The sequence below is a fragment of the Elaeis guineensis genome, chromosome 11, assembly GCF_000442705.2.
Source record: "Elaeis guineensis isolate ETL-2024a chromosome 11, EG11, whole genome shotgun sequence".
Taxonomy (NCBI): domain Eukaryota; kingdom Viridiplantae; phylum Streptophyta; class Magnoliopsida; order Arecales; family Arecaceae; genus Elaeis; species Elaeis guineensis.
The window spans coordinates 24,897,851-24,969,939 of record NC_026003.2 but is presented as its reverse complement, the minus strand read 5'-3'; the positions used below and the strand labels follow the sequence as shown (position 1 = coordinate 24,969,939).

The 72,089-nt window shown below is 38.0% G+C and overlaps 1 protein-coding gene across 6 annotated transcripts; it reads right to left on the bottom strand.

Moving 5' to 3' along the window:
• Nucleotides 1-15,463: 15,463 nt before the first annotated feature.
• Nucleotides 15,464-40,364, bottom strand: LOC105053562 (uncharacterized). 6 transcript variants are annotated; one of them, XR_012135561.1, is made up of 4 exons: nucleotides 39,911-40,364; nucleotides 35,392-35,489; nucleotides 17,861-18,354; nucleotides 15,553-17,022 (listed from the first exon to the last, which is right to left on the bottom strand). XR_012135561.1 is itself a non-coding variant. In XM_073246249.1 (3 exons), the coding sequence occupies exons 1-3, from the start codon at nucleotides 40,331-40,333 to the stop codon at nucleotides 18,327-18,329; spliced, it is 549 nt and encodes a 182-aa protein (XP_073102350.1). In that variant the 5' UTR covers nucleotides 40,334-40,364; the 3' UTR covers nucleotides 15,550-18,326. The 6 variants fall into 6 exon arrangements, 1 of the variants encoding a protein (XP_073102350.1); XM_073246249.1 differs by having other exon boundaries at nucleotides 15,550-18,354; XR_012135565.1 differs by having other exon boundaries at nucleotides 15,551-18,354; nucleotides 39,915-40,364.
• Between the last annotated feature and the right edge of the window lie 31,725 nt (nucleotides 40,365-72,089).

The following is a 72,089-nucleotide window of genomic DNA, read 5'->3' as shown; positions in this document are numbered from 1 at the left end:
GGGAACAAGAAAAAAAGTCCATAGTAATTTATGGAGCTATTTTCTTCAATATCCATTAATTAAGTTTGAATCATTATGAAAAAAAATAAAAGACAACCATAATAATATAGCAAGTAAAATCCACTATGGATAGAAGAAAAAGAGGCCATAGCAGTCTATGAAGCTAGTCTCTTCAATATCCATTTAATATGGATCATCATCAGAAAAAATAAGAAGCAATTATAAGAATATAGCAACCAAAACCCATCAGCTGGTGGTCACTTTTCGATGGTGGTCATTTTTTGATGGTCCCATACATCAAACAAGGACAAATTAGAACCAATTAGATAACTAAATATCTAAGCCACTAATCACTGTCGTCGACAGTCAAAAATAAATCTAACTCACTACTATGTAGATAGGATGAGTCAAATCGTATCCATGGAGATTAGAAGGTTGAGATGCAATTAACTAAGCAAAAAAAAATTTGATTCTTAAAAGTTGGTGATATTTTGATTAATACTAACTAATTTAAATCAAAGATAAATTGAGAGATAGATAATGAAAAAGATATCTTTAGGTTTCTAGATAATTATAAACATAAATTTTGATATATTCTGATCTAAGCAATTAAATTCATAATCGATTAGCAATCTTACAAACCAATCTCAAGCATAGGCTATCTTGCCGAGGACGAATCATATCCTGTTAAGATCATGATCTGTCCCATAAGTATAGACTGTCAAAAGATTTGATTGTACAGATCTTAATAGGTTATATAAATATTAAATCATAAAATAAATTATCTTTGCTGACATGAACCATATCCTGTCACTATCATGATCCATCCCACCTATAGGTAACTTATTCAGGAATTAAGCATAAAAAAATTAAATAGAATTGAAAGTATTTTATTAATTATATAAAATAAAAAATAAATATATAAAATTATGTAAGAACATCTGTACTCTTCCTTAGACTGCATCTTAGTCAGACATGGCTCCTGGATACATCTTTCAAAAAATTTGGAACTCTATCACAGTACCTCCTCTTTCTAAAGCAATCTCCTTCATTCTTCCTCTCTCTCGAATCCTAAAACAAAACTAAAAAAAAAAAAAAAAAAAAAAAAACTTCAGCTGCGGCTGTCGGCTTGCTTCTGCCTACCCCCTCTGTTGTTTCTCATAGTCACCCTTTTATAGAGTTGAAAATAGGGTTGAAATCGAGTTGAAATTGACTTAAACTGGGCTCTATATCATGTTCAAACTCTTCTACCCATGCCCACCATTCGATCCCGATCAAATGGCCAAAATCCCACCTCAAAATGTCCTAAATCAAGTTGGCTACATTTCTGACCATTGGATCCTTCTCCAGATTGAATGAGAATTGTTAGATTGTGCAAGAAAAACTCTCCCAGACTTTATTGTTCAGTCAACAATGATTCCAGCCATTGGATCATGCAAAGCTCACTTCCGGACCATTGGATCGCGTCTCAGTGGGCCACCATCGCTTGATATGATAAAAAGTATTTTTAGCCATCCGATCAAGTGTTCTGTGCCCTTTCGACCATCCGATAGTGCACAGAAGCCACCTCGCCTGATCGACCGCAACAAAGATTGAGGTAAAAATTTTGTGGACCGCACCCCATCGCTTGTGGACCGGTCGGTTGGTCCACCATGCACTAGCCAGTTAATTGGATCAGATTGGGTTCGATTTTGGCTTGATTTTGGACTGATTTTGAGTCCAATTTGGCTTGAATTTTAAGCTTCCTTTGGGTCTCAATTCAAGATCCATTTTAGATTTCATTTGCTCCAAATTTGAGTTTTTCTAAGCCTCGAATCGAACTCTTTACATTGACAATCATCTTTCCTACAAAAGATCAATAGAATCATCAACTCTTATTGAATAAAGATAAATTAATTAATAAATTGATGCTTTTACTAATATGTTTATGGTATTTATCACATCTCCCAACTTGAACTTTGCTCGTCCTCGAGCAAAAAAAAGATTTAGTTCTAAGTACTATTTAGCTTAGAGTTTCAAGTTTTATTAGGCAATTTAAAAAAAAAAGATCATTGATGTTCAGTAAAGCATGAGTGAGGTATATCATTGAAGTATTAGTACTAATTAATGTGGAAGTTAAGCCAAAAATATTATTTTTTTTAAATTTTTTCTAAATTACCCCTGCCTTTATCTCTAAATCATCTACTTTCATATGGATAAGTGTAGTATTACTTCAATCCTTTATTTATTAATTTTTTTATCTCTTTTTAAATTTTTTTAATTTTTTTTAATATTATACCGCTATTGAGTGTTTTAACTTCTTAAGCTTTTTGTCTGATCCATGTAGCAAATTTTCAACCAATGACTTTCAAATTAGTTGGCTTTAGGACATTAGGTATAAAATATCCCTGGATTTACTTACTCGAATCAAACAGACTACAAGTTAAGACTAACTTTACGATAAAATTTCTTTGCCTTTCACACCTTTTGACGTGAAACTTTATGCTTGTTTAGGCAAAGAGGCCCGATTACTCAGCATGAAGTACTTAAAATTTTTTTTTTATTCTATATAAAAAAATATATAGTTACTTTATATAAATCCATAGAAAGTAAACTCTTCTTCGATACTGGTAGAAGGAATTAGAAGTTCTCATAGCAAAAATATTTATGTTCAAAACTTAACTCTTTATTGAATTTTCTTAATACTTGATCCCTCGATATCTCGCAAACTCTCTAATCTATACATCAATTTACTTTTTAAAAAAAATACTTAGTTTTACTCAAATCAGTAACCTAATCAGGTACCTAAATGCTAAATAGTAACTTGTTTGAGGACTTTAAATTTTTTTTTTTAATTACCCTTACCCCCAACTTAATTTTCATTGTCTTCAATGGAGTAAGAAAAAAATAAAATAGAGACAGATAAATAAAATAAAGAGAATGTCACTTGGACTAAGTATACTCGTTTATTGACACATGCTTTCACATAGAGCAGCCCATTATTTCTAAAAAAATGAAAATCGCTAAAGCAAAGGATTCGAGAAAATAAAAATTTTGGATTACCTCTAAAAAAAGTGCTAAGTTTCAATTCTTCAGCCAAATTAAATTCATGATACAGAATCAGTTAGAATAAATAGGTTCATGGAGAACCATGGCCTCCTCCTCAACTTCATAAGGTAACTCCAAGAATGGTTTTAATCGTTATCCATTTACTTTAAAAGTAGTATCATTGCTTGGGTTCTTGATCTCTACAACCCCATGAGAGAAATTTTTTTTACTATATAAGGCCCTGTCCATCTAGACCTAAGTTTTTCAAAAAATAAATGTAGCTTAGAGTTATACAAAAGAATTTTTTAACTAAGAGAAAATGATTTTCTAAAGATTGTTCGATTATAAAATATCTTAGTTCGTTCTTTATATATCTTAGCATTTTCGTATATCTCATTCCTGATTTTTTCGAGTTCATCAATTTATAGCTTCCTATATTACCCAACCTCACTAGATCCATGTTCAACTTTTTGATGGCCCACATAGCCCTATGTTCAAGCTCTATTGGTAAGTAACATGCTTTACCAAATACAAGCCTATAAAGAGACATTCCTAAGTTGGTTTTGAAGATAATGCGATATGCCCAAAGAGCATCCACTAGCTTCAATGACCAATCTTTTCTATTGGTGCTCATAGTCTTCTCTAAGATTTTTTTGATTTGATGATTAGAGACTTTGACTTGTCCACTAGTCTGAGGGTGATAGGATGTGGCCAATTTATGGATGATGTTGTACTTTTTTATTAGAGATGCAAAGGATCAATTACAAAAAATATGCTCCATGATCACTTATAATGGCTCTAAGGATTCCAAAATGAGAGAAGATGTTTTTTTTTAAAAATTTGATAACAACTTTGCTGTCATTGGATCGACATGGCACTGCCTCTATTCATTTGGACACATAATCAACAACCACCAGGGTATATTCATTTCCAAAGAGTTTGGAAGTGATCCCATGAAATCGATATCCCACACATCAACAATCTCAACAACTAAGATCGGATTTAATGACATCATGTCTCTTTTTGTGATCCGTCCTACTTGTTGATATCTAGTGTAGGCTTTGCAGTACTCATGTGCATTCTTAAATAGATTAAGCCAATAAAATCCACATTGGAGAACTTTTGCGACAGTTTTTTTAGATCCAAATGGCCACCACAGGCTTGGTTGTGACAAAAGGATATGATACTTTTGATCTCATAATCCGGGGCACATCTTCTAATGATTTGGTTAGGATATTGTTTAATAGATATGGATCATCCCAAATAAAATATTTTACTTAAGCAAAGAATTTGTATTTATTTTGAGTGGTCCAGTGAGAGAAAATCCTACCAGTGGCTAAGTAATTGATAGTATTAGTGTACCTAGTTTTTTGATTATGGACATGAATTGTTCGTCAGGAAAAGACTCTTTTATTGATGGTTTGTTAGAGAATGCATCGGTCAATCAGGACAGGTGATCAGCCACTACATTTTCGGTTATCTTCTTACTCCTGATTTTTAGGTCAAATTTCTGAAGAAGCAAAATCCATCGGATCAAATGTGCCTTAGCGTCTTTCTTTGACAGGAGATGTCTAATGACTGAGTGATCAGTATATACAATGATATGTGACCCAACTAAATAAGATCTAAATTTTTTCATGGCAAAGATGATAGCCAAGAACTCTTTCACAGTTATGGAGTAATTAAGCTGCACGTCATTAAGGGTCTTATTAGTATAGTAAATAACTCACGGCAACTTATCAATTTTTTATTCTAAAATGACTCTGATGGTGTGATCAGATGCATCACACATGAGTTCGAAGGGTTGAGTCTAATCAAGTGGGTTAATGATGGGTACAGATGTCACTGTCTTTTTAAGATGCTCAAAAGATTCAAGGCACTCAGAACTAAAGTCAAATTTGATGTTTTTGAAAAGAAGAATAGTCAATGGTCAAGTTATCTTGCTGAAATTTTTGATGAACCTCTTATAGAAGTCAGCATATCCTAAAAATGAGTGGATTTTCTTAACTGATTTGGGTGGTAGAAGATTTATAATCAGATCTACATTGACTTTGTCCACTTTAATGTCCTTCTTTGAGATAACATGGCCAAGTACTATACCTTCTTTGACCATAAATTAGTATTTTTTTCAATTAAGCACTAAGTGTTTCTCCCTACACCTTTCTAAGACTAGTCTTAAATGATGTAGGCACTCAGAGAAGATGGAGCCAAAGATGAAAAAATCATCCATAAATATTTCTAAAAATCTCTTGATCATGTCAGAAAAGATGCTGACCATGCACTTTTAAAAAATAGATGGAGCATTACATAAACCAAAGGGCATGCATCTATAGGCAAAAATTTCAAATGGATAGATAAATGTGATCTTCTCTTGATCCTTTGGTACTATAGAAATCTGATTGTAGCCAAAATATCCATCAAGAAAATAATAAAACTCACATCCGACTAATCTTTCCAACATTTGATCAATGAATGGTAGAGAAAAATGATCATTTCTTATGGCTGCATTCAATTTTCTGTAATCAATATTGACTCTCCATCCAGTTTGGACTCTAGTCAGCACTAACTCATTTACTTCGTTTTGGACCACTGTTACCCTTGACTTTTTGGGCACTACTTGAATTGGGATAATGCATGAACTATCTGAAATAGGATAGATAATTTCATTGTCTAGTAATTTGAGAATCTCTTTTTTCACTACCTCCTTCATAACTGGGTTAAGTCTCCTTTGGGGATTTCTAATTGGCTTGACTTCTTCCTCTAAATAAATTCGATGTTGGACAATTGAAGGACTGATCCCTTTAATGTCAGCCATGATCCAGCCTATGGCTTTCTTATTCTCTCTGAGGATAGCTAAAAGTTTCTCCTCTTGGGTTTGATCTAGGTCTAATGCGATGATTATGGGCAAGATTTCTGATGGACTTAGATATGCATATTTGAAATGCTCAAAGAGTGTTTTGAGTTCTAGTTTCGATGCTTCCTCAATCGATAATTTGTGTATTGATTCATCCATCCTTACAAGTGTTCGACAAGTGGTTGCCATTGTGGATGAACTCTTTGGTCACTAAATGAAAAAATTTTATAAGCTATTTCAGATTCTTGGTCCCACCAAAGATCACAATCAAAATCTTCTTCTCTCAAGTCAATAGGCTCATAGATCTCATCCTGGATCAGGTTTACGTCAACAAGTTGGTCTGTTTTATTTTCAAAATTAAAAATATTAAGATCAATGGACATATTTCCAAATGAGAGTTTCATGAGTCCATTGCAGCAATTGATTAGAACATTGGTGGTTGCTAAGAATGGTCTTCCTAAGATGACGGAATGTGATCTTTTAGGTTAGACACTGGTTCAGTCTCAAGGATCACAAAATCCACAGGATAAATGAATTTATTGACCTTGATTAGCACACTCTTCACAACTCTATTAGGTACCCTCACCAATCGGTCTGCCAATTACAATATGATTTTTGTAAGCTTTAATTCTCCTATCCCCAGTTTTTCATAGTAAGATGTTCACACTAGCTCCTAAGTCTAATAAGACCCTATCGTTGATGATTTCTCCAATGATACAAGAGATTGTAGGAGATCCTAGATCTTTGTAATTGATAGGCATGTGGCTCGAAAGATATGAGCTCACGCTAGCCATCAAGAAAGCTTTCTTGGAAATGTTGGTAGTTTTCTTCTTTATGCATAGGTCTTTGAGGAACTTGATATATGTGAAACTTGTTGGATCATATCTAGTAGAGAGATATTTACTTTTACTTATTTAAACATCTCTAAGATTTGATCCATATAGGCTGAGTTTTTGTTGAACCTAAGTCTATTTGAAAAAGAAGCTATAGGATTGGTGGGTGATGTCTCGACTCGCTTAAACCCTAAGGTGGATTCTGCAAGTAGCTTGGATGGTTCGTCAAACTCTATTGATTCAGGCTTCTTAGACTCGATCTAATCGATCAATTGCTCATGAGGTGGTTTAGACAATGGATCATCTTGATCTTCAGATGTACCGACATAGTTATCTATTTATTTTTCAGACCTTAAGGTGTGAATTGCATTTAATTGGTTGATCTGGGCTTTTTGTTATGGTCCTTGATTTTTTTGGATCCTAGGGTTAGTCTCGGACTAACTCGGTAGTTTATCTTTTTTTTTTCACTCAAAGCCATGGCTAATTGATCTAACTACATTTCTAAACGGGCAATAGGCTAGGTGTTGGAAGTTAAAAGCTGGCCCGTGGTCTGTATGAAATTGTTTAATGTAGTGTTGGTGTTAGCAATTGATTTCGTCAGAACTTCTAGACTCTTTTCTAGCGAGTTAAGCCTTTGATCATTGCCAAAACTTAGTGGGTTATTTGATGATTGAGTGGGTCTGGAGTTGGATTGAGTGAAGGTAGGTCTACTTGAGTTTGACCCTTATGATTAAGAAAAATTGGGGTGATTCCTCCATCTTGGATTGTATGTTGGTGCATAGGAGTCATTTGTGGATCTCTGATAGGCTACATTCACCTGTGCTACTTCATTCTCGATTGGGCCCATCAAGAAATGATATTCTTCCATTGTGTGGTTTGTGGCATTACACCCATTGCAAGTGGATGTTGAAACTTGGCTCACTTAGGTGTGTCCCTTGAGTTCTAGGACCTTTATCCCATAGATCAAAGATGTAAATTTAGCCTCTTCAGTTAGAGAAAGTTGAACTTGATGTACACTCCCTCTTGAAGGTGTGAGTCTATCGGATTCCCTAATAATCTTCTATTGTAGGTTCTTTTTTACTAGGTCCTCTAGAAATTGTCAGGCTTCTACAGGTTTTTTGTTCATGAATTGACCCTGACACATTGATTCTAGTATGGTTCTAGAGTTTGAATCTAATCCTTCATAAATGATTTGATATAGTCTCCAAGTCTCTATTTCATGGTGTGGGCATTAACTCAAAAAATTTTTAAAATGATCAAAGCACTTCCAAAAAGATTCATTAGGTAATTAATAAAATCGATTAATTTCATTCCTAAATTTGGCAATCTTATGGTGTGAGAAAAATTTTTTCAGAAACACTTTAACAAAACCCTCCCATGATGCTATAGATTGATTAGAAAGACTGTATAACCACTTTTTGGTATTATCCTTAAAGACAAAATTGATCAGTCTAAATTTCACAGCATCCTCAGTGAGCTATTGGAGACATATTGTGGTGCATACTTCCTCAAATTTTCTCATAAAAATGTATGCATCCTCGATTCCAGTAAATTTAGGAAGCATGTTTATGATCTGGGGTTTAATTTAAAAATTGACATCAGTTTATGGCAGTTAGATACATGAGGGTTGGACTGACCCAACTGGGTAGCAAAGATCTTTCAGGACCTGAGGTTCATGTTCGAGTTCACCCATGGTGGGCTTAAGGTCTATCGGACTAGATGTAAGATTTGGATCTATTCTCACTAATCGACCAGATATCTTTGTCCAAAAAGAAAGTTGAGAATTTTTAGTTATTTTTATAATTTTTTTTATTTAATGAAAGAAAAGAGAGAAGGAAGGAGAGATAGATGAGAAGAGAGTTCTAAAGATGAGAGCCTAAGGAGTCCTAAAGCTAGAGATAATAGAAAAAAGTATTTTAATTAGAGTTAATGTTTGTGGGTTAGCAATCAAGTTATGCAGTCAATCATAGCTAAGGGTTACCCTAATTTTAGACAGCTCCTAACTATTCCAAGATCACCTTCGAGTACTCTAAGTAAAAGATTAGTCATTCAACTGGTTAAGTAAGTGTAAAGTTGGTGGAGGTCCCCCCATTGATTTCTTTAGACATCAACTGAATTGGCCAGATAAATGAATGGAATCAATTAAATAACCATCTTTCTTCGAGACGTAGTCTTTGAACCACTTTTGTAGACACCAGTCAAACTGACTAATTCTAATTAGGTCTAACTCTTAGGATCCCTTGTCCTATTGAGCTCGAGAGTTCTTAAGGGACAACATCTAATTGATTTTAAGTTATGGTTTAGGTCAATACAATATGAAGGATGGTAGTTTATGGGTTAAGAAAGGATGATGAAATCTTCATCTTATCTTAATTAGGATTTGTACCCTTAAGATGTTTTATGAAGACGCTATGCAAAGAGAGCAAGAGTCCACTACAAGTAAGAGGCTTTTAAGATTTAATTAGTTTCTCTATTTTAGTTTAAGTATTATGTGGTGTCTTTATTTTTTTATATTATATTATATAAAGCAAAAAAAATTATAATTTAATTTCATAAATTAATTTTTAATAATTTTTTAATAAAAAATAATTAAAAAATTAAAATAAAGCAGTAATAATTAAAAAAGTTAACTAAGAAAGCAAATAAGATTAAAGAAAACTATTTTTTTTGAAAAAAATAATCATACCTAGATCTCCAAAAATGACGTCCAAATTTGATCGCTATCGTAGGCAGTCAAAAATAAACCTAACTCGCTATTATGTAGATAGGATGAGTCGAGATCATATCCGTAGAGATCAGAGAGCCGAGATGCAATTAACTAAACAAAAGAGAAAGTTTGATTCTTAAAAGTGAGTGATATTTTAATTAATACTAACTAATTTAAATCAAAAATAAAAGTAAGAAATAGATAATAAAAAAAATATCTTCATATTTCTAGATAATCACAAACATAAATTCTGATATTTATTCTGATCTAAATAATTAAATTCATAATCAATTAGCAATCTTACAAACCAATCTCAAGCATAGGCTATCTTGTCGAGAACGAATCATATCCTGTTAAGATCATGACCCATCCCATAAATATAGGCTGTCAAAAGATTTGATTGTACAGATCCTAATAGGTTATATAAATATTAAATCTTAAAATAAATTATCTTTGTTGAGCAAGGACCATATCCTGTCACTATCATGATCCATCCCACCTATAGGTAACTTATTCAGGAATTAAGCATAAAAAAAATTAAATAGAACTTGAAAGTATTTTATTAATTACATAAAATAAAAATAAATAAATACACAAAATTATGTAAGGATATCTATACTCCCCCTCAGACTGCACCTTAGTCAGACATGGCTCCTAAATACATCTCCCAAAAAATTTGGATCTCTGTCACAGTACCTTCTCTTCCTGAAGCAATTTCCTTCTTCTCTCTTCCTCTCTCTCGAATCCTAAAATTAAATTTTAAAAAAAAATAAAGAAAAACTTCTATTGTGGCTGTTGGCTTGCTTCTGCCTGCCCCCTCTGTTGTTTTCCGCAGTCACCCTTTTATAGAGCCAAAAATAGAATTGAAATCAAGTTGAAATCGACTTAAACTGGGCTTTGTATCATGTTCAAACTCTTCTACCCATACCCACCGTCCAATCCCGATCAAACAGCCAAAATCCTGCCTCAAAATGTCCTAAATCAAGTCGGCTGCATTCCTGATCGTCGGATCCTTTCCCAGATTGAATGAGAACCGTTAGATCGCACAAGAAAAACTCTCCCAGACTTTGTTCTTCAGTCAATAACGATTCTAGCCGTTGGATCATGCAAAGCTCGCTTCCGGACTGTTGGATCTCACTATCTCAGTGGGCCACCATCGCTTGACATAGTAAAGAGTGTTTTCAGCCATCTGATCGAGTGTTCCGTGCCCTTTCGACCATCCGATGGTGCACAGAAGCCGCCCCGCCTGATGGACCGCGATAAAGACCATGGTAAAAATTTCATGGACTGCACCCCATCGCCTGTGGACCGACCGATCGGTCCATCGTGCACGAGCCGGTTAATTGGATCAGATTGGGTTCGATTTTGGCTTGATTTTGGGCTAATTTTGAGCCCAATTTGGTTTGGATTTTGAGCTTCCTTTGGGTCTTGATTCAAGATTCATTTTAAGTCTGATTTGCTTCAAATTTGAGTCCTAACTCTCGAATCGAACTTTTTACATTGACAATCATCTTTTCTACAAAAGATCAATAGAAGCATCAATTTTTATTGAATAAAGATAACTTAGTTAATAAATTGATGCTTTTATTAACATGTTTATGGTACTTATCAGCCACTAACTTTAACAGATTGGAGAAATGCAACATTGAGGAAATTTGAAGCATTCAGGTAATTTGCCATGTGAGAAATCAATATGTAAGATACATTATTTGGTACCAATACTTGGTATAGAGGGTGTACTGAGAACCAATTTCCTACTAGTATTGTGCAAAGTACATCTCATACTGACTGACATGATCTGGTGTGTAGAACCTTGGTTTTGATTATATTTCCTATAATGATAGAGGTAATAAACAGTTTGAGAGAGAAATCATAAAGCATCATGCATATCTTAAAACATTCATTTTAAATACAGATGTTGATAAAGGGGACCCATAGTTAAATACCAATAAAAAGGATTATCCACAGACACTCTACACTTTCAATGACATATTTATTATTTATACTTGCAAGTTGTCAGATATGCTTACATGTCCATAAAATTTTCAATGGTTTCAGCATTATAAAAAAAAAAGGAAGCCTGAAAAGATGAGGCAATCAAAGAGAGTGGAAGGTAAGTCTTTATCATTTCATTGTCTAAAAAGATTGGGCAACTAAAGAATATTGTGGGGTAGATACCTTTGTGCCTTGGGCTCTAACGCTATAGAAAATAAGTGTGGTGTTGACCCTCGTGTTTGAGTTGCCCCTTACCTTCCTCTCCTTTAACATAAAGCTAAAGCAAGTGTGGTGATGCAATTTGTCCGATGGAATCAAGGTTTTCAACTCTAAGAAACAAGTGTGAGAAATGATGCATGGATTGCATATTTTGGCTCTCTCTCTCTCTCTCTATGTGGCACCTGATGCAAGTGAATAGAACAGCCATAGGTATAATGTCCAGTAGATTAATAAAATAACATAAAAAATCAAATGAAAGCCCATGAAAAATCAAATGAATAGAAAGATTACCCAATGAAGCTCGCTAGTGTCATCAGAGAGGGGAGGGAAGGCCGTCGGCTGGACCGATCGGTGCGGCGGCTAGGGCTCGAGAGAACAGGGAGCAGCGGCTAGGGTTTGGGAGAATGGGAGCGATAGTCCAACACCTCGGGAGAAAAGAAAAGCTTGCTGGTGTCGCCGGGGAGGGGAGAGAAGGCCATCGGTGGGTTCGGCCGGTGTGGTGGCTAGGGCTCGATAGAACGACGAGCGTTAGCTAGGGTTCAGGAGAATGGGAGCAGCGGTTAGGATTCAAAAAAGAGAAAGCTCGCTGGTGTCACCGGAGAGGGGAGGGAAGCCGTCGGTTGGGCCGGTCGGTGCAGTAGCTAGGGCTTGATAGGACAGTGAACGACAACTAGGGTTTGGGAGAATAGGAGCAGGGGCTAGGGTTCGGGAGAATAGCAATATTGTCTAGTGTCGCCAGGGAGGGGAGGGAAGGCCGTCGACTGGGCCAGCCGATGCGGCAGCAAGGGCTCGAGATATCGACGAGCGATGGCTAGGGTTCGAGAGAATGGGAGAGGTGACTAGGGTTCGAGATAAGGAGAACCAGTTGGTGATGGTCTTAAATACCCCGATATAGCAAACGATATTTCGATTGCTAAAAATTGATTTTTTCGATCGAAATTTTGATCGCTAAATACCAATCGTTATTTCGATTGAAAAAATAAAAAAAATATTTTTTTAAATAAATCATTTACAATATAATTAAATTTTAGTTTTTTTGAATTTAAAAATTATTTTTTAAAAAATTAATTTAAAATGAAGGTGGTATTTTTTTTCAAATTTTAAATTTGCAATCTAAAAATCAGTTACAAACAAATAAAACATTTAGCAACCAAAAAATCGATCGTAAATATTTTTTTAAATTAAAAAAATAATTGAAATATTTTACGATCGATTTTTTGATTGCAAAATATCAAAGAATTTTGCAATTGAAAAATCAGTTGCAAATATATTTAAAGAATAAAAAAATAAAAATCTTGTGATCGATTTTTTGGTTGTAAAATAATAAATCATTTTACAAATAAAAAATCGATCGTAAATTTATTTAAAAAATAATTAAAAATTAAAAATATTTGCAACTAAATTTATGATTGTAAATTTATAAAAAATTAATATTTTATAAATTTATTTTTATATTCATCTTTTCAATTGCAAAATCGATCGCAAAATATTATGACGAAAAATTTTACAACCGATTTTGCAACTGATATTTTTTCGATCGTTATATTAATATTAATTCAATAATCGATTATAAAATTGATTGTCAATTTAACTAAAAAAATTCGATCACAAAATCACTATTTTCTTGTCGTGGCTGGACCGATCGAATGACCAAGCCTAGGTCAATATTAGGATTATTCAGCCAGTCTATTATAGCTAAAATATCGTATACCTCATTCAACAATTTTAAAAGTTATTTCAATATAAAGTAAAATATTTTCTGAGCATTATGGGTTACCAATATAATATAACAGCATTTTAGTAACATTCTATAATAACTATGCATAACTACTACAGTATTATATACTTGCTATGTTAGTTTTTAAAACTACTACTATAAATTGCCATCTTTTGTCGTGGTTATAAGCTATATCATTATTGAAAAATATTTAGTAATATTCATGAATAACTGCTGCAAAGTTGTATATCTTTTTAAACAGTTGGTAAAATTATTGTGTAAAACTATCTTTTTAGTAGTTACATGGTGCCATAGCACCATAAAAAATTTTAACAACACCCACAAATAACCATTATAATACTATATATTTTTTAAAAAATATTTTAAAACTATTATTATAAAATATAATTTTTTGTAAAATTTATAAGGTACCCTTGCTATATAATAATTTAAGTAACACTTCCAACAATCTGCTACAATATTATATATCCTTTATGGCATTTCATAAAACCATTACTAGAGAATATTTATAGTGGCATAACTTGTCAAGTGTTCTAAATCTGCATCACCAAGGATTAATTTGTTATAGTGATTTTTTTTTTTTAAGATTTTAGTATCATTATCTTTTGTTTGCACCCCCACATTATCAAGTATTTTAAATTAGGTGATGTTTGCACCAATTCCTTGCTCAAATGCATATGTGGGAGACACATGCCAAAGTGGCTCTATGGTAAGAAGATAATAGGTACGGCATACCTCGAAAGAAGACTCTAAGAGATAAGCCTAAATACATGACCAGATAGGGAGCTGACTAAAGAGCACCCCACTAGAGGCCGAATATGCAGAATGATCGAAAGAAGGTTGATCGGAGACATGATAAGAAATTTGATCAACCAAATATTGTTATCAATCTGATAGTTGGTGTAGATCGTGTTGAAGGACATGCTTAGTGGAAGGCAATTGATAATAGTTATTAGAACTATCAAGTATCGAAATGGATATGATTACAACTATCAAGAGTGGACAATTACTATATGCTAGTATAACTATTAGAATTATACTTTGAAAGAGAACATTTCAATAATTAATCTAATTAATTTATCTTTATCTTTATATTAGTCAATTGTCCTAGGAATAGCTATAACTTAATTTTCTGTTATAGCTCAATGCTATGTAGCCCAACATTACACCTCTATTGTAGTCTATTGCTAGATTTTTCTACCATAACTTAGCGCTACACCCTCAATTCGATCTCCTTCAAATGATAGTGTGTGGTGGCAAAAATCCTTAAAAGTCAAGTCACTTTGACCAATGCTACTCTTTATTCTCCATTCGACTCACACCCTTTCAACTAGCCCAACGTCAGTGGCATGCTCATGCAAATTTTGGCTAGCCATTCCTACCTAGACCAACTAAGCTCCTCAAGGATCCCAAGTTCCCTGGCTCACCCAGAGTAGGATGGAAAAGACGGTAATAAATTAATTTTCTGGCATGCCTGATGAGACATCGTATAGTCACTATCATATTATCCCTGGTGAGACTCTATATAGTCATCGTCACATCAATTCCAATGAGACACTGTATAGTCACCATCATGTTATTTTTGGTGGGATCATTATGTAGATGAAATTATACTATTTTCAAAGGAAGCAGCTATAGAGAAAGCTACCACTATATTGAAACCAATTTTAGAGTGGTGTACAATTTCTTCAGCTTTGATAGCACGACGGTTTGAAAGACTTGTTTTCATAGTCGAAAGTCAATTTGCAAAGCCACAATACATTCCAGTGAATCCTACAGTGAAGATAGCCATGCCTATCCCTGTGATGGATGAATTGATTTATCAACCAGCATATAAAGGCATTGCAGCGCATGAAGAGCTAGAGTTGAAGATTTCAGCTTATCAGGAGGTAGCATTTGACAACTATACCATAAAGACCTCGAAACCTACTAATCAAAGTATGGTGCATGCCAGCAAAGTTGCATCAAATCAATCATTAAGTGATGCTTTGATCATGAGAAATTATCGGTCATGAAGAGATTCAAAGGAAGAACAGGGACAGTAGATGCAAGGGAAGCTTTCATTTCTTATAAAAGTTTATTACTCAGCATACAAAGGAGGATTTCACAATCACTACATCTCAGTTTACAAGCTGAAATTACCAATGTATTAAATGAATCACATAAATAAAAAAATAAAATATATGACAAGTTGATGAGCTCACATACATCCGTCACTTATTTCACAGTCTTGAACAAGTATTTCTATGCTACCCAAAAAAAAAAAAAAAACAAGTATTTCTAACAGATCCAAGTTTGCCCAAGCCAATCAGGGAGACGAGATGTCAAGTGTTGTTTGACCATAAATGGACTCCAGCCAAGCTCAAAGCTGAGCTTAACTAAAAATGTTCAAGCTTGATTCATTTCCTAATCGAACGAGCTTTTGAATAAGCTTGTAACAGAGCTTAATCTAAGTCTTTATGTAGTTTTGCAAGCACAAAATATATATCTTAAGCTTGTAACAGATGAGGATAAAGCTAGGTAGGCTTTTTGCCTTAATTGAATGAGCTCAAAAGAGCCTGCCATCAAGTGATTCAAGCCAAACCAAAGATGTTCATGAACAGCTTGGGTTCATTTTCAGCCCTAAGACTTTCAGTTGTAGGCCCTAGCTTGATTGGAGCGTCCATCAACACAATCTAAGAACAACTTTATTCTTACGAAGCAAAGAAATTTAAGAAATTAACTTCTCAAGAATGTGACTGTGCTTCCATCACATTTGAGAGCTTAAGGTCGAAAACAAAGGGGATGTTGCAGATGCATTTAATCTGATGTGGGATTAATTAATCAACATTTTAGGGAATGTAGTCCCGGTCTGGCATACTCTTCAGTTTCCATTTATCTACTCCTAATGACATGAAGACTTTGATGTGGCTCCCAGGGATCACACAACAATTATGAGATCCTGGATAATGTATTAACGTCAACAATCTAAGAACTCGTACATCTACTCCAAAATACCCATGTCGGGTACCAATTCAGCACCAAAAGTAAAGAGATATAACTTGTGAAGCAAACACAAACAGAATTGGGTTACATGCAATACTAAATAGACACTACAATTATCCTAACAAAGAAATATGACCTGATCATAATCACATATTCCTTCAAAAATAATGAAGTTACCGAAACAACCCATACTTTATTCCCGCTGTACATGGTTTAAAAAACTGAATAGGCCTTTGTACAGATATTGGTTCCACTGATACAGAGTTGACATCATATGATACTGTGTGAAAGAATATGAACAGTATATATCTATAATGAGGAAAAGGATTCAGGTGAATGTTGTCTGGAAACATGAACAGACCCTATAGTGCCATCAGTTGCAAGGATATACAGACCAATAATATGTGACCAAGTGCAAGGTGTGAGAAGCAATGAGCAGTTTATACTAGGCTTTTAAAATATTTCCCAAGGAAAAGAAATCAGGAGATGCAACTTAAGGGTGGGATTGCTTTCTTCTGGCCACCCAGATCTGAACAGTGTGATCAGAACTTGCTGATGCCATCATACGAGGCTTTGCCAGGTTCCAGCTCACAGGGTTCACAGCCAATATATGACCCAATAAGAGATGTATTGGTGTAGGATAATACTTATGACAGATGTAGATCTGCCAGAAAAACTAGCATCAGATATCACTTATACCAAATTCAGGTCAGTAATATATGTTTATGTGCATATGGCCAGAGCAAAAGACAAGAATGAAGAAAGAGCTCTATACAAGCACATGGAGGAGCACAGTCAAACTAAGCTATCAAGCACAATGCCAAGCCACAAGGACAACAGCAACAACAACAAAAAACAACTGAAGATTATAGGTAGATCTGCCAATACCCAGGCATACATAATTTAATGGTTGAATGAACCCAACAGCACATATATATTTAAAAGTTTTGTACTGTTGGCCAAGGTCATATAACTCATTCATGAAAAACAAAAGCAGGAAAATTCTAACTAGCTGATTGGTTGCTCTCTGACTAGTAGAGAGTCTTCATACAAGAAGAAACAAGGTAGGTTAATAGTCAGACTCCATTCTTGAACTTTATCTTATCCTATGATCTTCAACAATTGTCCAATAATAAGATTGTAAGACTTTGTACAACATATAGATTTATAATCAACTGCTAGCACACAATTGCAAGCACCTTCATGCAAATCCTTGACAGATAATGAAGGACAAGCAACTTCTAACAAATAAGGGAAGAAGGTAGTACTTGATACACCATAGCTGAAACTTATATTATGTATACAGTACAAACACATGCCAATACATATATGGATATTATTTGAATAACAAGCCGATAGGTAAAATGACATGGAGGCCTAAATACATGCTTGCATACTATGAATATACGAAGGTAAGGGCTAATGGGGGCAGGTGCATGCATCTCAACAGCTTGATGGTTTATGCATAAATGAGAGTTAAATCATTAACTTCAAAGTACTACCTTAGAGTCCACACTGCCACCGGCAATGTATGAACAGTTTGCTCCTCCGAAGCAAGAGTGGATCATTTCATTGTTATGTTAGCTTCACAAACCCCATCCAAGCTAAGGAACCAAATTTCATTATTCTTGCAGGCACATACAAGATGCTTATCAGGTGCCACTGTAAGATCAGAAACCTCTGGAATCATATTTATTTGATCTACTTTCAGATGGTCTCCATCTAGGCTACAGGAATAGATGTAACCATAAGGTGCACAGTCGGCCAAGAATATATTCTCTGTGTTTGGGCCCCCTGTGCATGCGCTGATGTCTACTCCCCAGAAATTCTGAGTTTGCACACAAGTTTGCCAGTATCCATTTTCCAGATTCTACATATTTTTCTCACATGTTAGCAGCCTTGCATCGTTAGAGCTCCATTTCACAGGCATCATGGACATAGGGCCTTCTCAACGATACAGACTATGCTTCAGGGACATTGTATCATCCTCATCCACCTGAAACAATATAAAAATTGGGATCATGAATCTTCTAAAAGCCATTGAACCACTCAATTAGATAGATATCAAGCATAAAGGATGATACTTAATTTGAATTTCTATTCAATGGTATACTAGGACTGATGATTTCTAGTGCAACAAAACTCTTAAAATGTATAATATAATAAAAAATTAGTGGGACATTTCCATAATTTGTCTCACAATAAAGGATGGCACATCTCTAATTTTTCTGAGATAAGTAGAAAATAATTAAAATTAGTCTAGAATATAATTATAAATAATTATATTTTAAAAATAAACATTATATATATGAAGTTTAGGGTAATAAAATAAATGACAAACATGGTTAGGTATTTGATTGTGAAGCTCTCACTTGGAAGCAAATGAGATTTTCTTGTCTCTTCCCATTAGATGCTTGCTTTATAATATGTGTATTCTTCTTTATGTCAGGACTAAGAAAGATAAGGAAAATTTTTTCAAAAAAATTAACGAAAATTCTGCTTTAGCATTCTTGAACTTACACGAGCCCATGACTATAGATGATAAAATACATAGCTCAACATAGATAAAACACATAATTAAACATAATATAATTTTTGAGAAATAGAAAAAGCAAATTGAACAATCTCACCATCACAACATATCGTTAACCACATAAAAGGACCAAAAGAAGCACAATTACAACCAATAATACAACACATCAATATAGGAAGAAATCTAAATTCTGGACATGCATAAGGCATTGACTAACCTAATCGTCAAAGAATATAATTCTCAATCACTAGAAATTACAAAACATACACATTAATCATAAAATGATAATTAAATAATAACAGCATCAACTATTAAAAAAACCATAGCCTGATAGACACACACTACAGGAATGCAATGCTCAAAAACTACTATTAAAATGAAGGAAAAAGAAGCTTACAATATATACAACCAAGAACGAAGGCAGACCCACATAGACTAGGCATTTGCTTGGCTCCCCTGAAATAGTGCTCATGAAGTGAACTTCGATTACAATAAGTTTGGTTTGAGGCCTTGTATTTATGGTGTCGAATAATCCAAAATCTAAGAGAAATCTCATTAATTTTATTTTTTGTTTCATCTTCGAAACTGATTTTTAGACTCTTCTTAGCTTCAAAAAATAGAGAAAAATAAAGTACAGACCACCTTCCTATGGGATTGGACTTGGGGAAGGTGACACATGTTGGGGTGCTCCTTCGATACACCATCTTGAAGGTTGAGTTGACTGGTTCAAGGTCCTCGGCCTCACTCCATCGACACTATCGATGCTTGGGAGGATGACCAAAATTGGACTTTGGTCTTGGTGTCCCCCAAAGTGCAGTCCGTCAAGCATATCATCAAGCAATGCAACATCATGAACCTTGGAGAACAACATCCATCGTATCAGAACCAGCACTCGTATCATTAGGTAGTAGCACAATACGTGTTGCTCCTAGATTGATTTTGATGATTACAAAGCAAATTGAAGGGATACAAATATTTTAAATTGAAAAAGTCTTTATTCTCTTCAGGGGCAAAATCGTAATTTTACTAAAATCCTGATTTGATAGTATCATTTTGTAGAACAAATGATTTGTAATCTATTGGTGAAAATTTCATTGTATTTGGACTTATATTTTTGAAGTTATGAAGGTTTGAAGTGCATGAGTCGACTCATGAGTCAACTCATGGCACAATGAGCTGATTGGCACGCAAAAATTTCCCTTGGCATGCTGGATTTTTGGCTTGGCACGACCTGTGAGTCGACTCATGAGTCGACCCACAAGGCATGAGTCGACTCATGAGTCGACCTCTGCTGATTTGAGCCAAAAAATTCCAGAAACCAAATCTCTGGTCTTTGCAACAGAGGTCGACTCATGAGTCGACTCCTGAAGCATGAGTCGACTCATAAGTCGACCCCTGCGATGGAAATCGTCCGCAACGGCTAGTTTTTTGCCCGTTTTAATTGCCTTTTATGCTCCCTAAAAATGCTCTAACGGCTCTTTTTCTGCCTAATATGTTTTCTCTTGTTTCTTAATGCTATAAAAGGTTTCAAAAGGTGAAAATACAGGATAAATACAGGAGATCAAAAATATACACGAGGAGATCAACGAAATACACAAAAGAAAAAGAGAGGGGATCCACAATCCACACAAGAGAGACAAGAGATCTACAATATACACGAGAGATTGTGAAAGAGAAAAGCAAGAGTGTTCAAAAGGGCATTCAAGAGTATTCAAAGAGAGGATTTTTCAAGCCTATTTTTCAACCTTGATCAAGAGCTCTTTCAAAGCCTTCAAGAAGTCTTCAATCAAGTTCATCTTCTTCTCAAGCGTTCATTCAACTCTTCATCCACCTTGAGAAAATCCAAAAAGGGGATTCTTCATTTGAGTAAAGTGTTTTTATTGTTATATTCGCTCATTTAAGGAGCTACTCTTGTACTTATTTGTGCTCTAAACTGTCTTACTCTTTGTGAGTAATTGTTCTTGTTTTTGGAGGGTTTCCAAAACAAGGGAAGGTTGATCCGAACCTGAAATCGGAGTGTTTTGGGTTGGCTTGTACCCGGAAAACAAGTGGACTAGCTTGGGATAGCTAGTGTCGGAGTTTCCGACGTTTGTATTCGGGTTGAATACAAGTATAGTGGATTGAAATTCCCAAGTAGGAGCTTGGGGAGTGGATGTAGGTGCAAGGTTAGCACCGAACCACTATAAATCCTTGTGTTTGTGGTGTGCTTTATTATTTCTCTTTATTTCTTTATTATATCCTTGCATTCATGCTTTAGAAATTTAATCTTGATTTAAAGTCTTTCTTCTCATTCATCAAGCTTTTAACAAATACCTTTCATAAGTAATTAGTTGAGCTTAAAATTTTTAGAAACCCAATTCACCCCCCCTCTTGGGTTGCATAGCTAGGCAACAAGTGGTATCAGAGCCCGGTGCTCTAGCCCTTCTTTGATCTAACAATCAAAGAGCCAAAGATCTATGGCAACCCATTTCGGTACTTCTCTAGCCGAGGGGCAATCTACCAACCGACCTCCACTTTTCAATGGGTCTAATTACACCTATTGGAAAGCTCGGATGAAGATATTCATACAAGCACTCGACTATGATATGTGGAGTATCATAGTGAACGGTCCTCACACACCCACCAAGATTATAGATGGTGAGGAGTCAACCAAACCCGAGAAAGAATGGGATGAGGTTGATAAGAAATTGGCACAATTAAATGCTAAAGCTATGAATGTTCTTTATTGTGCACTTGATGCAAATGAATTTAATCGCATTTCTACTTGTGCATCTGCTAAAGAAATATGGGATAGGTTAGAAGTAACCCATGAGGGAACAAATCAAGTAAAAGAGTCTAAAATAAACATGCTTGTGCATAAATATGAATTGTTTAAAATGGAGCATGATGAGTCCATAACTGCTATGTTTACTCATTTTACTGATATAATTAATGGTTTGAAGAGTCTTGGCAAATCTTATACTAACAGTGAGCTTGTAAGGAAGATTCTCAGGTCATTGCCAAGAACTTGGGAAGCCAAGGTGACTGTCATCCAAGAAGCAAAGGACTTGAACACTCTACCTCTAGAAGAGCTTCTTGGATCCTTGATGACTCATGAACTTAACATGAAGCAACATCAAGAGGATGAAGTCAAAAAGAAAAGAACCATTGCCCTCAAATCCACAGCTTCGCCTGATGATGAAACGGATGACACTGAAGATGAAGAACAGCATGAAGAGATGGCTCTCATCACCCGGAGATTTAAGAAGTTTCTAAGAAAAAGGAAACAGGGGATGAGAAAGAAGTCATTCACAAAAGGGGAACAAAGCAAAGAGAAAGAGAAAGATCAACCCCTTATATGCTACGAGTGCAAGAAGCCGGGACATTTCAAATCCGAATGTCCACAACTAAAGAAAGGTCCCAAAAAGTTCAAAAAGAAAGCAATGATGGCGACTTGGAGTGTGAGTGATGACTCAAGCTCCGATGAGGAAACCTCAACAGAACAAGCCAACCTGTGCCTTATGGCACACGAAAATGAGGTAACTTCTGAATCCACTAGTGAATTTACTTTTGAAGAATTGCATGAAGCATTCTATGATTTAATTGATGAATTAAACAAACTAGGGATGAAAAACAAAGAACTGAAATTGGATAATCAGTCCTTAGTGAAACAAGCTGAAAACCTTTCAATTGAAAAATCCACCTTGATTCAAGAAAATCAAAGCTTGAAGAATGAAATTAACAAGCTGAAACCTATAGTAGATAAGTTCACCTTAAGTTCAAACAAACTAAATATGATTCTTGATAATCAAAAAGCTGTATATGATAAGACTGGACTTGGCTATAACCCCTTGAAGAAACAAAAATTTCTGAAGAATATTTATGAAAATTATTCAAGCAACAAGGCTACAAATATTACTTGTTTCAAATGTGGTAGAATAGGACATAAATCATACACATGTCTTAATAACAAATATGCAAACACAACTATAAAGAAAATATGGGTTCCAAAAGGAACCATTTTGACTAACCTAAAAGGACCCAAGAAAGCTTGGGTACCTAAGACAGAAACTTGACCTTTGCTTGCAGGTGTGTCTAGCATCCCAAGAAGGAAACAGGAAATGGTATCTTGACAGTGGATGCTCGAGACACATGACTGGTGATGAATCATAATTCATCACGCTTGATGCTAAGGATGGAGGGATGGTCACCTTTGGAGATAATGGCAAAGGAAAGATCATCGGGATAGGTAACATTGGTATCACTCCCTCCAAATACATTAAAAATGTTTTGTTAGTTAAAGGTTTAAAGCATAACTTATTTAGCATTAGTCAATTTTGTGATAAAGGGTATAAAGTTGTTTTTGAATCATCTGTTTGCATTGTGACTAGTCCTATTAACGATGGCATTAAATTTATAGGACATAGGCATGGCAATGTTTATATGGTAGATTTGAATGATTTAGCCAAATTAGACATGCAATGCCTAGTATCCTTGAATGCTAAAGTTAATGAGACTAGTTGGCTGTGGCATCGTAGACTTGCACATATTAGCATGCATTCTCTTTCAAAATTAATTAAGAAAGAATTAGTTCTTGGTTTGCCAAAACTGAATTTTGAAAAGGATAAAATTTGTGATGCATGCCAATTAGGTAAACAAACTAGAGTTTCATTTAAATCCAAAAATACTGTTTCAACTTCTAGACCTTTAGAGCTCTTGCATATGGACTTATTTGGACCAACTAGAACCACTAGTCTAGGAGGAAAACGATATGGCTTTGTAATTATAGATGATTACTCTCGTTTTACTTGGGTTTTCTTTTAGGCACACAAAAATGAAACTTTTCATATATTCACTAAATTTCACCGAAAAGTCACTAATGAAAAAGAGTTTTCAATTCAAAATATTAGAGGTGATCCTATGCATGGGGTAAAAACCCGTTCTTCACTTAGAGATGTAGTTAATCATTGTGCTTTTGTATCTTATCTTGAACCTAAAACTTTTGAAGAAGCTGAAAATGATCATAATTGGATTAATGCAATGCAAGAGGAACTTAATCAATTTGAAAGAAATAATGTTTGGACCTTAGTATCAAGACCTAAAAACTATTCAATAATTGGCACGAAATGGGTCTTTAGAAACAAATTAGATGAGCATAGAAATGTAATTAGAAATAAAGCAAGACTGGTTGCTAAGGGATATAATCAAGAAGAAGGAATTGATTTTGATGAAACCTTTGCACCTGTTGCTAGATTAGAAGCTATTAGACTTCTACTTGCATATGCTTGCTTTATGAAATTCAAATTATTTCAAATGGATGTTAAAAGTGCATTTTTAAATGGATATATTGCTGAAGAAGTATATGTAGAACAACCTCCTGGATTTGAAAATCATGCTTTTCCTAATCATGTCTTTAGATTAAATAAAGCTTTATATGGATTAAAACAAGCACCTAGAGCATGGTATGATAGGCTAAGCAAATTTCTACTAAATAATGGTTTTTCAAGAGGTAATGTAGATACAACCCTCTTTATTAAAAGAAATCAAAATGATATGCTAGTTATACAAATTTATGTTGATGACATAATTTTTGGGTCTACTAATGAATCCCTTTGTCAAGACTTTGCTAAGCTTATGCAGGGGGAGTTCGAGATGAGCATGATGGAAGAACTCACCTTCTTCCTCGGACTCCAAATCAAATAATCAAAAGAGGGAATCTCCATCACCCAAAGCAAGTACACCAAGGAACTACTCAAAAGATTTGGAATGGAGAACTGCAAACCAATTGGCACACCAATGAGTCCCTCATGTAAGCTTGACAAGGATGATGAAGGTAAATGTGTAGACTTAAAATACTATAGAGGTATGATTGGCTCATTATTATATTTAACTGCAAGTAGGCCTGATATCATGTTTAGTGTTTGTTTATGTGCTAGATATCAATCTAATCCTAAAGAATCTCATTTGAATGTTGTTAAAAGAATCCTTAGATACTTAAATGGTACTCAAACTCTAGGGTTATGGTACTCTAAGGACTCACAAATTGATTTATTAGGATATTCAGATGCTGATTTTGCTGGATGTAAATTAGATAGAAAAAGCACAAGTGGAACTTGCCAATTTCTTGGAGTTAACCTAATCTCATGGTTTAGCAAGAAATAAAATTCGGTGGCACTGTCTACGACGGAGGCCGAATACATTGCAGCCGGAAGTTGTTGTGCTCAAATCTTGTGGATTAAGCAACAACTCGAAGACTTTGGAATCAAACTTAATGAAACACCAATAAGATGTGACAACACAAGTGCCATAAATCTATCTAAAAATCCAATTCAACACTCAAGATCAAAACATATTGAAATAAGACATCATTTAATAAGAGAACATGTTCAAAACAAAAATATAATTCTTGAATATGTTTGCACTGAAAATCAATTAGCTGATATCTTTACAAAGGCCCTTAGTGAGGATAAATTCTGTGAAATTAGGAGAAATCTAGGAATTCTAGATCCATATACCTAAATTTTTCTCAATTTTCAAGAATTGATGTCAAAATTCTTAAAACTCAATTTCCAACATCTATCCTGGTCCCAAAAGCTCAAATTTATCATTCTAAAAACTTATCTTTGAGCAAAACTCCTTCTCCCAAAATTTCAAATTTTTCTGGAATTTATTCATATTTTTTCTGAATTTCTGAACTTCATGAGTCGACCCCCATGAGTCGACTCAATGGCAAACTTGTTATTTCCTCAAACTTCCCACGGGCTCATTGTTTTTAAAGGGACCCTGTTCGTGAGACGACTCATCTTCTCATCTTCTTCCTTCCAAAAGCCGACTTCTCCAATTCCTTTTGCTCCAAATCCAAGGATTTAGTTCGAGGCACTTCTCCCTCCTCCTCTCCACCAAAAATCGCCACCTTGGAAAGGGATTTTCTGTGCTTTCTCTCATTGTTTGGCACGGTTGGAGCGTGCCCTAGCACTCCACCGTTCTTCCCAAATCCACTTCTTTTCTCCACCAAAATCCCTCTTCACTCTCTTGTAATCCCTCCTCCACTCATTCACGTGTTCCTCCAAGTCTCCTTGCCTGCTACTATAGTGAATATGGCTCCGAAGATGAAGCTTCCCCAAAGAAGAAAGTCAATCCGTGAGCCTGAAGAAATTGTCCGAAAGAAAAGGCAAGCTGGTCAGTCTTCCACTGCTCCCACTCCAGCTTCAGTATCTGCTCAAGGTCCCCCTCAATCCTCCTAAGCCCCAGTAAGAATCCTCTTTCTGATAGAAAAGTCGAAACCGGGAAGAATATAGATTTTCGGTTCTTTGAAAAAGAGGGCTTTACTTTTGCAACTAAGATTAAAAACCAAGGATGGGAATTCTACTGCTCCCTTAAGGAAGTCACCTATGTTGACCTAGTTAGAGAATTCTACCAGAATCTACATTATGGAAATGGGTCAGTGACTTCAACAGTCAAGGGTATTGATATTTGCTTGGATTCAAGTATATTGGGAGAAATACTTCAGTTGCCTAGTGAGTGTTACTCTTATATGGAACTCCCAGTAAAAGAAGAGGGGATCATAATTATTCTAGGGGAAACTTATTCAGGAAGTTTAAACAAATTGGAAGCAAAGATTTTGTCCATTGAGATGAGGATCCTGCATCAGATGGTAACGAAGCTCTTCTTTCCTAGGAGTGGTAGACATGATTTACTTTCCAGCAGAGATGTATGTATCATGTTTCATGTCATCACTCAGACCCCCCTGAACCTCCCTGCACTTATGATAGAGGCCATGAGAGAGACTTTGAACAGATCCAAGGCACACCTGCCTTATAGTATGGTCCTTACTAGAGTATTTAGGAGGTTTGGAGTCAGCTGTGAGGGGGAGGCTTCTACTAAGCTCTCTCATGTGGACACTTTCAACCAACACACCCTGCACCGAATGGGATTTACAAAGACTGATGGTGGTTGGATCAAGGGCTCTGAAGAAAGAGCTGAGGAGAGAGCTGAAGACAGAACTGAAGACAGAGCTGAAGAAGAAGGTCCATCATCTCCTGTCCATGACTACAGGGCAGCATCACCAGATATTCAGTTCATTCCTGATACAGAGGCTGGCCCTGCAGAGTTCACTAGGATGCCCACACCAGTGTATCAGCCAGAGAGCAGAGCACCTCAATCAGAGTTCAGACTGGCTGACGATCAGATCGAGCAAATATCACAGCGTGTGGCTTCTTTGCTATCTAGTCAGTGGAGCAGTACTACTTTTGCACCAGGAGCCACTTCTTCTGATCAGACCATGACTCCCCACATATCCACTGTGTTTCAGATGATATCAGATCAGTCCATCCGGATCCAGCAGCTTGAGGACACCGTCTGGAGACTGACTGGCAGAGTTCTTGACTTGCAGGGGCAAGTCCTTGCTTTGGCCCATCCTCAGCCACAGGAGTCCACTATTGAGGTCACAGACCTCACTGCAGAGGCTGGCAGGCTCAGAGGAGCACTGGAGGGTGGATATGAGTTACTGAGGAAAGAGATCCGAGGATCGAGTGAGCATGCATCCACTCAGTTCACTGCTCTACTTCAGTCTATTTCCAGAGCACTGAACGTACTTGATTCCATCAGACTCACCCTTTCTGTTCAGTCCTTAGCCTCTCAGCGTTCTCAGCCTCCCAGTTCATCTCGCTCTCCTGCTCGTGCCAGAGGCAGACGGGGTAGAGGACGCACTTCTGATCCATCAGCTTCTCATCCCATATCTGATGACTCCGATCCATGACTTCTCATGATCATTACTAGATCCTAGGTGTTAGTGTCTTGTTCTAGGATCTGTATTTTGGGGCCATGTATTGACAATTAGCTGGTTGACTTTTATATTATGAACTATGTATTGAAATAATTATGGTTTTATGGTATCATCTTTTACTTATATTTCTACCTTTTGTAATGATGTCGATCATATTTTGGTTATATATATTCTCCTTGTTGAAATATTGTCTTCTCTTTGTTGTTGTTTGCTGTTAATAATTGCTGTATTAAGGGGGAGCAAACATCTGTGATAAACTCTAAAGGGGAAAAAATTAAAGAATGTTTCAGAAAAAGGAGTTAACCATGTTTGATGATGTCAAAAAGGAGGAGAAATTAAACAAAAAAAAAAAAAAATTTGAGAAATTAAACAAAAAGCAATCCAACAAAAGCAAAACCATAAATGATGAGCAATTAAAGAAAAAGCAAACCATCAAAAGCAAAACTACAAATTATGAGAAATTAATGAATGAATTGAAAAATTTAAAGAACAATATCAAAAATACAATGCTAAGTACAATGCAAATAAGTAACTTTTAAATTACTTCTTTACATATGCTCTGATTTGCTTTAAAAATTTTAAATATGCTCTGATACACTTCAAAATTCTAACTTGCTCTGATACATCTTTTGAAATTTTATTTACCTTGATATATCTTAAGAAATTTAACTTACTCTGATACATCTTAAAATTTTTTTTTAACTTGCTCTGATACATTATAAAATTTGCTCTGATACATTGTAAAATTTTCTCTGATACATTGTAAAATTATTTTTCTTGCTCTGATACATTGCAAAATTTATTTTTCTCTTGCTCTGATATATCTTAAACTCAAAATGATCTAATACACATTCCAAATCAACTCTTAAACATGCTTTGGCACACATAATTATTTTTTGTATCAAAAGCAATTAAAGCACATAATTATTTTTTGCTCTGATGCTAAAACTAAAATCAAATGAGAATGAGCAAATTTTCAAAATACAGCTTAATCTGATAACAAAAACAAGTTTTCTGCTCTAACACTAAAATCACATAATCCAATGAGCATATTTTCAAATCTTTAAGAAAATGGACAAACTATTTTTGTATATGACCATTTATATCACATGCCAAAAGAATCATACTCTTTTCAAGCATATACACCTATAATGCATTCTTTTGAAATTATTGATTCACATAAATGCTTTTGTTCAAATGTTTTGTCATCATCAAAAAGGGGGAGATTGTTGCTCCTAGATTGATTTTGATGATTACAAAGCAAATTGAAGGGATACAAATATTTTAAATTGAAAAAGTCTTTATGCTCTTCAGGGGCAAAATCGTAATTTTACTAAAATCCTGATTTGATAGTATCATTTTGTAGAATAAATGATTTGTAATCTATTGGTGAAAATTTCATTGTATTTGGACTTATATTTTTGAAGTTATGAAGGTTTGAAGTGCATGAGTCGACTCATGAGTCTACTCATGGCACAATGAGCTGATTGGCACGCAAAAATTTCCCTTGGCACGCTGGATTTTTGGCTTGGCACGAACAAGGCATGAGTCGACTCATGAGTCGACCTCTGCTGATTTGAGCCAAAAATTTCAGAAACCAAATCTCTGGTCTTTGCAACAGAGGTCGACTCATGAGTCGACCCCTGAAGCATGAGTCGACTCATAAGTCGACCCCTGCGACGAAAATCGTCCGCAATGGCTAGTTTTTTGCCCGTTTTAATTGCCTTTTATGCTCCCTAAAAATGCTCTAACGGCTCTTTTTCTGCCTAATATGTTTTCTCTTGTTTTTTAATGCTATAAAAGGTTTCAAAAGGTGAAAATACAGGATAAATACAGGAGATCAAAAATATACACGAGGAGATCAACGAAATACACAAAAAAAGAGAGAGGGGATCCACAATCCACACAAGAGAGACAAGAGATCTACAATATACACGAGAGATTGTGAAAGAGAAAAGCAAGAGTGTTCAAAAGGGCATTCAAGAGTATTCAAAGAGAGGATTTTTCAAGCCTATTTTTCAACCTTGATCAAGAGCTCTTTCAAAGCCTTCAAGAAGTCTTCAATCAAGTTCATCTTCTTCTCAAGCGTTCATTCAACTCTTCATCCACCTTGAGAAAATCCAAAAAGGGGATTCTTCATTTGAGTAAAGTGTTTTTATTGTTATATTCGCTCATTTAAGGAGCTACTCTTGTACTTATTTGTGCTCTAAACTGTCTTACTCTTTGTGAGTAATTGTTCTTGTTTTTTGAGGGTTTCCAAAACAAGGGAAGGTTGATCCAAACCTGAAATCGGAGTGTTTTGGGTTGGCTTGTACCCGAAAAACAAGTGGACTAGCTTGGGATAGCTAGTGTCGGAGTTTCCGACGTTTGTATTCGGGTTGAATACAAGTATAGTGGATTGGAATTCCCAAGTAGGAGCTTGGGAAGTGGATGTAGGTGCAAGGTTAGCACCGAACCACTATAAATCCTTGTGTTTGTGGTGTGCTTTATTGTTTCTCTTTATTTCTTTATTATATCCTTGCATTCTTGCTTTAGAAATTTAATCTTGATTTAAAGTCTTTCTTCTCATTCATCAAGCTTTTAACAAATACCTTTCATAAGTAATTAGTTGAGCTTAAAATTTTTAGAAACCCAATTCACCCCCCCTCTTGGGTTGCATAGCTGGGCAACAATACGCTAGGTATTATGCCATCCCATTCCAGCGCACATCAAAAAAGGAAAACAAGATGAGGAGAGGGAGAAGGAGAAAGAGAGGGAGTGAGGGGGGAGAGAGAGAGAGAGGGATGCTAGGAGAGGAGAGAAGGGGCTTAGAAGCCCCCTTTTCTCCAATCATCTATTGGATAGAGTCAAGCCCTATTTCGAACAAAACAAGGGATGGGCCCTTTTTTTTTTTTGCTTCTTTAAGTGAAGTCGGTACATGGAGAGAGTAAAATTTCAACTTCACTTAAAGAAGCAGGAAAAATTTAAGAAAAAGGGCCGAAAGTGACTTCATTCCAATTAGGACTCAACTTCACCCAATAGATGACTGGGAGTCGACAAGAGCATTCGACACCCCTCTGTCTCTCTCTCCCTCCCTCTGTCGATATATCACTCACCCCATCTGCTCCCTCTCTCTTCCTCTCTTTCTATCTCCCCCTCTATCATTGGTTTCTCATTTTGCTTGTAAGAACCATCTCCATCCACCATCGATATGGCCCAAGATGTCTTGAATTGGATAGTTTAGGAGGGTTCGACCATCCTTATTAGAGAACCTAGACTTCTGCATCATCCACCCAGGTTATATAGGGAGGAAGAACCACCATTAGGGATGGCAATCAAGTCATGTCGGATATAAACGGATCGAATCATATACGGATCAAGCCAAAAAATCTCTAACCTGAACCTGACCTGTTTATTAAATAGGTCAGATTTTGAAACCCGAACCTATCCTATTTAATAAATGGTTATCTGATCCAACCCGTATCAGGTAACTCGCCACCAAAAAATAAATAAATAAAGAGACCTGTGTAACCTGTTTATCAGGTAACCCGTAACCCATTAAAAAAAAATAAAGGAACAGAGACCGAAGGAGTTCTCACCTTTGCCGCAAACTCATTTGGTAGATCAACACTCGGGCGGTGATTTCGCACTCCTGGAGCTACTGCAGGATGTAGATCCAGGCATCGTGGGTAGAGAGGAAGAACCTAAGCTGGCCGAGCTCGAGGTTCCTGGAATAGTCGGAGAGGGAGATCTCGGAGATGTTGAGCTCTAGGACGCCGTTGTGGCATGTGGGTGAAGTTGAACTCATCGAAGGGGATGATGGTCCGCCCGTCGGATCGGACCTCCATCATCCGAATCTCCACCGCCGATAGCCGAAAGGAGGCTAGAAGCACCAATGCAAGGAGGAATAGGTGGAGGAGGGCCATCATCACCGTCAAAGGCTCCGAGTTCCCAAATCTCGATCGCTCGATAATGGCGGCGAGTGGTATAAGCCGCCGATAGGAGCGAGTAGTAGAGCGAGCGGTGGAGAGGACAGTGCCGTGGGGGCGACGATGTGGAGGAACTCGCGAATCTTGACGTGTCGGCATGAAAGAGGGAGGCGACGGGGGTGGGCGGTGAGATTTAGGCTTTAGGGCATTTTGGGGAAGGAGAAGAGGAACAAATGAAGTGGGGAGATGGTCGACAGATCATGAAACTCAAAATTCGGAAGGGATCATAGCCGGTTAAAACTTAAAGCTCAACACGTGACCACTGACGAATCACGATTGACGGATCACAACCACGGATGAAAATTCAAATGGCTATTCAAATTTTATCACAAACCCACAATCCAAATATTTTAAATAAAAATTATAAACGGGTAAAATAGGTTGGACAGATTGAGAAATTTAAATCCAAATCTGACCTGCGTAATAAATGGGTTAAACAGGACGATCCATTTACGATCTGAACCCATTTAAGCCAAATCCAAATCTGTTTAAGGTGTTGAACGCAGGTCGGATTGGCAGGTCGGATCATATTTTGCTACTTCTAACCACCATGCCTACCTCATGGTGGGGACCCCATGCGCAAGATTTCTAAAGCGGTCAAATTGGATTATAGGAAAGCCAACCAGGGGACTATATCATGATGCAATTGTACTTTTGCCTAGATGATACTCCATGGCATGAGGAAATTATTCATTGATTCAATGACTATGCAATGCTCATTGCAAATTCTTTATTCACATGCATCGCTAAACAATTGTACAGTTACTTCCTAAATTTAAAGAATTATGTAGCTACTACTTTCACATGCACTAGGATGTCTTTTCTCTTAAAGATCTGCTCTTTTATGGATAAATATTATAAAAAAGTTAGTCAACATTTTTATTGACCAACTTATGCATATTCTCATATTTTTCAAGATGGATAAGTTATTTTTCCATGGGTAGTATTTACCTATGAAATGGAGAAAATCTTATCCACCTAGGAGATTGCTCAATCATTTTTCCATTAACAAAGAAATTAACCTCTTTAATTCATTCCTAATATATCCTTAACGTTATCATAATAATAATATAACATAATATATTATAATAATATAATATAATAATATATTATAATAATATAATAATATATTAATATTATATTATATTATTATATACGATATCATTATATTAATATAAGATATTAACATAATATAATATAGTATATTATAATATACTATAATATATTATAATAATAATATAATATATAGTAATATAATAATATAATATATTATTATATATTAATATATTATAATATGTTATCATGTAATAACATAACAATATATTTATTATTATATATAATATATACTATATTAAAATAATATAGTATAATATATTATTATAATATATCATAATAATAATATATAATAATAAATAATATATTATATTATTATATACTATATTAATATATTATATTATATTATATTATATTATACTATTATATATAATAATATTTATATAATAAATGGTATTATGAAAAATATGGATCGATCTTAGCAACTTATCTAAAAGCCTAGTAATACAAATGAACATGAATAAAAGATTTTCAAGCCATTTTTTAATACATAAAAGAATATGGATAAATTATTTTTCTATCTAAATGTTGTCTAGAAAATACTTACCCAAAAAAATATAGATTCCTAGGTAAATTTTTTATCCTCAAAAGAATGAGCCCTAAAGGAAAAGAAAAACATATAGCTAGGTTGTCCAGGTTCAGCCTGAACAGAATTAATAAGAACCTTAACTAAGCAACAAAGCCTGTCATATGATTAGATAGTATTCTTAACTAGCATAGTCCATCAACAAATATACCACTATCTTTGCTATTTCATTTTTTTTATAAACTTTTTCTTTAAACAATTCATCATCATTATTACTTTCTTTTTTTGATATTACTAGCATTTTGATTTTGATACTATTTTTTTTATTAATCATGTCCCAATCATGATACTTCACTCTTTTGAAAGAGAGAAAATTGCAGTGCAGATATTAGGTTTCATATTCTTATTGAATTAAAGATGCTCAGCTAGCTTTCTATTCTAAATTTTTAGCATTTCTCTATATATTTTTTACTCCTAATATTTAGATTTTGTGTGTGTATTCTTTATTACTAACATTTATCTATTTTTCCAAATTTCAAACATGATATGTTTCAATTATTGGAGGAATACAACTGGACCATATTCGATCATATTAGGATTTGATCAAAGCATGATTTATTTTTTAATTCCTATTGATCTAAATTAATTACTTGAAATTCAAGAGCTTTCTTAGTGAGATAATAATACTATGATAAGAGTGTATAGTTTATAGTCATATTTTACTTTTTATATTTTATATTTATTTATTTTTATCTCCCCAGCATCATGGGGTATTTTGCTTGTTGAACATTAATGGGATCCATGGAAGAGAGCCAAGTATTGTTCCCACTATGATTTATGGAGTGTTGTGATGAGTTGTATCTTAGAACAACTACTACTTACGGGTTTGAGATTTGGGTGGGGCAAAACATCTTCAAAGGTTAGGACTTGGGAAGGGATGGGAGGGCAGCCATGTGTTGACAAAGGTTGGGAAGGGGGGCCATGGGTTAGTAAAATTTGCATTTAAGAAGTAAAGCCTTGAGGGCCCCTTCTTTGGAGGGTAAAAAATTTAGCTGAAAATCTATATTTTCTTAGGTAAGTATTTTCTAGATGGTATTTAGATAGAAAAATGATTTATTCATATTATTTTATGCATTGGCAAATGGTTTTGAAATTTATTGATCATGTTCTTCTGCATTACTACTTTTCAAGTAAGTTACTAAGATCTATCCATATTTTTCATAATGCCTATATTATATGAATATTATTATATATTTACTATTTTATATAGAAGATATGTATATATACATTATATTATATATTATAATATATTATATTATATATTATCATATAATATATTATATTACATTATATAATATTACTATATATTATATTATACTATATTACAATAATATTATTATATTATATTATATATTATTATATTATTGTTATAGGGTTAGGGGTATTTTAGGAACAAAAAAAGATTATTTTTCTGCTTGATGAAAATTGACTTACGATCACCTAGGTGGGTAAGAATTTTTTCCATTTTCATGGGTAAATACTTACCTCTCAATGGGAAAATAATATATCCACTTAGAGAAGCATAAGAACATAAATAAGTTGGTCAATGAAAAAGTTGATCAACTTTCTCATAATATTTATCCATCAAAGAAAGGGCAGGAAAACAATAGGATTTTACCCATGGCAACAACTAACATCATGTTAGTCAAGGGTGGTATTTTCTAATATTGAAACATCTTTTTTCAGATTTCTTAACATCTAGAAGAAACTTTCCAAGCCTATATGGAACACTAATGGTTTATTTTAACATACAAACGACTTTAGGAAAAACATATGAAAGGAAAAAAAAAATGTTAGACACTCTCGGTAGGTCAGCTAAGATATTTATTTTTTCATTCTATTCCTGACTTTTATCTATCAATGATGACTAATTGGATTATTCAACATCTTCAGATATTACTAAACATTTTCCCTACCTCACGGACTATGTTGTGCATTCAGCAGTATACTTTCAAGTTCATTTGCATGAACAGTTACCCTACCATAGACAAGCAAATCTTTTATTGCAGTAGAATAATGGTATCATAATGATTCTGGTGCATTGCTTGTACATAAATATTTCTACATACCGTCCATAAGATGACTGTACCATCTCTGGAAGATGAAGACAAGTCCCATTATTTGAAAATTTTACAAATAAAACCTCACTACTATGGTTGGTCAGCACCTGCAAGGAAACAGGTGAAGTCTGAGACACACCAACAAAGCATACTGATGAAGAAATTTGAGAATATAAGAACAAACAGTTTTCTTACAAATGCATATAGGCAACAGAAGGATTATTGTTCAATTTTTGAGATCAAACAACACAATCCTTTTTCACCTCATCTGCAAATTACTCCAATATCTTGTACAATTTATAGTTTGCCTTGCTTTAAAATTTTTCCAATGATAAGAGCTATAGAGCCATTTATAGATTGTGGCTGCATATAGATACTCGTGCTCCTCACAGTATTGCAGCATGTAAAAAGGCCAAAAAAAAAAAAGCAGAGAGAGAGAGAATTCAGATTTCAGATACATCAGCAGACTCTAATTAACAATGACAATGATTATGAATATAAAACATGTGTACTTGCATGTTTCAGTAACAGGTCAAAATCCACATCCATATTTACAATATCTTAACTTCATGACAGAGAAAATGATAGAACACAACATTCAATCAGTGGAAAGCATCGTGAAAATAAAAGGGAAAAATTATAGTAACAAGGAACTGTGAAAGAAGACAAGCTAATCTCATGATACCTATCATAAATGATTCAATACACCAAACATTTGGGAAATGAGACTTGCAACAAAATGCACACTGAAGAAGAAGTTACTTGCAAGCCAAGAAACCAAAAGTAACAATTTCCCATGTATCGACTTATCTTTTTAACCTTTACAACATATATGGACCCAAATGTTTCTGACTGCTAGCTGTTCTATCTTTTTTTTATTTTGGGCTTTCCCAAAGAGGTCACTTACAAAGAAGAGTAGGTCATAAATGGATATCAAGAAAAGGAGGTGAAAAATGAGAACCAGTGATCATCCCTTAGGTGCAAATCTTCTCAAATTGTGTGTTTCTCTTGGCTCTCCTATCAGATGTATGCATCTTGTTGATTACAAATCCTTGTGTACTTTTTCCTTCACTAGTTTTACATTCTTCTTCTCCCTTCAGCCTTTTTACTACATATCGTCTAGATTCAAGGCTTGGGATTGCTCCATCTATGCAAGATCTGGCATCAGAACACCAACTCCTAGATTTATATGATGGCTTCAAAAATCCAAAGTTTCCACAAGTTTGAGGTGGACAAGTTTAAAGGATAAGGAAAAAATTCAGTACATTCCAGAAAATAGTGACTTATTCTAGTGGCAGGTCTTCAGACAACACCGCTCTTAAAATCCAACACTAGCCATTATGAGGTACAAGGATTTAGAGATTTAAACCTATAAAGGCTGAGCAGATTCCTGTTGTGCATGAATCATGAAGTTATGTGCAATTGTTATCAGAAAGATCTTTAGCTGTTCTTTGGAAAAAAATAGAATAGTATTGTCATACATCAATTCACATACCTACAAGATCCATTTTAGCTAACAATAAACAGATTTGATGAATCTTGTTAACCCTTTCAACAAAGTTGAGCTTTCAATAAAGTAGCTCTTCTACTTAATCACTTCAACCGTCCTACTGGCATTTAAGGAAATCTATCCTATATTTGAAATTCATGTTCTTGATGGAGGCTATAACAACCCTTATATTGCTTGAGGAAGAGGTAGCACAAGGTGTAGGTTTTCATAAAGAATAATAGTGTTAACAATAGGGAAGAAGAGTTAAGAACAGAGGCAAGAAAAAGAAGTATGAGTGGAACCACATAAAAGGAAAAACTGAAGGTGTTATATTACTCCTGTAAGATAAAACAAAGCATAGATTAGGATGCCATCTCTTTAGACTCCAAGCAAGAAGATGACTTCTCTTAGTATCCTCGAGTACTGAGATATTCTCAATGTACTAAGATTCAAGCTGCACATAATGTCGTATATGTAACAGTTGGTTTGATCTTCCCATGTAAACACAAGCATGCAGCAATGCCTCTTCTAAAGAGGTAAGATTACAGAGGATTTAAAAGATGTAAGAGAACTCTCACGGTTGAGGAAGTAATTGCTTTCTCTAGGCATAGTAACCTCTGATGTCTTGCATATACCACATCCAGTTAAGCACTTATAGCAAAAGGCTACTATCATGATCATGCTGCAATGAAAGACTGGAAGGCTAATAGCCAGATAGATTCATTTGTAACAAGCAACAAAGAACCAACACCACACACTTAAGCAAGCCTTGTAATTATCAAGCCTTAATACAACTATCTAAGAGTCTTCACCAATGAAAACTATTGAGGCCAAAAGCCACAACATGGAACAAAAGATGGGCTAATAACTGTGTGGTACAACTAGCTTATATAGTACCTTTTTGTCCATTTAACCAAATTACGGCCAGTACATATGCCAACATACAAAGGTTCACAATGTCAGACCATTCGTAATCGGTAAAAAGAAGCATGAGAAAAGAGAGATATAAGAAAAGCTAAGTGATGTCACTAGCTTGCAAAATAGACAGCAAACATTTCTTGTTTTCCAAATATTCAAACAAACCACCCCCGGCCGCCCCACAACAGGTATTTGACATCCAAGATTGGATCTTGTTTTCCTTTCTTCGAACCTCTGAGTGCAAATTCAAATTACAAAATATCATCTTCACTAAGCATGCCCATGGTCAACTCAAATTGGTAATTCATCATATTGTCTATAGCTGGTGAAACTCATGATTCATTTGACATACTCCAGACATCCACTGTAGCGTTCACTTTCCTCCAGACTTTTTTTTTTTTTTTACACCTCTTCACTTCCACCAAACAGAAGTAATTTTACTAAATACATCTTTCTCCATTTATCCATTCTTTGAGATGTACCACAATCTCACATATAGTAATAAGAAAATCATTTTTACTTTCCACTGAAATTAACAGGTCATAATCATATGCGATGTTCCCAATCTACCAAATGTTGGAGCCATATTCTCCTCTGAATTCCCACGAGTCCATTTTAATGCTAATCCTATCCTCATATTACCAGTTCAACAGTGACATTTGCAAATAACATACACAACATACCTATGAATATCAGATAAATATATATTCTGAGATACATTACATATGATGTAAGACATTCACATATCTAAGCAAGTATGAAGGTGTAGATGAAGGTTTTTTAGGCATGTTGGGGCATGTCAGCCACCTAGGTGTTCACCCAGATGGCCACCCAAAACAAAAATGAGTACACCGATCTATTTCAACAAGGAAGAGGCTCATACTTAGACAAAGCGTAAAACATGCCCTCTCCTCCTGTATTTGCTTATTCTAAACTCTATTCTTACATCAATCTATATCTGGTCTATTACATTTTCCCTTAATTTCTTGGTTCTGATTCTTCTAATGGAATAGTGTCAGTTTGTTTCTGCAAGGCTACTGTATAGTCATGTAACTGATTTCAACATTCATAGCTACTTATGATTTGTTGGATAATTCAATAATGAATAGCATCAAGACTTCAAAGGCAAGAAAAGCAATCCTGCTAACACTAGATAGCGAGAGCTAATGAAGCCCTCCATATACCAACACATGGAAACAAAATAAATCAATGTTAGAGGCACCACAGAAGTAATAATTCAGAGCATATTTCCCGTTCTCCTCCATGTGAACCATTCAAGTTTAATCTACTTTCGTTGCGATCACTTATTTGTATGGAAATTCTTCCAAGGCAACAAAATAAGCATAACAACAAGCCTTTTCACCTTAGCTCTGTTTTCTATTTATGTATACCAATCAACCATTTATTCTTTGTCTAGATGAAGAAGTCCGATATGGCCTAGCAAAAGAATACAGTAATTTCAGTTGTTTAAATGATAGTTAAGCTCTACATTTGTGAAGGCATCAGAAACACACACAAACTAGCTTCACAATAGAAACAACAAAAACATCAGTAGCAAGACCTCATTCAGGCAAACCACCCTCCTCTGAATATAGAGGTTACTTAAACCACACAGATTACATCGGTCTCCCTCAAGATTCCTTCAAAAAAGAGGGAAAAGAAAGAAAGAAAGAAAGAAAGAAAACATAGCATTGTCTTGGACCATAAGTCACATGCAGTAAAGGGGAAACAGCTACCCTGTGGTTTAGATGACCCCTTATCCCTATTCAAATCAGCACCAAACTCTTCAAGAATTATAGGACCAGAGTTCAATCACAACCTTTATTCTCTTCTACAGAAAGCCGCGTGGTGTCAATTTTTATTTTTTTTTTCTAAATGATGGCCATAAAGATATCATTACAAAATTTAAAATGTGCAAATCATTCTTGCAGCCTTTTCTCACAGAGAATCCACATGAATTGTAGTTGATTTTCTTGTAGCTTCAGTTTCATGTACAGTTGTTAAATCATTCCAAGACTGGCATAAAAGATTGGAGATGCCCAAAAATCCCAGAAAGTAGCAAATGGTATCAATTAAAGAAGCACCGACAAGAATGACTGCAAGTAAACAATCAAAAGATACCAACAATATTTCATCTGAAGGAAGAGAGCCTTCTCCACAAGTTACTCCAGCCTCTGTGTGTGCACCCAAATCCACGAAGGGAGCACCTCGACCAGGCGCAAACAAGAATGATCTTCCGCCCTGATGGACAACTGCTACGAATTCGTCCCGAGCACGAGGCTGCGGATTAACAGATGTCTCATATTCAATGAACAGATGTTCCTCAGCACATTGGTTGCCCGCGGTGGGGGGCCCTCCGACCCCAGCAGCTCCAGGAGGTGTTGCCTCTGGATGTGGAAGACAGCCATTGTCCAGGTTTCTCGATGCAGATTGTTGATGGTGATGATGGTGGCAATGCAGATTGTTGAAGTGGAAGACAGCCATTCTCCAGGTCTTTCTGGGCGTGGTGTTGTCTTTCATCCGTTCGAATCGATGGTTCTTCATAAAGCATCCTCCCTAACTAATCCTAGTCAAGGAATGAAGCTGCTGCTTCTTCAATAGCAACTATCCAAAATTCACTTCTATCTATCATTTCATAGTCAATGGGATCAAGATTCTACTTTCTATCGTAAGTCTTGCAAAAAACAATAAAAATTAGCATCATATATATATAACAATATTTTATAAATAAATATTGAAGTATTACTAATTCAATTTCTCAAATAAATTATATTATTAATATATAATATTATTATATTTTTATAATTAAAATTTATTTATGTGGATAGTTGAGAATATGAAATGATCTTAGAAATTTGAATGAATATTATTTAATTTTATTATTTATATATAATTTTTTTCAATCGGATCAAATCTAAAAAAAAATTTATTTTCGTACATCCAGTTCTGCGCAATATGCGGGTCTTCGACTAGTTTAGTAGTGAAAGATTATGAGTATGAAGCAGGAGTAATTTACCTATTCATTAAACACAAATTATAATGAATATATTCCATATCATAAAGCCATTGATGGTTTAATGTATTCCTTCTCTTGATGTGTAAATGTTTAGAAACACTTCAAAACTTCAATTATGCTCGTAGACCTAAGAATTTGAAGTTTAACAAACCATTCTATCTATCACCATGGAGTCTCTCTTGCATTGCCTAAGATAGTGGGTGTGCTAGAGAACTTGCTAGTGCAAGCCAGAGAGTAGGGGTGTCATAATATGCACAGATGTGCCACCAACATTAGATTAGTTGGAAAGACAGTGATTGAAGGAAGAATATAAAGTAACATTGATCGAAATATCTTGATCTTCAATGATTTTTACCACCATCATACTATCATTTGAAAAAGATGGACCTGGATAGGTATAAGGGTGTTGTACTGGACTATGATAGTAGATATTCTAAGTTATAGCTACTTCTAGGATAAAAACTGTTAGTATATTAAGAACTAAAATAAGATAAAATACATTGATTTAGATTATCAAAAGATACTTAATATAGAGTACAATTTATTGTTTGCACTAAAATATAACAACTACGTACTTTGATAGATACCACCTACATTTGCCCTCTATCTCTAGTGGTTTAAGCAACCGACACACCAGTTGTCCTTCCACTGTATGCATCCATCAAAGCAACCTAACCTTATACCATTTGTTAAACCGATAGCCACACTTAGCTAAAATCTTTATCACATCTTTATTCAGCCTACTGTGTATTGGCACCCTTTTTGGCCCATGTCTATATGTATCTAGCCGTTAGCATGATTCCTTAGTCAACTCTCATATGATGTCCATTCGATCTCAACTCTCAAGATATTTCTGAAATCCATTATCTATTCTCACTTTACCATGCGGGAAAGTCCGAATATGTATTTCATATGTCACTTTGAGCATGGAAATGGTGTAAAAGCACTCTAAGTACCAATTTTTTTTTGCAAATTTTGAACATCATGTCCAAATAGCCTCCACCATTCATCATGTCAAACAACATAGTGAGAACCAAATAATGAAAGCAAACAACCAAATCATATTAACAAATACTAATTACCATAAATTTTTGAAAGCAAATAAAATTACAAGTTTTTACTGAGTAGTATAGTCTTGAAATGTGCTTAAAGCATTGTTCCTTCCAAAGTTCTCTAGCCGAACCCTAAATATTAACCTAGACTCTTGCAACAACTAGGTCTTACTAAATGTGCCTTTGGTATCAATAATATCAAGGAGTCCTTACATAAGCATTGGTTTAGAGGAAATTGTAGCTTGATTAGATTTAAAAGCAAGGTTCAACCAAAAATAGCAACATAAATACTTTGTTGTAATTGACAATATTAACGACCCTTGATGATTTTTGTATAAGACTTGTAAAACCATCTTTTGGCAAAAACAACATATGGTTCTCAATTATTGGAAAATGTGTCTCAAACCCAATCATTAGACGATTGTGCTCATTTTGTAAATTATATATATATATTTTTATTAATAAAAATTATTTAATTTTTTTATTACAAATTGACCATCTTGGAACTCTTGTGTTGTAATGAAGTCTTTAGGATTATAATTAATCGATAAAGGAAGATTTATCATTTAGTCCTTAAAAATATTCGCGATCAAACGATATGCTATTACAGGACGATAGCAGTATCAAATGTAGGTCGTTACGCGCCATATGAGTTGATTGTCTTCTTAATCAAAGAGTATGAAAATACTGTTATAACGTGCAGATGGAATGTAGGAGTACATTCACATCGAACGTGACCATGTGTCAGCAGTCTGCTGTCAAGAGTAGCTCGAGAAGGGTATGGATATAAGTGTCCCTCAAATCTGAGACCACCACGGTGACTTGTAAGCAACTCACTATATTTTAATACCGGACCATCTGAGTTTCTAATTCAGTGACGAAAGGATACTGGATGCAGTTAAGTACTTAACAAGTCCGTGTGTGAGTCAAAATAAAATTGATCCCTCTGAATTAGTAGGAGATATGCATCAGTGTATTTCAATTTAGTAAAATCTTGGTCACGATAATCTATGTAATGGATTTGAAAGATTGAAATACAATGTGATTAACTTAATTAGAGTTGACAGTTTAACTCTAGGTCATCTTGAGCATTTAGGTCAAAGAGATGAATTATACGATAATTATACGCTAGTAGATTCTAGAAGGTTGCTTTGCAATACTTCGATCTATCCGGTCGTCGGATCACCATTGCTAGATGGTTACATCAATTAGTATAGAAAGTTGTTCCTATACTATTAGCTTAAGTTCGAATCTATGGGGTCATACGCATTAGAAGATTTGATCAGATCGCTGAAGAGTCCAATTGGATTGTGACTCTGGTGAGGAGTCCTACTGAGACTGAGACTCGGAGCAGAGTCTCACTGGGATTGAAACTTTACTATTTGTTGGGTATAAAATACCCCCAACCGAAGTCCTCAACAGAATCAACGACTCCGCCAACAAGGCCGACCTTAAAGGAAGACTCCGCCCGGACTCTTATGGGAGCCGGGCTTCGTCCTCGACTCCAATGGCTACAAGATAGACTGTGTCCGGACTCCTACGGGAGCCGGACTCCGCCGACGATTTCAACAGCAAGTAGACCCCGTCCGGACTCCTACGGGAGCCGAACTTCGCCTCCAACTTTGATTGCAGGAGACTCCGCCCGGACTCCTACGGGAGCCGGGCTTCGTCCTCGACTCCAACGGCTGCAAGACAGACTGCGTCCGGACTCCTACGGGAGCCGGACTCCGCCGACGATTTCAACAGTAAGTAGACCCCGTCCGGACTCCTACAGGAGCCGAACTTCGCCTCCAACTTTGATTGCAGGAAGACTCCGCCCGGACTCCTACGGGAGCCGGGCTTCGTCCTCGACTCCAACGGCTGCAGACAGACTTCGTCCGGACTCCTACGGGAGCCGGACTCTGACGACAACTCCGACTTCAAGTTGACTCCGCCCGGACTCCTACGGGAGCCGAGCTCCGTCCTCAACGTCAACTGCTGGTAAGCCCTATCCGGACTCCTACGGGAGCCAAACTTCGCCTCTAACTTTAATTGCAGGAAGACTCCGCCCGGACTCCTACGGGAGCTGGGCTTCGTCCTCGACTCCAACGGCTGCAGACAGACTTCGTCCGGACTCCTACGGGAGCCGGACTCCGATGACAACTCTGACTTCAAGTTGACTCCGCCAGGACTCCTACGGGAGCCGGGCTCCGTCCTCAACATCAACTGCTGGTAAGCCCCGTCCGGACTCCTACGGGAGCCGGACTTTGCCTCTAACTTTAATTGCAGGAAGACTCCACCCGGACTCTTACGGGAGCCGGGCTTCATCCTCGACTCCAATGGCTGCAAGACAGACTGCGTCCGGACTCCTACGGGAGTCGGACTCCACCGACGACTTCAACAGCAAGTAGACTCCGCCCGAACTCTTACGGGAGTCGGGCTCCGTCCTCAACATCGACCGCTGGTAAATCTCGTCCGGACTCCTACGGGAGCCGGACCTCTCCTTTGACTTTAATTACAGGGAGACTCCACCCGGACTCCTTCGGGAGTCGGGTTTCGTCCTCAACTCCAACAGCTACAAGCAGACTTCGTCCGGACTCCTACGGGAGCCGGACTCCACCAACAACTTCAACCGCAAGTGGACTCCGCCCGGACTCCTATGGGAGCCGGGCTCCGTCCTCAACGTCAGCTGCCGGTAAGCCTTGTCCGGACTCCTACAGGAGCCGGACTTTGCATCTGATTTTGATTGCAGGGGATTCCACCCGGACTCCCACGGGAGCCGGGCTCCACCCACTACCCCAACCGCAAGGAGGACTCCACCCGGACCCCTACGTGGGGTCAGACTCCGACCACAGCTGAACCTCAGCCGACAGATCTGTACTCCCAGGCCACAATCACGACCATGATTCTGCTACACTTCCTGCGGCAGATTTCGTGCAGCTCCACCACTCCCTGACAGGCCGCAGTAACGATCGCAGCACTGTTCCACTCCCTACGACGGATCCCACGCGGCTCCATTACTACCTGACAGGCCATGATAAACGGCTGCGATCCTGCTCCACCTCCTGCAACGGATACCGCGCGATTCTCCCATCCGCTGGCAAGTCACGACAACAAACGCCGCCCCACTTCACGCGGCAGACTCCACGTGGCACGCCCCAGTGATAGCCACGGGTCCATTCCACTACTCTTCGCAGCAAACTTCGCTTGACCCTGGGCAGCCCACTGCCAGACGGTTACAGATACCGCCATTAATCCGTTATCTTCCCCGCCTATAAAAAGGGGGATCCAGATACGTTATTCTATAAGCTCATTTCTTATCTCAAAACTCTGCTAAATTCTCCGTTCGAGCGCTCCATTCTTGTTGAGGCAGAGAACTGACTTGAGCGTCGGAGGGTCTTGCCGGAGCAACCCCACCTCCGGTTTAGACTTTCCTTGCAGGTCCCGGCGGCGACCGCGACTTTCCCGACTCCAGCTTCTCCGGCGCAAGCGGATTTTTGCACCAACAGGATTGGCGCTAGAGGAAGGGCGGCGTCTTCACAGTACCCTTGTTCTTAAAGGAGCGCTCAACGGATCCACTTCCGGCCATCTTCCCCGGCACCCACTCCTCCTTCCTTCATCTGATGCCTTCTTGCGAGGCCTTTGCACAATTATCTCCGGCTATGGTCGCCGATGAGGAGTGGCCGGATGACCGGCCTCTGCCGGATTCCGTCAATGCCATCTCGGGGGAATCCCGACGGGGGACAACCAACATACCAGCTGCATCCCCCAAGCAGCAAAAAGTTGAAGAACCCATAACCTTTACCGAAGAAGACACCCAGAGAGTCCAATTCCCTCATAACGATGCGGTCGTGGTTTTCTTGAATATAGCAAACTACGACGTCCGTCGCATTCTCGTCGACAACGAAAGTTCGGCCGACATCTTGTTCTACGATGCCTTTTCAAGAATGTCCACTCTTGGCGATCATCTGAGACCGATTTGCTTCCCCTTGATAGGGTTTACCGGTGACGCCATTCCGACGGAGGGAATGATAGCTTTGACTGTGACCGCGGGTCAGTATCCAAAGCAGTCTAGGGCTCTGGTGAATTTCTTGGTGGTAAAGGCGCCATCCGCCTACAATGCAATCCTTGGCCGACCCGGCCTTAATGCTCTCCGAGCTGTCGTATCGACCTACCATTTGAAGCTGAAGTTCCCCACCAGCCAGGGGATTGGAGAGGTCCGGGGAAACCAAGCCCTAGCTAGACACTGCTACAACATCGCCTTGCAAAGAAGCGATCAATCGGACCCCTGTCCTGTCGATGGATTGGATGCTCGCGATGACCTCACTGAAGAGAGGGGCGGCCCAATCGAAGATCTAGTACCAATCCCTTTGAATGATGGGAACGCGGATCATGTGGTGCTAATTGGTTCCAACCTGGGGGAGGAGGTGCGGACGCGTCTTATTGATTTTCTACGAAGAAATGCGGACGTTTTTGCTTGGGTTCCAGCTGACATGTCGGGGATTGACACGAAAGTCGTGGAGCATTATCTGGCTGTCGACCCAAAGCATCGACCGACAAAAGAAAAAATTCAGAGCCATGCCCCGGAGAGGCAGAAGGCGATAGCCGAGGAAGTGGATAAGCTTCTTAAGGCCGGATTCATTAAGGAAGTCAATTATCCTGATTGGATTTCCAATGTTGTTTTGGTCAAGAAAGCAAACGGCAAGTGGAGGATGTGTATAGACTTCAAAAAGCTGAATAAGGCTTGTCCAAAGGACAGCTACCCCCTTCTCAGAATCGACCAACTGGTGGACGCTACTTCAGGCCATGAGCTCCTCACTTTTATGGACGCGTTCTCCGGCTACAATCAAATTAGAATGGCATCGGAAGATGAAGAAAAGACAGCTTTCATCACTAATCGCGGCCTTTACTGCTACAGGGTCATGCCATTCGGCCTCAAGAATGCGGGCGCAACCTACCAACGGCTAGTGAACAAAATCTTCAAAGAGCAGATCGGCCGAAACATGGAGGTCTACGTGGACGATATGCTTGTAAAAAGCAGGTCTTCCAGAAATCATGTCGCCGACCTCGAGAAAACCTTTGACGCTCTTCGAAAGTATAGAATGAAGCTGAACCCAACTAAATGCGCTTTTGGGGTAACCTCAGAAAAGTTCCTGGGCTTCATGGTATCAGGGCGCGGGATTGAGGCCAATCCAGAGAAAATTCGCACCATCCAAGAGATGACCGCCCTAAAGTCGATCAAGGAGGTTCAGTGCCTCACAGGGAGGATAGCGGCTCTTAATCGCTTTGTCGTGAGGTCGGCCGAACGATGCTTGTCCTTCTTTCAAACCCTCAAGCAGCCAAAGAACTTCTGTTGGACCTCTGAATGCCAACAGGCGTTTGAAGAATTAAAAAGCTACCTTAGCTCACCCCCGCTGCTGGCGAAGCCTGAACCTGGGGAGGAACTATTTTTGTACCTGGCGGTCTCTCCCACGGCCCTCGCGGCCGTCCTTGTCAAAGAAGAAATGAAAGTCCAGCGATCAGTCTACTACATTAGCCGCGCGTTGAGGGACACCGAGATCAGGTACACCAAATTAGAAAAACTGACCTACGCCTTGTTGATTGCAGCTCGGAGGCTCCGACCCTACTTTCAAGGGCACACCGTGACGCTACTCACTGATCAACCAATCAAGGCGGTTTTGCACCGGGCTGACACCTCCGGAAGAATGGCAAAATGGGCGATTGAGCTCACAGAATTCGACATCAACTACAGATCTAGACCAGCAATAAAGGCTCAAATATTGGCAGATTTCGTAGTAGAGTGCACCATCTCAGAGGAGGCCGAGCCTGAGCAAGACGAAGTTGACGACCTGAAGTCTCACCCGAACTCCCCCAACGAAGAGGCCAATCCCTCCGATTGCTTTTGGATCCTCTATGTGGACGGATCTTCCAACATGGCAGGCGCGGGTGCAGGCCTGATCTTGGTCAGCCCGGAGGGAGTCATCGTGGAGTACGCTCTGCGTTTCGAGTTTTCCACAACAAACAATGAAGCGGAATATGAAGCTCTGATCGCAGGATTAAGGATCGCCAAAGAGCTGGGAATAGGTCAACTCCGGGTACACAGCGACTCCCAACTAGTGGTGGGACAGGTCAGCAGGAGTTTCGAAGCGCGGGAGGATAGTATGACCAGATACCTTGAGAAGGTAAAGGAGCTCACCCCCGCCTTCAGCAACTTCAGCATTAAACAGATTCCAAGGTTGGAGAATACCAGAGCCGATCTTCTCTCCAAATTGGCGACATCGGCTCCGGCCGAATTGCCCAAAGGCATCCTCTTTGAAGTTCTAAAACACCCGAGTACAGAAGAATCGTGGCCCGTAATGGAGATCGACCACGAGCCCAGCTGGGTCGACCCGCTGATAATCTATCTCAGAGATGGAGTCCTCCCCCAGGATGCAAAAGAAGCTCGGAAACTTCGAAATCAAGCCTCGAGATACCTCCTTTATGAGGGTAAACTATACAAGAGATCATACTCCTTGCCCCTCTTAAAATGCCTCTGGCCCTCGGAAGCTGACTACGCCTTATGGAAAGTACACGAGGGAGTTTATGGAAACCATTTGGGAGCCAGGTCTTTATCCCACAAGCTACTCCGCCAAGGATACTACTGGCCAACGATGCATCATGATTCGATTGAATATGTCAAAAAGTGTGATCGATGCCAGAGATACGCCAACATCCAGAGACAGCCCGCCACCGAGCTCACACCTTTGAGTGCCCCATGGCCTTTTGCACAATGGGGGATGGACATCCTTGGCCCCTTCCCATGACGTCTGGACAAAGGAAGTTTCTCCTTGTAGCGATCGACTACTTCACCAAATGGGTTGAAGCCGAACCACTAGCGAAAATCACAGAAGCGAAAGTGCAAGATTTCGTCTGAAAATCAATCGTTTGCAGGTTTGGTTTGCCTAGAACCCTAATCACTGACAATGGGCGGCAATTTGCGGGTGCCAGATTCGTCGAATTCTGTGAAGATCTAAATATCTCCCACAACTTCACGTCAGTAGTCCATCCTCAGGCGAATGGCGAAGCTGAGGTGACTAACAGAACCCTTTTGCAGGAGATTAAGATAAGGCTTGAAAAAGTAAAAGAAACTTGGGCGGACGAGCTTTATCATGTGCTATGGGCGTATCGAACTACCCAGAGGTTACCTACGGGAGAAACCCCCTTTGCTTTAGCCTTCAGAGCGGAAGCCGTCATCCCGATCGAGCTTAAACTCCCGTCAGCACGAGTCGTGGCATTCGACGAACACCAAAATTCACAAAGTCTTAGAGCCAACCTCGACCTGCTGGAAGAAAGACGGGAGATCGCTCAGGTTCGAATGGCAGCCTACAGACAGAAAGTTGCTCGATATTACAACGCCCGGGTCAAGAACAAAGCCTTTAAAGTAGGAGATCTAGTGCTTCGACGAGCTGTTGTCTCGCAACCTCAGGACCGGGAGAAACTCGCCCCAAACTGGGAGGGACCTTATGAAGTCAAAGAAGTAGTCCGGCCCGGAACTTATTATCTTAAGGAGCTCGGAGGAGCCGACCTTCTGCGGCCGTGGAGCTCAAAAAATTTACGGATGTACTACCAGTGACTTCGTTTTAATCGAAAACCGCATATCCACATGTCTTTGGACAATTCAAACAAACTGTATCGAAAATAAAAGGGCAACCTCATAAAGTCGAAGGCCCGATTTCATTTAGACCGGATGGGGGGAGAGGCCTTACAACGCCCATATGTGCCCCCACAGCCCTGTTAGGGACAGGAGGAGAACCTCGCCCTAACTTGAGCAAAGTCGAAGGCCCGGATCCATTTAGACCGGATGGGGGGAGAGGCCTTACAACGTCCATATGTGCCCCCACAGCCCTGTTAGGGACAGGAGGAGAACCTCGCCCTAACTTGAGCAAAGTCGAAGGCCTGGTTCCATTTAGACCGGATGGGGGGAGAGGCCTTACAACGCCCATATGTGCCCCCACAGCCCTGTTAGGGACAGGAGGAGAACCTCGCCCTAACTTGAGAAAAGTCGAAGGCCCGGTTCCATATAGACCGGATGGGGGGAGAGGCCTTACAACGCCCATATGTGCTCCCACAGCCCTATTAGGGACAGGAGGAGAACCTCGCCCTAACTTGAGCAAAGTCGAAGGCCCGGTCCTTTTAGATCGGATGGGGGGAAGGCCCTGCAACGCCCATATGCGCCCCCCAAGAGGAAAATCTTGCCCTAACTTAAGCAACTTCGACCGATGGTAAGCCCAGCCCGGACTCCTACGGGAGCCGGGCTCCATCGCTGACATCAACTACGGGACAACCCCGCCCGGACTCCTATGGGAGCCGATCTCCGCTGACAACAGCAACTGCCGATAAACCTTGTCCGAACTCCTATGGGAGCCGGACTTTGCCTATGACTTTGATTGCAGAAAGACTTCGCCCTGACTCCTACGGGAGCCGGGCTTTGTCCACGACGTCAAGGAAGGCTCCGCCCGGACTCCTACGAGAGCCGGGCTCCGCCCACAACTCCAACTTCAAGAGGGATTCTCCATCCAGACTCCCACGGGAGCCGAACTTAGCCTCGACTTCAGCGGAGAAAAAACTCCAAGCAATAAAGGAAGGTAATGGATCGCAACAGTAATGATTGGAAAACAAACAGCGTCCGAGGGCAACTGAAGCTCGGATCCCCGAATTCAAGCCCTAGGAGGGACCCCGGGCTCGAATGGCCCCAAGCGAACCTGCAGCCATTGACGGAAAAATGACAACCGGATATCTTCGAACGGCGTAAAAGTCGAAAAGGAGCTCGGCAGATAACAACCCTACACGGACAAAAGAAGTCGTCGATGACCTTAGGACGACGTAAAAAAAAAAAAAAAGAAAAAAAGAAAAGGAGGAAGAAAGAGGAAAGGAAAATGAAGAAGCTCGACAAACAACTATTCAATGCAAGATGCAGACAAGGTAGCAAAATCTCCTTTTCATTTAACAAGATATACGTTACAAGACCCAGTGGGTCAAGAAAAAAAAAAAAGAGAAGATATACATCATTGCAAGCCTCACGAACACGGTTCGGAAAGGATATACCGGAGGCCGCTCCCAGCTGCAAACTCCTCTCCCCATCTCTGTCCTTCTCAGCCGCGTTCTCCAGTGCGTGTAACAGACCTATCGGCTCTCGCCTCGCCTCGCTTCGCTCCATCTCCGAAGTCCCAACCCTAGGGGGAAAAGGGTGGGATAGATTCCCGAGGGTGATAAGGGCAACGGCAGCAGTGACGAAGACCTGTTTCAAGAAGAGCCGGAGTCATCTTGGAGGCAGCGGTGACGCCAGAAACATGCTCCATCTCCGAATGCTCCACGACAGCCGCCACCCAAAATGCTCCGGCAAGGTCGGCATGCGCTACTTCCACCGTCCCCGCAACAGATTTTGCTGCCCCACCGTCGACGCCGATCGCTTCTAGTCCCTCAGCCCCGACGGCATCAAGGATCCCGCCACAGCTCGTGACGACAGCTCTGCCCTCTTGACTGGTATCACCCCACCTTGCTACTCTGAAATTCTCGGGCAGAATAACTTTACCGACGGCCCCCGTTATTAAATCCCTGTTGTTGAAGGAATTCTTCCTTGAGCCCCCTTTAAAACGACGGAGATCCTCATCGGCCGCCGTTCTCCTCCTCGCCTTCCTCCAAGCCCTAGACATCCCTTCAAGAATGGCCTCCGGGGTAGAGGACATGGTGTGGGAACCCTCAGAGAAGAATTGGGGGGCTGAAGAAGGCAAGGACTGGTGCGAGGGAGGTAGCTGAGTAGCTAGGCTCTCAGGAGAAAGAAAGGTACCATCCTATCGACAGGATGAAGCCACGAAGGGAGATTAGGGGGTTTAAATAGCCGATGGATCCTAGCGCAGTTATGGCGGTGGATGTTCCTGGGCCAATTGGTGCATGCCACGTGTCTCGCATGTCCCCCTCATCGCTATCGAGGGTTGATCGTTCACAAATTTCCGTAGCACGATGCTTGGGATCGTGTTCCGACGGGGGTTTCGAAAAGACTCTTCAGGTCACCTTCACTGGAAAATGGGCTCTGACGTACACACATTAAAGGCCAAAATATCTAGGGGTGGCAGTGCGCGGGATTCGAAGGGACGGCTTCGGCTGTGCCCATCTCTCTGTACTTCCTTCGTTCGAAATTCAAACTCGGAAGTGGGGGGACTGGTGTTGGGTATAAAATACCCTCAGCCGAAGTCCTCAACAGAATCAACAACTCCACCAACAAGGCCGACCTTAAAGGAAGACTCCGTCCGGACTCTTACGGGAGCCGGGCTTCGTCCTCGACTCCAACGGCTGCAAGACAGACTGCGTCCGGACTCCTACGGGAGCCGGACTCCGCTGACGATTTCAACAGCAAGTAGACCCCGTCCGGATTCCTACGGGAGCCGGACTTCGCCTCCAACTTTAATTGCAGGAAGACTCCGCCCGGACTCCTACGGGAGCCGGGCTTCGTCCTCGACTCCAACGGCTGCAAGACAGACTGCGTCTGGACTCCTACGGGAGCCGGACTCCGCCGACGATTTCAACAGCAAGTAGATCCCATCCGGACTCCTACGGGAGCCGGACTTCGCCTCCAACTTTGATTGCAGGAAGACTCCGCCCGGACTCCTACGGGAGCCGGGCTTCGTCCTCGACTCCAATGGCTGCAGACAGACTTCGTCCGGACTCCTACGGGAGCCAGACTCCGACGACAACTCCGACTTCAAGTTGACTCCGCCCGGACTCCTACGGGAGCCGAGCTCCGTCCTCAACGTCAACTGCTGGTAAGCCCTATCCGGACTCCTACGGGAGCCAAACTTCGCCTCTAACTTTAATTGCAGGAAGACTCCGCCCGGACTCCTACGGGAGCCGGGCTTCGTCCTCGACTCCAACGGCTGCAGACAGACTTCGTCCGGACTCCTACGGGAGCCAGACTCCGACGACAACTCCGACTTCAAGTTGACTCCGCCTGGACTCCTACGGGAGCCGGGCTCCGTCCTCAACATCAACTGCTGGTAAGCCCCGTCCGGACTCCTACGGGAGCCGGACTTCGCCTCTAACTTTAATTGCAGGAAGACTCCGCCCGGACTCTTACGGGAGCCGGGCTTCATCCTCGACTCCAATGGCTGCAAGACAGACTGCGTCCGGACTCCTACGGGAGCCGGACTCCGCCGCCGACTTCAACAGCAAGTAGACTCCGCCCAGACTCTTACGGGAGCTGGGCTCCGTCCTCAACATCGATCGTTGGTAAATCTCGTCCGGACTCCTACGGGAGCCGGACCTCTCCTTTGACTTTAATTGCAGGGAGACTCCACCCGGACTCCTTCGGGAGTCGGGTTTCGTCCTCAACTCCAACACCTACAAGCAGACTTTGTCCGGACTCCTACGGGAGCCGGACTCCGCCAACAACTTCAACCGCAAGTGGACTCCGTCTGGACTCCTATGGGAGCCGGGCTCCGTCCTCAACGTCAGCTACCGGTAAGCCTTGTCCGGACTCCTACGGGAGCCAGACTTTGCATCTGATTTTGATTGTAGGGGATTCCACCCGGACTCCCACGAGAGCTGGGCTCCACCCACTACCCCAACCGCAAGGAGGACTCCGCCCGGACCCCTACGTGGGGTCAGACTCCGACCACAGCTGAACCTCAGCCGACAGATCTGCACTCTCAGGCCACAATCACGGCCACGATTCTGCTACACTTCCTGCGGCGGATTCCGCGCAGCTCCACCACTCCCTGACAGGCCGCAGTAACGATCGCAGCACTGTTCCACTCCCTACGACGGATCTCACGTGGCTCCATTACTACCTGACAGGCCACGATAAACGGCCGCGATCCTGCTCCACCTCCTGCAACGGATACCGCACGATTCTCCCATCCGCTGGCAAGTCACGACAACAAACGCCGCCCCACTTCACGCGGCAGACTCCACGTGGCACGCCCCAGTGATAGCCACGGGTCTATTCCACTACTCTTCGCAGCAAACTCCGCCTGACCCTGGACAGCCCACTGCCAGACGGTTACAGATACCGCCATCAATCCATTATCTTCCCCACCTATAAAAAGGGGGACCCAGATACGTTATTCTATAAGCTCATTTCTTATCTCAAAACTCTGCTAAATTCTCCGTTCGAGCGCTCCATTCTTGTTGAGGCAGAGAACTGACTTGAGCATCGAAGGGTCTTGCCGGAGCAACCCCATCTCCGGTTTAGACTTCCCTTGCAGGTCCCGACGGCGACCGCGACTTCCCCGACTCCAGCTTCTCCGACGCAAGCGGATTTTTGTACCAACACTATTTATAGAGAATTAATTAGTAATTAGATTACTAACTAACTCAATTTGATTGAGCAAAGAGCTTTGGATCAAATCTAATTGAATGAGATTCAGTTCGACTCAGATTGGTTTGATATGATTAATCCTGATTACAAAAAAATTTGATCCTGATTCGATCAGGATTTAGACTCGACTAATTTCTAATTGAATTAGAAATTTGATGAGATATTTAGATTTCTAATTAGATTAGATTCATTTCTATTAATGGGTTCAATCCAAATTTGATTTGGATTAGAATTGAATGAGAAATGAAGAGTCCTTGTCAACTTGGACTCTATCCTTATCTCTTGCGCCACTCCTGAACCCATGCTAATTTCTCCACGTCTAATTAGATTTGGATTGTGATTTTTGACACCATGATAGAGGGTCCAATAACAGTGGGTGGCAATATTTGATGAGTCATAATCTAATCTCTTCCCTAATTTGAATGCTATCCGAATTAGAAATAAGATGCAAACTTGGAAAGAGATTTTTCATACATAGAATATGGTTGGCACCATATCATTTTTTTCTTATTTTTCTTGGAGAATCTTTTAGGGTGTGAGACTTTAGAATCCTTCTCCACATCCTAATAATTTTTTTGAAATTTTTTGAGATGCCAAAAGGTAGTTTTGGCATGGACTATTGGTGCCCTTTCTTATAAAAACCCTAATTCTAGTATATAAATAGGGGTCCTCTCTTTTGGATGTCCGATGATCCCTCCCTTGCTGGTTTTTATTTTTTTCAGAACTTTTGTCCTCCTCTAGATCTCTCTTACTTTGGAGTATCCAAGGTGCTTGAAGAAAAAAAAAGAGATCAACCGTCGAAGTTGCTTGCAGGCCAGCATCTCCAAACCCTTGATCTACGCCAATCTTCGTGTGGATTTTTCTGTAGAGGTCAGATAACTTTGTGTGGCTGCGAGTGATTTGAGAAACACCTTCTCTAAGTGTTGGACCAGAGAAGATCAAAATCCAATTGGTTTGGTAATCATCTCTAATCTATTTTGATCATACCGTTAGATCTAATAGTTAGATCCAGGATTTTAGCATCGATGAGATCGATGTGTGTTTTTATTTTCAGATCTAAAGTACATCATATTTCAAATTTTTTTATGGCATAGTAGTTTAGATTAGATCTTATACATGTGATTTAGATTAAATAGTTTAATCTTATTATTTTACTGCATAAAAAATTTTGAAATTGCATGCATAGCACTACCTACGTTTTCTTTAATTGGTATCAGAGCCATGGTTATTTTGATATGAATTATTATCCCTTTAGATCTAATTTTTTATTGTTAGATCTAATTATTTATGATTTAGATTAGATCTAAATATATTTATTTTTAGATCTGATTATTATTTATTTAGATCAGATGTCTTGAGTAGCAAAGTACTCGGATTGGGTAATCACTAGACCATCCAGTCATAGAAGCAAGTAAGGTTTCATGACTCTCTCTTCTCATTCAATGGGATGCTTTTCATAGCATATAGGGGTGCCACTGTGAGGCCCCATGAAGAAAAAATGAAAGGAGGAAACTTACTTTCTTATAAAATCCTAAGTGTTGTTGTATGTGATGCAAGTTATAAAGAAGTTAGTTACATCTAATATTGTTTAATCAAAATTATTTTGATTTAAAATTATAAAAAATTTAGATTTGATCTTAAAGATTTTATGATTTAATGTAAAAGGTTTATATATAAAAATTATTTTCAAAATCTTAACCATGCTGATGCAAAACTTAATTAAGAATTAATGTTGAACTCAATAGATCTAGAATTGTGATTTAGATATAATAACATTGCATAAAACATGGAGCATGGGTTAGTTCAAATAAGGTCCTTCTCTTTAATTAGGTTAGACCTAAGATTAGAATCAAAAAATTAATTGATCATGTAGAGAAATTGATTAAGTCTAATCAAATATTAAATTAGATTAATCAGAATTTTTCTAATATAATAGTTGTAGATGGTCAAGTCATGTCTTTGATTAGATCAAATGTACTCTGATTGTGGCTCAGTGGTTGAACCGAATCATTAAGTTGGTCAAATCAAAAAACTTAACAATTGGTTCTAAGGTAAGTTTGGTATTTCGACCGTAATTTTTAATCAGGAGCAGCTTACCTGACCATTTCGGTTGTATTAAGGCAAGCTTAACAACCCTCTCACTGATCTCAATTACCTGACCAATTTGATGTATTAGATTTTGATTAGATTGCTAAGTGATTCAAGTTAGCCCATGCCATTAAGGTTGATCAGTGTGACTGATATAGGTGCCATTTCAATCGGCATGACCCTAATCTGATTCAATGACTTGGTGAAGTCAGTGAGAGGATTATGGTCTACTGATTGATCTTTCTTTTTTCTCTTCTCAAAAATTAAAATTAAATTTCTAAATTATTAAGTCCCTTAAATGAGCTGGTTATGGTATAACTAGATCATAACCTCCATTAAATTGGATGATAATGGATCCATTAGTATGATGATCATTGGAGGCCCAAAGGCTTGGTGCTTCTCTGCTATTAAAATTATTATTTATAATATGATGACTTAGTCAAATCTTTCTATCAGGTGGTCAGGTTAGCCGCCAAAGTCGGGCCTAATCATTTGGTAGTTAGATTCATAAGTATATTATGTTAATGGTTGGACCAACCAGTGTAGAGAAGACTAAAGTTAATTAAAAGTTATCTAGGGCTAAATCAACTACTAAAATTATTTGTGAAATAATTGGTTAATGGACCTACCCATGGATGCACATAGATGAGCCGCCAAAGTCAGGCTCGTGTGAGTCTGTGTGGATTCTAGTACCCATTAAGAATTAAAGTAATTCCTCGAATTAAAGGTAGAAGTTACCGATTATATAAAATAGTGGGAGAACTTTTAGATTAAAGCCCATGTCTTTAGACTTAATAAATTTATATACTAATTAGGTTATGATTTTTTCTTGTGTGTGCAGATATGGCCTCAAACTTGTCACTCCAATCATTGTTCGACAGTGAGAAGTTGACGGGATCTAATTTTATAAAGTACTGGTATCAAAAGTTAAAGATCATCTTGGAGCACAATGGATCCTGTATGTGATTACGGATCCAGCACCTGAGGAGCCTGCTCCCAACGCCTGAGGCACGATTCGAGATACTTATTTGAAGTGGCTCAATGACCGCACCACAGTTCGTTGCATCATGCGGCCTCCATGAACGATGAGTTCAGTCAAAAATTTGAAGAGGCTCAGCCAGAGAAAATGCTCCAAGTTTGTGAGAGTCTTTTGTACTCCCGACGATATTAAATGCATAAGACTAGTTGCACCATTTTCAACACTCGGATGAAGGAGGGTGCATCTGTCACTAATCATGTATTGTACATGATCGAACAGATCGAGAAACTGAGCAAGCTCGACTTTCTTTACATGAATAGCTGGGGAAGGATGCGATCCTGAACTCTCTACCAAATCCTACCTATCGTTTCTTAGTTATTTTAGAATGACGAAGCCTGTAGTCAACTACCATGATCTGTTGGAGTTACGACAGACTTTTAGAAGGATCACCAGCTCTACAAGGAGACAGTGAATTTAGTGAAGGATCTTCTTCGGATGGACGTTGTCCCTTTAAAAAAGAAAAAAAAAGAATAAAAAGGTGCAAAGTGTTGGGAGTCAGATCCAGAAGTCCAAGTACAAGACCGATCATAGTCAGACAGAATGCTTCTTTTGTAAGAAGCAGGATCACTGAAAGAGAAATTACCTCAGTATAAAGCTTTTCTTGATCTGAATAGGTCAAAGAAGAAGTAGCAATTGTTTCTAGACAAGGTACTTATATGATAATACCTTGTAACTTCTCTTTTTTTGATACAATAACATGGGTATTGGATACCGGAAGTCTCATTAATATTTACAATTCATTGCAGGATCTTCAGGTCAATGAGAGATTTGAAGATGGTGAGAGATTTTGAACATTGAAAATGAAAGATTAGTTCCAGTTCTACCTTTAGGAATCATCAAACTTGTATTCGAATCTTATTCTATTGTTCTTAATGAATGTCATTACTATCCTAGTTTTCTTTTAAATATTATTTCTGTAGGCCTCTTAGCCAAGTCAAATTATGAAATATCAATAAAGAAAAAATTTTGTGATATCATTTTGAATGGTGTTACCATATTGCATGGATAGTTGAATAATGAAATTTATGTTGTATCTAGGCCTAATATAATGTACATGTCAAATAAGTGTCCTAGGATTGTCGATGTCACGAATGCCTATCTTTGCATTGTAGGCTAGGTCATATCAACAAAAACAGGATGAACAGGTTAGCTCAAGAAGGGATTCATGATAAAGATGATTATAATCATTACCTACCTATGAGTCTTGTTCACTTGAAAAGATGATCAAGTCATTTTTACTGAAAAAGATGAACGAACCAGTGATGTTTTGGGTTTAGTACATACTGATGTATATAGACCCATGAGTACAAATCCAAAGGAAGATATCACTATTTCATTATATTCACAGATGACCTATCGAAGTATGGGTACGTCTACTTGATGAAACACAAGTCTAAATCGTTTGAAATGTTCAAACATTTTCGTAATGAAGTAAAAAAATAAATTGAAAAGAGTATTAAAACTCTTCGATTAGATCGAGGAGGTGAATATCTCTCTAATGAATTTCTGACATATCTTGAGGAGAATAGGATTCTCTCTCTAGGACACCTCCTGGAATGCCATAGTATAATGATGTCTCGGAAAGGAGGAATCGAACCTGTTGAACATAGTTCGATCTATGATGGGCTTTTCTATTCTGCCGATATCTTTTTGGGGATATGCATTTGAATTGACTTGTTATGTGCTTAATAAGGTTCCTAGTAAGCTGTAAGTAAAATACCATATGAGATATGGACTGGACGTAAGCCAGCGCTCACTCATCTTAGGGTTTAGGGATGTCTGACTTATATCAAATATTTGAAAATGGACAAACTAGGAGCCAGATTTGATAGATGTAATTTTATTAGGTATCCTAAAGAAATCAAGGGGTATTACTTCTACCTTGCTGATGAACAAAACATGTTTGTCAGCTTTAGGACAGTCTTTTTAGAAAAGAAATTCCTTGGAGAAAGAATTAATGCCTCTAAGGTTGAACTTGAAGAAGTTCAATAGGTAGAACTGACACAGTCTAGTGAACTCACAGAATCAAATTTGATGAAATCAAAATCAAAACCCGTTGTAGAGGTACCATTAAAGAGATCCAATAGAGTAACGCATGAACTGGACAGATACTATAGTTTCTTGATTCGGGATGGAGATTCTGTTGAACTCGATGAGAACAATGAGGACCCGATCACCTATATGGATGCAATGCAGAGGTCTGACTTTGATAAATGGCTTGAAGCTATAAAATTCGAAATAGAGTCCATGAAGGTCAATGATGTATGGATATTAGTTGACCACCTGAAGAGGTTAAACCTATAGAGTGTAAGTGGGTCTTCAAAAGAAAGAGGAGCACAGACAGAAGGTAAAGACCTATAAAGCCCATTTGGTTGTCAAGGATTATCATCAGCATTATGATATTAACTATGATGAGATGCTTTCTCCTATGACAATACTCAAATCCATTCAGATTATGCTTGCGATAGCGGCATACATGGACTATAAAATCTGATAAATGGACATGAACATAGCTTTTCTAAATAGAGAACTGTAAGAAGAGGTGTATATAATACAACCTAAGGGTTTCACATCCACGATGAGTCCAAGGTGTGTAAGCTTGAAAGATCCATCTATGGATTGAAGCAGGTATTCAAGAGTTGGAACATGCATTTCAATAAAGTTATCAGAACATATGGCTTTGTTAGGAATGGAGAAGAACCCTGTATTTACAAATGGATAAATGATTTTATGGTTGTATTCCTCATTCTGTATATGGATGATATTCTCTTAATTAGAAATGACATCCCTACATTACAAGAAATAAAAGTCTGATTATCATCTCAGTTCTCTATGAAAGACTTAAGAGAAACATCCTACATCCTTAGGATAAAGATCTATAAAGATAGATCAAAAAGGTTGCTTGGATTGTCCCAGTCCACGTACATTATGTTGGAATTCAAGGTTTGGGACATGCCTGTGTATTTCAAAATTTTATTTTCTAAACATCATGGTGGAATATAAGATTAAAATATTTTTAATCTAAATTATGCATGTATAAAAATATAAAATCACAAGGATCTAGTTCATGTGCTGAAATTGACATATGCTGAAATTCGGATCGTGATCAAATTGCATACCTGTTTCACAATCTCTTTTTTCAAATTTGGATCTGAAAGAGAAGAGATTTTTTTCTAGCCACACAAGTGTCTGGCCTCTACGGATATTCACTCAGGATCAGCCTGGAATAGTCTTCTTCAAATTGAATTTTCTTCTCGAAAAAAATTCAGCCTGCTGAATCTGAATGAAGCCTAGATCGTGATCAATTTTTGATCTCTTTCATTGATCTTCTTCTTCTCCTCTTCTCTAATCTTTCTTCCCTTACTTGTGCTATTACTAAAGGCCACAAACCAGTAGCAGGTGGATGCCCAACAGCTTGGATGTGGAGAAGAAAGTGGGACGTCCCAAAAGGGAGGACGTGTGGGACGCCAAGGGAGAAGAGAAAGGGAGAGGAAGAGAGGGCATGGGGGGATCTCTTTATGGCATGGGGCTTACTGGTTGGATGCTTTAGGGACCTTAGAAAAGGTCTTTTTAAATAGGCATGAGGATTAAATCCTATTCAATCTCACAATATAAGTCCTACTTGCATTAGGTTTCCTAATAACTTAAGTTATTCAACTTATATTAGAAATCCTATTAGGTGCCAACTCTTGGAGGCCTTGCACCCATTATTTCACACCCTCTTTTGCATCCAAGGGATGCCCCATATGAGATCCATAAGCCCTCTAATCATAGGACACACCCACCTTTGATCAAATCAAGGTGGCGCCCCATAATAACTATCAAAAAAATTAATAAGGGACTTGCACCTTTAATTCATTTGATCTAAAATCTTAGACACCCAATAATTAGAGTAATAAATCTAATTTATTTAGGTTATTAGTAGATAATTAAGTTTGAATTATCTTATCAAATAAAAATCCAAACAAAATGAGAAATTGGATCCAACCATGTGCTAGCAAGGTTACTTTGAACCTAATCAGATTTCTCTAAACCCAATTGACACTTCATAAGCTCAATTGCTTATTCCAAACCTAATTTCTTTATTATGTGCCTCATAGGTTCAATTCTATCTAGTAGTGAGATATACAATGATCTTTATCAAAGTATCATTGAAATTTTTTTTAATAGATCGAAATAATTTCACTCTAACTCATCAAAGATTGTCGATCCAAAATAATCCTAGTGAGCTCTCACAATCCATCAGTGACACCTAGCAGTATGTAGTGGCAATTCAGTAGAATTAAAATGAATCTCTAGGTGTAGTTAACATGCGGTTCAGTCCCTCTATCATGAGTCCCGACTACATGGCAGGTCATGGATAAATCGTCAAACCTCAACATCAGTCATATGATCGATTAGCTCAAATTTAGTTATGACTTCTATGAAAACTCTTTTCCATTAATCACACTATTGTGATCATAGATTCTCAGACTTAGCCTCTCAAATCTCATAGGTCTACTCCTTTCTACCAAAGTTGATAGATCCCATTTTGATGTACACCCTACTCCTATAGTGGACCAACTGTCACCAATATCTACTACAAGGGCTCATTGACATCCATATTTATATGTCAATCAAACTTTAGAAGCTTTACTACGAGCAGCAGTGCCATCTCAGGTCAAAGGATCAATCACACAACTATAGCATCGAGATGATTATTGATGATTGAGTAGAAATCCAAGTGATCTCTCGTATGGTCACGTTCAGTACTAGTTGTTCTCTAACAACTATCCGCACTCATCATCTAGTATCTCTATACTATAGATCAGAAACTTATCTATTCCGAAGGAAGTAATCTGTGCGTCAGTCTATCCGGATTGATCACCATCCTCATGATGATCCTATGATCGGGAGTATTTAAGAATTAAATATATATCTCTAATTCTCAATTCTTTGAGAATATGTATCAAAAATTAATTTCATGGATGATTTAAAGACACATCACACTTGAATAAAAAATAAATTTGCCCTTTTATTGATCATATCAATGTATTAAGTACAAAATTGTGTTCTAGATTAATTATAATATATCAGCCATATTGGCTTTTAGGACATACATCTAACAATCTTCTACTTGGACTAAAGCCAATTGGCCACAAATCTAAGTTTCATATTCTCAAGGTGGACTTTCATTTTCGATTGGCTTAACTACTTTGTCAGTGGGTCTGTCACATTATTTATGGAGTCTACTCTTCGCACCTCGATATATTTTTTTCGAAGTAGTCGCATATGATATGGTACCGCCGCTCGATATGCTTTGATTTCTGATGAGACTTCGGCTCCTTAGCAAGTACTATGGCTCTATTGTTGGCATCTGATGTCATAATTCCAAGTTCCACGACAAACTTCTTGAGCTAGAAGCCTTCCATTGCAATATCCAAAGTAGCGACATACTTAGCCTCTGTGATCGAATTCATTATGATGGTTTGCTTGGAACTCTTCTAGCTGACTGCACCACCATTGCAAATAAACACATATCCTGACATAGACTCTCTATCATCAGGATCAGACATGAAGTCTGAGTCAGTATACCCCTCGACACATAACTCAGAATCTCCTTCAAAGATCAAGAACAAATCCTTAGTCCTTTTTAAGTACTTAAGGATGTTCTTCACAGCTATCCAGTACTCCTCGCTTGGATTCGATTGATACCTGCTTGTGACACTCATAGTAAGGGCAATATCAGGTCAACTACATAGCATGACATCTATGAGGCTTCCTTTAGCCAAGGCATAAGAAATCCTACTCATGCACTGCACTTCCTCAGACGTGGTCGGATACATCATCTTGAAAAGATTAATATCATGTCTAAGATGTAAAAGTCTTCTTTTGAAATTTTTCATGCTGAACTTCTTCAGCACTTTCTCTATGTACAGCTTTTATGATAGGTGTAGCATCCGTTTAGTTCTATTCCTATAGACCTTTATTCTGAGAATATGGGATGCTTTCCTTAGATCTTTCATAGAGAATTTCTTGAACAACCATCTTTAGATCATAGTCAGCATGAGAATATCATTCCCAATGTGGAGAATATTATCCACATATAATACGAGGAATGTTAGTGTGCTCCCACTGACCCTTTGGTATACACATGGTTTCTCTTTATTTTTGATGAAATCAAACGATTTGATTGCTCATTAAAATGATGGTTCCAACTCCAAGAAGCTTGCTTTAATCCTATATGGATCTTTGCAGCTTCAGACTCTGTGATCACCATCACCAGATGTGAAACCCATAAGCTGCTCCATATAGATATCTTCTTCAAGATACCCATTCAGGAAAGTAGTTTTCATATCCATCTGTCAGATTTCATAATCATAGTAAGTTACAACAGCAAGTAGAATGCGGATGAATTTTAGCATAGTTACAGACGAGAAGATTTTCTGATAGTCAGTGTCCTCGCGCTGAATGTAACCTTTAGCCACAAGCCTAGCCTTATAGGTTTCTACCTTACTATCGACACCTATTTTCTTTTTGTAGATCCATTTATACCCAATGAGTATGATACCCTCAGATGAATCCACTAAGGTCCATACTTGGTTCGAATATATTGAGTCAATTTCTAACTTCATCTCATCTAACCATTTCTAGAAATCGATGTCAGATATCGCCTTATTAAAGGTATTAGGATCATCACCATGACCCCTATCTTTCATAAAGAATATTTTCTTTACTTCCTCCGTAAGCATACCCATGTACCTTTCAGAAGGTCGGGAGACCCTGCTAAATCTATGAGGTAGAAAAGGAACGTCAATTACTGGCTCATGGATAATAGGTTCCTGATGATCTATAGCTCTTGGCTCTTCAGAGATCTTCTTTTCGAGGTTAACAGACCTCCCACTGCCACCATCTTGGATAAACTATTTTTCTAGAAATATAGTGTTCTGACTCACAATTACATTATGGTCTTATGAAAAGTAGAAGTAGTATCCCATAGATTCTTTAGGATATCCTAAAAAGCGAGTTATAATAGATCTATCCTCTAACTTATCCGCCATCTATCTCTTGACATAGGCTGAACATCCCCAAGTCTTAAGATAATCTAGACTCGATTTTTTACCGAACCATATCTCATACAGTGTGGTACGAACAGACTTTGATGGAACCCTATTCAATAAGTGAATGGCAGTTAACAAGGTATATCTCTAAAGATATAAGGATAGATCAGTGAAGCTCATCATAGACCTGACCATATCCAATAGGATTCTATTCCTCCTTTCGGATACCCGATTGAGCTGAGGTGTTCCAGGAAGAATCCATTGAGAGACTATACCATTGTTCTTAAGATATTCCAAAAATTTTTGACTAAGATATTCACCTCTTCGATCAGATTGAAGAACCTTAATAGACTTGCCTGTTTGCTTTTCTACTTCATGTCTGAATTCCTTGAATCTTTCAAAGATCTCAGACTTGTGTTTCATCAAATACACATATCCGTACCTAAACAGATCATCGGTAAAGATAATGAAGTAGGTATAACCACCTCTGACCTGCACATCAAATGACCCACACACATCAGGTGTACCAGGGCAAGTAACTCAGTGGCCATTTTTCCATATCCTACAAAGGATAACTTGATCATCTTTTCTCGAAGGCAAGATTCGCAAGCTAGATATGACTCTGGATTAAGAGAGCCAAGGATTCCATTCTTTTTCAGTTTGTTTATCCTGTCCTCTCCAATATAGCCTAGTCTATGGCGCCACAAGTACTTCTGGTTAATTTCATCTCTAGATCTCTTTTGGCCTACGATACTTACTATTTGCTCGTTTAAGTTCACATTCGCATCAACATGCAAGTGATAAAGATTGTCAATTAAAAGATCTCGTGCAACTAATTTATTTCATAAATAAATAGAACAAAAATCTTTATTGAAACTAATTTTAAAACCTTCTTGTGCTATCACAGACATGAAAATCAAATTCTGACTAGCTACAGGAACATAATAACAGTTTTTAAATCTAATCTAACCCCAGATAGTAATCGACGAGGATAAGTGCCAACGATCTCTGCAGTAACTTTTGCTCCATTGTCGACCCGAAGGATCATGTCACATTTCCTCAACCTCCTACTTTCTATCAGATCCTGCATTGAGGTACATATATGAGCACTCGAGCTAGAGTCTAATACCCAACTAGAAGTAGAAGAAACCATAAAGTTAGATTCAATTATGAGCATACCTTTGGAAGGTTTATCACCCTTCTTAATCTTTAGGCTCTCCAAGTATTTTGGACAGTTCCTCCTCTAGTAGCCTTCAATATGACAGTAGAAATATTTTTTCTTTGCTTCGACCTTACTAAAAACTTTCTTCTTTGGCCTGCTCTTCTTTTTCTACTTCTTAACAAATTTTACCTTCTTCTTCCCAATAAACTTTTTCTTGGAAGAAGTTCGCTCTACAGCGAGAACAGTACCCCTTGAACTCTTCAAAGTTCTCTCCGTAGTGACCAATATGTTGACCAATTTGGGTATAATGCAGCCAAATTTGTTTATATGAAAATTTATAATAAATTGACTATATAAACTTGTAAGGGATTGAAGGATCAAATCTATCTGTAATTTCTTTTGTATTTCAAGTTCGAACTTCCTAAGCTCCTCAATGTCCTTGATCACTGTCATACAGTGCTCATGGATATATTGCCTTTCACGCATCTTCAAGTTGAAAAGTCTCTTGGACACCTCGAAGCGCACTGTACAGCTTTACTAACCATATATCTTTTGTAGGTGAGTGATCATAGTCCTGACAGTAGACATATGCTCATGCTGGCTTTGCAACTCATGTGACATGAAAGCCAGTATATAGCACTTGATCCGACTATCTTCATCCATCCACTTTTCATAAGCAGTCCTTTGCTCAGTAGTAGGATGGTTTGATAGCACTATGGATTCCTGATCGAGTACATGACCTAGTTTTTTTGAGGTCAGGACAATCCTGAGCTTTCTGAGCCAGTCTTTGTAATTAGTTCTGATCAAACGATTGGTTTCAAAGATGCGGGCTAGAGGGTTCAAGGCTGACATTGTTTAACTGCAAGAGTAGAGATTCAAGTTAGACTTTTATACTAAATGGTATATTTGCTTCTAGGAACTTTAAGATGCAAACAATGACTCTCACTAATTTATCAGATTCCTCCACTCTTCGAGAAGAAAATAAAAACTCTAACGCGATAAAAGATTCCTAGTGGGTGCTGCGGTCCCACCGATACCATGCACCTCATCTAACAGTTATTGGTAACATACACACCAATGCGTAGACAACTCTTTGTCAGATACTTCTCTAAGCATGTTACAGCGACTCATCTCTAAGTCATGTGGGCTTACCTAATAGTTATTACGCATACTCCTTAGTTAAGCCTGACCCACCATTCACAAATAAGTGCAAGGCCATCATTGAGTCTTTTACCTAATAGTTATTGGACCCAACTTCATCCTTATCCTAGAGTAACTCTTTGCTAATAGAGTGGTTGCGTATTTTTGATGCAACTGAACCACTGTGACCAGCCGAGAATAATCAACGTGGGTAGTATGCCCGCACATCTATAATGGTGTAAGATCTATAGACTTAATATTTATGAAAAGATTTAGGTTTAGATCTCATCTAATCAATCATCATATGATCGATCTAATTGGCATGGGCTAAATCAAATCACTAAGCAACCCAATTCAAGACCTAATCTTCCAAATTGGTCTGGTAAGTGGAGATCTATGGGGGTCCTCCTGTTGCTTTCCTTAGATACCAATAGATTGGCCAGATAAGTGAACGAAATCAATTAAATAACTACATCTCAATTACTTATCTTAGACACCAATAGGTCAATTGGTCCAAACAGGTTAGCTCAAGTGAATCAGACTCAAACCATCGAGCCAAATTAGGTCCTTAGGTTAATCGATTCTACATATGAGACTCAATCAGTTTGATCAACAATAATTGTATGATCATTTAACTTAATTGATCTGATCTTAATCAATACTTGACTTGGTTCGATCAATTACTTAATCGAATTAGATCCATATGACTCAAATTAAAAATCTTAGATGCAATCCTATTACATGATCTAATTTTTGATTTTTTTATAATCAAAACTCTCATATACAAATATAAATTTTAGATTCTAAAATCAAATTTTAGATCTAAATTTTTTGTATAAAAATAAATTTTAAATCATGAAAATAATTTTCAAATTTAACATTCAAACATATATCTCATATATGCATGTAAAATTCAGATCTAAATAAAATTCAGACCTACAACATGATATCATATATCTCATATACTAATCATGGATCATATTAAAAATAATTTTATGACCTAAACATGCAATCATATATCTCATACATGAATCATGAATCATGTCATATAAAATTTTAGGTTTATGCATGCATCTACATATCATGTGAACATGAATTAGAAATCATTCTAAATCAAAATTCAGATCTATACATGCTTTCACATATCAATTATATGCTCTAAGATTAAATTCAAAATTAAATTTTAGATTTAAAGATTCATCTATGTATCTCATGTATCAAAGAAAAATTATATTTTAAATTTTTTTTCAAAATATGTATGACAATTTCAGCAATATGAAATCTGTGACTCTGATACTACTGTTAGAATTCGAAGTTTGAGACATGTATGTATGTTTCAAAATTTTATTTTCTAAATATCATAATGAAATATAAGATTAAAATATTTTTAATTTGAATTATGCATGCATAAAAATATAAAATCATAAGGAACTAGTTCATATGTTAAAATTGACATATGCAGAAATTCAGATTATGATCAAATCGCATACCTGTTTTGCAATCTCTTTCTTCAAATCTGAATCTAGAAGAGAAAAAATTTTTTTCTAGCTGTACAAGTATCTGATCTCTATGGATATCCACTTAAGATCATCCTGGAATAGTCTTCTTTAAATTAAATTTTCTTCTCTAAGAAAATTTATCCTGCTGAATTTGAATGAAGCTTGGATCGTGATCAATACTTGATCTTTTTTCTTGATCTTCTTCTTCTCCTCTTCTCTAACCTTTCTTCAATTGCTTGTGCTACTACCAAAGGCCACGAACCAGCAACAAGTGGATGCCCAATAGCTTGGACGTGGAGAAGAAAGTGGGACATCCCAAAAGGGAGGACATGTAGGATGCCAAGGGAGAAGAGAAAGGGAGAGAAAGAGAGGGCGGGGGGATCTCTTTATGGTGTGGGGCTTGCGGGTTGGATGTTCTAGGGATCTTAGGGAAGGTCCCTTTAAATAGGTATGAGGATTGAATCCTATTCAATCTTATAATATAAGTTCTACTTGCATTAGGGTTTTTAATAACTTAAGTTAGTCAACTTACATTAGGAATCCTATTAGGTGCCAACTCTTGAAGTCCTTGCATCCATTATTTCACACCCTCTTTTGCACCCAAGGGATGCCTTATATGAGATCCATAAGCCCTCTAATCATAAGATACGTCCAACTTGATCAAATCAAAGTGGTGCCCCATAATAACTATCAAGAAAATTAATAAGGGACTTGCACCCTTAATTCATTTGATCCAAAATCTTAGACACCCAATAATTAGAGTCTAATGAATCTAATTCATTTAGGTTATTAGTAGGTAATTAAGTTTGAATTATTTTATTAAATAAAAAATTCAAACGAAAAGAGAAATTGGATCCAACCATATGCTAGCAAGGTTATCTTGAACTCAATCAGATTTTTCTAAATCCAATTGACACTTCATAAGGTCAATTACTTATTCCAGGCCTAATCTCTTTATTGTGTGATTCCATAGGTTTAATTCTATCTGATAGTGAGATATACAATGATCTCTATCAAAGTATTATTGAAACTCTTTTCAATGGATCGAAATAATTTTATTCTAACTCATCAAGAATTATCGATTCAGAATAATTCTAATGAGCTCTCACAATCTACTAGTGACACCTAGCAGTATGTAGTGGCAACCCAGTAGAACTGAAATGAACCTTTAGGTATAGTTAACATGTCATTCAGTCCCTCTATCATGAGTCCTGACTAGATGGCAGGTCATGGATAAATCGTCAAACCTCAACATCAGTCATATGATAGATTTGATTAGCTCAAATTCAGTTGTGATTTCTATAAATTTTTTTTCATCAATCACACTACTGTGATCATAGATTCTCAAACTTAGCCTCTTAAATCTCATAAGACTCTTTTTTTCTATCAAGATTGATAGATCCCATCTTGATGTACATCCTACTCCTATAGTGGACCAACTGTCGTCAATATCCACTATAAGAACTCATTGAAACCCATATTTATGAATCAAACTCCAGTAGCCCCCCTACGAGCAGCAATGTCATCTTAGGTCAAAGGACCAATCATACAACTACAGCATCGAAATGATCACTGACGATCGAATAGAAATCCAAGTAATTGCTCGTATGGTCACGCTCAATACTAGTTGTTCTCTAATAACTACCCACGCTCATCGTCCAATGTCTTTATACTATAGATCAGAGACTCATCTATCCTGAAGGAAGTAATCTGTATGTCAGTCTATCTGGATCGATCACCATTCTCATGATGATCCTATGATTAGGAGTATTTCAGAATTAAATACATGTCTCTAATTCTCAACTCTTTGAGAATATGTATCGAAAATTAATTTCATGGATGATTTAAGGACACATCACACTTGAATAAAAAATAAACTTATCCTTTTATAGATCATATCAATGTATTAAGTATAAAATTATGTTCTAGATTAATTACAATGTGTCAGCCATATTAGCTTCTAGGACATACATCTAACACATTGACACTGTGCTGAAGCAGTTTAACATGAAGAATTTCAAGAAATGCTATCTTCTGATAGGCTAAAAAAATTTTCTCTCAAAGAAGGATTGTCTGACAACTCCTCAAGAGAGAGCGTATAAGTAAAATTTCATATGCTTCGACAGTAGATTCTATAATATATGCCATAACATGTACGAGATCAGGCGTGGTATACTCACAGGGGTAATGAGTAGATACCAGTCTGATCTAAGAGAGAACCACTGAAAGGTCATAAAGATCATCTTTAAGTATTTGAGAAATACTAAAGATCAGTGGCTTGTATATGGTGAAACTGATTTGAAACTAATGGGGATAGCAAGAGTGTGTCGGATTATGTTTTTACTTTGAATGGTGGAGCAATCTACTAAAAGAGTTTCAAGCAGCATACTGTAGTTGGCTTTATTTGTGAAGCAGAGTATATCGTGGCATCCGATGCTGCGAAGAAAGCTGTATGGTTATGAAATTTCATCGATGAGCTTACAGTGCTACCCTCCATTGATGGTCCTGTCTTGTTATACTGTGACAACATTAGAGCTATTGCTTAAGCTAAGGAACCGAAGTCCCATCAGCACACCAAGCATATTTTGTGCCGCTACCATCTGATCCGTGAGATCGTGGATTGAGGTGACGTCGACCTTCAGAAGATCGACAGGAAGAAGAACCTAGCCAATCCATTTACTAAAGCTCTCAGAATCAAGAAGTTTGATGATCACAAGTCGAAGATGGGAGTACGATACTGTACCGATTGGCTTTAGTCCAAATGAAAGTTATTGAAAAATATATCCTAAAGCTAATCATTAGATGATTATGCTCATTTTATAAATTATATATGAATTTTTATTAATAAAAGTTATTTAACTTTTTCATTACAAATTAATTATCTTTGAACTCCTGTGTTGTAATGAAGTCCTTAGGACTATAATTAATCGACAAAAGAGGATTTGTCGTTTAATCCTTAAAAATATTCGCGACTAAACGATATACTATTATAGGATGATAGCGATATCAAGTGTAGGTCATTGCGCGCTATATGAGTTGAGTATCCTCTTAACCAAGAAGTGTGGAGACACTATTATGGCATGCAGATGGAATATAGGAGTACATTCACATCGAATGTGACCATGTGTCGGGCACTCTACTGTCAAAAGTAGCTCGAGAAGGGTATGGGTATAAGTATCCCTCAGATCTGAGACCATCATAGTGACTTGTAAGTAACTCACTATATTTTAGTATCGGACCATCTGAGTTTTTAATTCAGTGATGGAAGGATACTGGGTGCAGTCAAGTACTTAACAAATCGGTGTGTGAGTCAAGATGGAATTAACCCCTCTGAATTAGTAAGAGATATACATCAGTGTATTTTAATTTAGTAAAATCTTGACCAGGATAATCCATGTGATAAATTTGAAAGGTTAAAATACAATATGATCGACTTAATTAAAATTGATAGTTAAATCCTAGGTTGCCTTGAGCATTTAAATCAAAAAAATAAATTATACGATAACCATACGCCAGTAGGTTCTAGAAGGTTGCTTTGCAATACTTTGACCTATCCGATCGTCGAATCACCATTGCTAGATGGTTACATCGATTAGTATAGAAAGTTATTCTTATGCTACCGACTTAGGTACGAACCTATAGGGTCAGACGCATTATAAGATTTGATCAGATCTGATGGCTGAAGAGTCCATTTGGATTGTGACTTTGATGAGGAATCCTACTGGGACTGGGACTCTGGAGCAAAGTCCCAGTCGAGTCCTACTGGGACTGAGACTCTGGAGCAGAGTCCCACTGGGATTGGGATTGGGACTCTACTATTTATAAAAAATTAATTAGTAATTAGATTACTAAATGACTCAATTTGATTGAGCAAAGAGCTTTGGATCAAGTCTAATTGAATGAGATTCAATTCGACTCAGATCGGGTTTGATA

Bases quoted from the DNA above. Each gene is read 5' to 3' on its own strand.
- LOC105053562 (XM_073246249.1), bottom strand. From the start codon at position 40,333: ATGAAGAACCATCGATTCGAACGGATGAAAGACAACACCACGCCCAGA. The intron at 35,490-39,910 runs GTATCTTTTGAT...GTTTCCTTGCAG, and splicing joins CTTCAGATGAAATATTGTTG to GTGCTGACCAACCATAGTAG. The intron at 18,355-35,391 runs GTATGTAGAAAT...ATATTGTTTCAG, and splicing joins GTACAGTCATCTTATGGACG to GTGGATGAGGATGATACAAT.